This window comes from Quercus suber, unplaced genomic scaffold (assembly GCF_002906115.3).
Source record: "Quercus suber isolate HL8 unplaced genomic scaffold, Cork oak 2.0 scaffold_597, whole genome shotgun sequence".
Lineage (NCBI taxonomy): Eukaryota > Viridiplantae > Streptophyta > Magnoliopsida > Fagales > Fagaceae > Quercus > Quercus suber.
The window spans coordinates 265,888-337,976 of NW_027070041.1; the positions used below are offsets into that span (position 1 = coordinate 265,888).

General features: G+C 35.1%; 5 protein-coding genes across 14 annotated transcripts in view; 1 reads left to right on the forward strand and 4 right to left on the reverse strand.

Moving 5' to 3' along the window:
* Window positions 1-16,391: 16,391 nt before the first annotated feature.
* On the reverse strand, window positions 16,392-18,375 carry LOC111992204 (hypothetical protein At1g04090). Its single transcript, XM_065764968.1, has one exon. It carries the CDS (start codon window positions 18,340-18,342, stop codon window positions 16,720-16,722), a length of 1,623 nt encoding a protein of 540 aa, XP_065621040.1. The 5' UTR covers window positions 18,343-18,375; the 3' UTR covers window positions 16,392-16,719.
* A 1,344-nt stretch (window positions 18,376-19,719) lies between these two features.
* On the forward strand, window positions 19,720-25,431 carry LOC111992203 (uncharacterized). Of its 4 annotated transcripts, none has more exons than XM_065764969.1 (4): window positions 19,720-19,959; window positions 23,431-24,347; window positions 24,735-24,907; window positions 25,028-25,431. In XM_065764969.1, the coding sequence occupies exons 2-4, from the start codon at window positions 23,520-23,522 to the stop codon at window positions 25,152-25,154; spliced, it is 1,128 nt and encodes a 375-aa protein (XP_065621041.1). In that variant the 5' UTR covers window positions 19,720-19,959; window positions 23,431-23,519; the 3' UTR covers window positions 25,155-25,431. The 4 variants fall into 4 exon arrangements, with proteins under 4 accessions (XP_065621041.1, XP_023879827.1, XP_023879826.1 ...); XM_024024059.2 differs by having other exon boundaries at window positions 19,721-19,959; window positions 23,468-24,347; XM_024024058.2 differs by lacking the exon at window positions 19,720-19,959 and adding an exon at window positions 22,555-22,773 and having other exon boundaries at window positions 23,468-24,347.
* A 734-nt stretch (window positions 25,432-26,165) lies between these two features.
* LOC111992200 (nuclear transport factor 2) lies at window positions 26,166-36,944 on the reverse strand. 4 transcript variants are annotated; one of them, XM_024024046.2, is made up of 9 exons: window positions 36,582-36,944; window positions 36,357-36,491; window positions 30,670-30,982; window positions 29,746-30,032; window positions 28,952-29,138; window positions 28,304-28,425; window positions 28,161-28,226; window positions 27,614-27,689; window positions 26,166-26,686 (listed from the first exon to the last, which is right to left on the reverse strand). In XM_024024046.2, exons 1-9 carry the CDS (start codon window positions 36,618-36,620, stop codon window positions 26,541-26,543), a joined length of 1,371 nt encoding a protein of 456 aa, XP_023879814.1. In that variant the 5' UTR covers window positions 36,621-36,944; the 3' UTR covers window positions 26,166-26,540. The 4 variants fall into 4 exon arrangements, with proteins under 4 accessions (XP_023879814.1, XP_023879815.1, XP_023879812.1 ...); XM_024024047.2 differs by having other exon boundaries at window positions 29,746-30,029; window positions 36,582-36,943; XM_024024044.2 differs by having other exon boundaries at window positions 27,608-27,689; window positions 36,582-36,943.
* Window positions 36,945-38,479: 1,535 nt separating this feature from the next.
* Window positions 38,480-56,004, reverse strand: LOC111992196 (pre-mRNA-processing factor 39-1). Of its 4 annotated transcripts, none has more exons than XM_024024039.2 (14): window positions 55,877-56,004; window positions 53,495-54,017; window positions 49,284-49,393; window positions 46,038-46,267; window positions 45,244-45,411; window positions 44,216-44,585; window positions 43,578-43,721; window positions 42,856-43,008; window positions 42,652-42,768; window positions 42,063-42,143; window positions 41,814-41,963; window positions 40,599-40,898; window positions 39,832-39,945; window positions 38,480-38,992 (listed from the first exon to the last, which is right to left on the reverse strand). In XM_024024039.2, exons 2-14 carry the CDS (start codon window positions 53,973-53,975, stop codon window positions 38,864-38,866), a joined length of 2,547 nt encoding a protein of 848 aa, XP_023879807.1. In that variant the 5' UTR covers window positions 53,976-54,017; window positions 55,877-56,004; the 3' UTR covers window positions 38,480-38,863. The 4 variants fall into 4 exon arrangements, with proteins under 4 accessions (XP_023879807.1, XP_023879804.1, XP_023879805.1 ...); XM_024024036.2 differs by having other exon boundaries at window positions 38,480-38,995; XM_024024037.2 differs by having other exon boundaries at window positions 39,832-39,948.
* Window positions 56,005-71,282: 15,278 nt separating this feature from the next.
* LOC111992197 (uncharacterized) overlaps window positions 71,283-72,089 on the reverse strand; it is a 3,098-nt gene continuing 2,291 nt past the window's right edge. The window contains exon 5 of the mRNA XM_065764974.1: window positions 71,283-71,734. Coding sequence (XP_065621046.1) covers window positions 71,475-71,734 — 260 coding nt within the window. The 3' untranslated portion in view covers window positions 71,283-71,474. The remainder of the gene's footprint in view (window positions 71,735-72,089) is intronic.

The window sequence follows — 72,089 nt, forward strand, 5'->3', positions numbered from 1 at the left end:
GCCCTAGAATTTCAAATTTTTCCCAAACCATCAAATTGATCAAATTAAGACATAAAGATCAATTTTATAGTGTTCCACAACAAAAACCCATTAATCAATTTCCAAAGAAAAGGCTTAAATCAACAAAAATTCCAAATTCCCTTAGGTTCGAAATTTAGCCAACTATGCATGAAATAATGCATGAAACATGAAAATAAAAGAAAAAGGAAGGAGAAAAAGGTCTTACCGGCCTTAGATGAGAAAAACCTTGCAAAAGAATCGGAGGAAAAGGACAAAAATTTGCTTTGACTCCTTAACCGATCGAAGAGAGAGAAAATAAAGTTTGAAAAGTTTTGAAAAAGTGATGAACACGTGAAAACTCAAAGTTTTTAAAAAAAATTAAAAAAAAAAAAAAAAACTCTCTATGCGATTTTCAATTGATCGAAATTTAGATTCGATCGTTCAAAAATGTCTTCAATTGATCCAACAATGATTGATCACCGATCGAAACAAACTGAACAAAACCAAATTTTTAATCGCAATTTCAATCGATCGAGAAACAGGTTCGATCGATCGAAATTCAAGAAAACACAATTTTTTGAAAAACATAGCAATTTTATGCAGAAACTCCTCAATACACAGTATTTTATGAATAAAATGCATGAGTATAAGATGAAATGCTCTTCAAAAACACTTGTATTAAACCCAGATTTCCTAGAAATAAGATTTTCAATCAATTTTCCTTTAATTCTCAAATTTCAAACACATTTTGCATTTAAATCAATGAATTTTCAATCTTGGATGGGCAAAACAAAATCACACATAATAACATGTACAAAGTTTAGCAAAGAGTAACTTGTATAGTGTGTGCAACTAGCAAAAACTTGAGATACATGTGAGGTGATATGCGAATAGAAATCAAGCACAATTTCTACAAAATTCATCACATAAACTTGAAAGAGACTATCACCTAAAGAGTTACATCATATAACTCCCACATCTCCTAGAATAAAAGCTTGCAATCATGTAAGTTTCTTGATTTGCCTCATAATGTACACACCAATTTTATTTTATTAGAAACTTATTAAAGATAGCCGGGATAATGTACACACCAATTTTATTTGATTTGAAGTTATTATAGCCTAATAATGTACACACCAATTTTAGCATTTAAACTGAGGTTACACCTTATGTTCTTTTTATACATGTGCTACACTTCCTCGAGCACAAAATATGCACTAAGGTGTTCATGATTGGCTAGTAAACAGCGGTGAGATGGTTATTTATACCTTTCTCAATAAGTTCAAGTCTGTCAATCAAAGGCATGTGACTTCAAGATCAAGATCATGTGATCAAAAACTATAAACATTTTCCCACACAACATGCACTACAAAGTTCAAACTAGTAAAATGCAATAAATAAGCTCATCCAAGCTATGCAAGGTACATAAACATGTTATGTAAAAATAAATTGGCTAACCTTGATTTCAAATCCAAGACAACTTATGTAAAACACATTTTGCTTCCCTTTTCCCTTTTTTTTGTTTTTTTTTTTGTATTTTTTTTTTAAGAAATAACAAAGATAATCTAAAATGAAATGCATGAATGTTATGCAATACAAATCCTAGAAAAACTAAGCAAACAAAACAGTAAGAAAAATGGTCACAAAGAGTAAAGCGATAAAGCACAAGGTCATTTAGAATGATAACCAACTCCAGGTTTGGAATAAAGGTTTAGAGCCTTCACCAATTCACCAATAAGTACTATAGGATCTTGTGCTTGAGGCACAGGTACTTTTGGCTTATTTGCTCACTTAGCAGCTTGCAACTTAAAACAGTTTGGACGAATGTGCCCAGACTTTCCACAAAAATGACAAACTCATGCAAGTCTATCATGCAACTTGCCCTTAGAAAGAGTAGAATTCTTAGATTTAAACTCTTTAAGATCAACTCTAATCTTCCTAGGAGGTGTGACCTCTACAAGTTTAACAACCTCACTCACAGAGGGTTTGACAACCTCACTCACACGGGGTTCAGAAGAAGGAAAAAAGGTTTTGGAATAGGGTTCAGGCACAAAGAAGCTTTCTACAAAACCTAAACCAGTTTTTTCTGAGGGAGACTTTTGAACACTCAACATGTGATCAAGTTTGGAGCTTGCAGACCTATTAGTTTGTTCTCTAGCAATAGATAATTCAAGTTCCAAATTCTTAACTTTATCAAGCAAAATTACGTTCTCAGTCTTTACATTATTCAACAATTCATTAGCATCAAATAGTTTCACAAGAAAATTTTTCTTTTCAAGTTCAAGAGATGCAATTTTCTTTAAACCTAGATCAACACTCATAGCATCCTTTGTAGCAACTTTGCAAAGCTTATTGTAAGCTTCTTGTAAATCTGCATCCTCAGAGAGTTTTCTATCAGAAGGGTTCTCTTCAACAGCAATACTTTCATCAACTACAGCAGTAGCAGTGAAAGTAATGAAGTTTCCATCCTCATCACTACCAGACTCATTGTCAGAAACTTCATCATCACTAAAGGTTATAGTCATAGCCTTACCCTTAGACCTTAAGAATGTAGGACATTTAGATTTCACATGATTATACCCTTGACCCATAGAATTATTAGAAGCTTGACCAACTTTCTCTTTAGGTTTTTCAGTGTTGGTCACCTTAGTGAGATCATTCCTCCTAAAGTTTCTAGGTTCAGCATTGTTCTTACCTTTTGCCCTTCTGTTGTTGTCTCTAAGAAAGTTTCTAATGTTCCTGGCAAGATAGGCAATCTCTGTAGCAAAGAGCTCATCATCAAATCCATTCACATTAACATCATCGATAGACTTAAGAGCCATTGATTTGGATTTGCTAGTCTTAGGTAGGTCCAACTCATAGGACTGAAGAGATCCTACAAGTTCATCAACAGGGATAGAGTCCACATCCTTGCTTTCAGTGATGGCAGTCACTTTGAATCTAAAATCCTTTGTCAAAGATCTAAGAATATTCCTAACAATTTTAGGTTGATCATAGATTTCACCCAAATTATATGCAGAATTAACAGTATCATTAAGCTTAGCATAGAATTCATCAAAAGATTCATCATCAGACATCCTAATGGTTTTTAATCTAGTTGTTAATTGCTGCAACTTATTGATTTTAACTGCCTTTGTGCCTTCATGCACAGTTTGGAGGATATTCCAAGCAATATGAACAATCTCAACATTTGAAATTCTCTTAAATTCCTCCATAGAAACAGCATTAAAGATAGCATTCATAGTTTTGCTATTAAAAAGTGGCTGCTTCTTTCTAAGAAGTTTGCCACTCACTCACAGGAGTAGTGAGCTTCTCCCATCCGTATTCAACGGAGGTCTAGACAACCGGGGTCAAGGATCAGCTCTTAGATCAAAGGATCTATAACAAGAGAGTTACCTGCTCTGATACCACTAGTACGTTTTTAGACCCCTTAAAATACAACCAACTTACCCTAGTTAATTAGCCAAGTAATTACTTAGTCAAATTATTAGATCTAGGTTAACACAAATATATCATATCAATATAAAGTGCGGAAAATAGAGAACACAAAGATATGATGACCCAGGAAAACCAAACTGATAAAAAACCTATGGAGGATTTAACTTAGTTATAGTAAAACAAATCCACTATGAAAGAATTGAAGTTTACACAATAGCGACTTATACCACTAACATTCTATTGCTACCTCGAGTGGGAAGCTTACTACCACGACCACGTGACAACTCCAAGTCCACGAACTACTTCTTTCTTGGATTCACAGCAAACACAAGCACTCCCCGCTTGTATATCTTTAAGCTCTTGAATCTACAACTGAAACGATCACCAAATTCTTAACATAGTCTTGATCCTTGATAACACAAAGTATGTATGAAGGCAAACACCTCTAGATCTCACAAAAGATTCACACACACAACAAAAAGAGCAACCTCAAAACGTGGCAAGGGTTTACCCTTTTATACCTAGGGAAAAACATAAAACCCTACACATCAAATGAACTTAGGCTGAGTTGAAAAATTCTACAGAAAAAAAAAAATTTTTGCATGAATTTTTGATCAATCGATCGAGCTTAATTTTTTATCAATCGAGCCAAGCAGATTTACATAGTAAATCCTGCAGAACACTCGATTCCAACTTTACATATAAATACACCTTAAGCAAGTCTAAACAAGATTAAAACGTTTTGATCATGGTTTGCCAACATTACGAAATGAAATTCTAATACATTAGTTTCTATTTCTTTAGAACCTAACATGTTGGAAATAGCAAACCAAAAGGTGCCTTTTGTTTTTCCATAACTGTTTATGTCTATTGTTATTCCATAAGATTTGTGTCTTCCACATTCTAAAATTTTCTGTTACGAATTGAAATGTCATTAGAATAAAGACAACTCCTATAATTTCACTTGGTTGGAAACTCTCTAAAAAGGAGCTTGAGATACAGTGTGAATGTAATGCAAAAAATTACTGTTAGGTTCTAAATATTTAGGTTAAATGTTTAGATTCTAAATTTATGTATGTTGGTAAACCAAGAACAAAAACATGTCTAGATTAGTGGTTATACATTGCTCAAGTATGTTCTAGTCAAGATTCAAGAACAGCCAAGCTGTAGAAAAAAGAGTTCAAAATCTGTGAAGCTCGACCAATTGAAAGAAAGGCTCGACCGATTTAAAGAAAGGCTCAACCGATCGAAAGTCGTATTCTGCAGAATTTAAATCAGGCCCAAAGCCCTTAAAAATGTTTAGGGTTTGTGTCCAACACTTCATAGAATAAAAGAAAATTCCTAAATATATTTCAAAAGTTCTTGGAAGTCTTATAAGTTACTCTTGTGAGATTTGTGAGGTTTCTATGGCCTTCTAACTCCATAAGCATCTATCAAAAGCTAGATCTACAATCAAGAACTGGTGGAAACAAGTTGCTGCATAAAGATCAACTATTGATGGTGATCTAAAACCTTTAAGTGGCATCTCAAAGTCACAAACGTGGGTATTTGTACTCAGCAAACTTAGATAGAAAAGTTCGTGGATTCGGAGCTGCACATGGTCGTGTGAGTAAGTATTACAAGAGGTAACTTTAGATTTTATGGAGAAAATCTATTGTAAAGCTTCCATTCTATCATAGTGAATTTGTTTTCCTTGAGGATAGTTAGGTTAAATCATTCCTAGGTTTTTTACCTTGAAACTGTTGGTTTCATTAGTTTCTTGGGTCATTATATTGTTGTTTTCTTTACTTTTCCGCACTAAGTATTCTGATTGCATGAATTTAAAAGAGGAAGTGTAGATAGTACTCTTTTTATTCGTAAGGATGAGAAACATTTTGTTGTAGCATAAGTCTATGTGGATGACATTGCTTTTGGCTTAACTAATGATGATCTTGCTAAGTCATTTGCTGAAAATATGAAGAATATGTTCGAGATGAGCATGGTGGGTGAACTGACCTACTTCTTAGGTCTTCAAGTGAAGCAAACTAACAAAGGAATCTACATCAACCAAGAAAAATAAGCCAAAAATCTTGTAAAGAGATTTGGATTGGAAAATGCAGCCCATGCTAGAACACCAATGGCCACCAGCACCAAATTCGGGATTGATCCATCAGGTCAGTCTATTGACATTACTCTTTATAGAAGCATGATTGGTTGTTTGTTATATCTTACTGCTAGTCGTCCTGGTATATCTTTTAGTGTTGGAGTTTGTGATAAATTTCAGGCTAATCCTAAAATGTCACATTTAACTACTGTTAAAAAGTATAATCAAATATGTGAATGGGACTAGTAATTTTGGTTTGTTCTATAGCAAAGAATCAAATGTAACTCATGCTGATACTCAGATGTTGATTGGTTTGGCCATTCTGATGATAGAAAAAGCACCACGGGTGGGTGTTTTTATGTTGGGACAAACTTGGTTGCTTGGATGAGTAAGAAGAAAAATTTTGTCTCTCTGTCTACTGCAAAATCTAAATATATTACTGCTGGAAGTTGTTGCACAGAGCTTCTATGGATGAAAAAGTTGTTAGGTGATTATGGCATATCATAGGATACCATGATTATGTATTGTGATAACTCTAGTGCTATTGATATCTCCAAGAATCATGTTCAAAACTCTAGTACTAAACACATAGAGATTAGATATCACTTCATTAGGGATCTTGTGGAAAGAAAAATTGTTGCTCTTGAATATATCCCTACTGAGCATCAGAATGTTGACAACTTTACCAAACCTCTTGATAGAATTAGATTTGAGACCCTTTGTCAAGTCATTGGTGTTATCACATGCCCCTAGGTTATAGTGAACCTTATGGTCTTCGCACTTAATCTCTCAATCCTTTGGACATAATGTTTTTGCTTAGGATTTTCTTTTTGCATTTCATTCATACATTTCACTCTAGGTTGTTTAGGATGTTTTTAAGTTTTTTTTTTTTTAATTAAAAATTAAAAAAATAGAAAATTATAAAATAAAAAAATAAAAATAAAAATTGTATTGCATACCACCAAGTGTGTAATTAAGGTTGGCCAATAAAATTTACATTTCATGACTATGTACCTTATTTAGCTTTAATGAGCTATTTGTTTTGCACTTTGCTAGTTTGTGCTAGGTAATGCTTAATTGTGTGAGTTGTTTATAGTCTTTAAACAAACGATCTTGATTTTGATGTCACATTATTTTGATCATAAGGACTATAAAATCCTATGAGAAATATATAAATAATCATCTCACCATTGTTACTCGCCAATCATAAACACCTGTGTGCGAATCATAAAAGTCGTGCTTAGTAAGGTGTAACACTTGCACAGCAAGATTAAACGAGGTGTTATTCTTAAAAGAATAAAAAAAAAAAAATTGTAACAAGGGTATTTCTTTTCTATCTTCTATATGCCCATGAATGATATCTTTCATTGTGCTCAAAAGAAAAATAAATTAAAAAATTCAAGAGAAAAAGAAAAATAAAAAAGAATCAAAATGCTTTTACATGATTTCAAGCATGCTTTCTATGAGATGTAAGAGTTATATGATATAACTATTTAGGTGATAGTCACTTTCAAACCAATGTGATTGATAATATAGAAAATTTGTTTCATTAATATCTACATATCACTTTGTTTGTACTCTGTACACATACTAGTTGCACACACTGCACGCAAATCTATGTAAAACTTAGTACATATAACTGTGTGTTGACTAATCTGGCCATCTTTGATTACTTAGAAAATGATGTTTGAAAAACTTTTTTTTTGTGGTTTGAGTTGTATTTGAGGAAAATTGTTTTTAGAAGTTTTTAAATCAAGTGATTTATACTTCTATTTTGTGAAAAGTTTGAGAGCAAATTGATTTTGAAATCTTCTAGAAGCATTCATATGCATTTCATATCATAAAAAATGGTTTTCAGTTGATTTTCAACAAAAATTCCAAGTTTTTCAAAATTTCTTTTTTTTTTTTTTTTTTTACTAGTTCAATCAATCGAAGCTAATCCTCGATCGATCAAAAATGTCCAGTTTTTAGGCCAAAAGTCTGTCTCTCTCAATTCCTATTCAATTGCTCTTCAATAAGTCAAAATTTTTAAAACCCTCCTTTAATCACTGTGAATTCCTCTTGACCGATCAAAATTCGAAAATTTCAAATTCTTAAGGGTTTGACAAATCAGTTTTGTCCTATTCTCTTCTTTTCTTCGATCCCTCTCAATCCCTCTTCATTTTTTTGTCTTTTTCAAGTTAAAAGCTTCAAGGGTTTTCTTCTACACTCTAGGTATGACTCTTTTACCCTTTCTTTTTGATCAAATTACATACATTTCATGCATAAATTTTTGAAATTTTTGAACTTAAGAAATTTGAGGTTTTTAATGATTTTGAGTGTTTTGAGTTAATTTGTTTAATTAGGTGAAATTAGGTGAAATTGACCATTGTTATTGATCGATTGATTGTTTATAACATATTTTATAACTGTTGTGATGATCAATTGCTCAATTAGTCTGTTTTTTGAAAAATTAGGGTTTATATTATTTAGAAATTGGATATTTTTCATAAAACTTGATAATCTAGGTTAATTTTTCAAAATTATGTGAAATTGAACACCTCAATGCATTAGCTCATGCATCATTTGAGTCTATGCATCATGCATCATGTAGTTTTTCAAAGATTGCATATATATTCTGTTTATCTCTTTTTGATGCAATCTGCTCTTGATTTTGTGTTATGTTTTGGTTATTCCTCTCTCTTAAGATCTTAGATATGGCTCCTAAGATATCTAGGAATATCAAAACCAAAGCCAAAAGATTCCTTGAGTCCACTTCTGAACCCGTTAAGGATTTTGATCAAATTAGGTTCAATTCTATTCAAAGTGCTAAGAAATTTGAATCTTTGGTTAAATATAGGTCTATTTGGGGTGAAAGGAATAAATCTAGATGTGTTAGATCGTTCTATCCATCGTAATCTAGAGTCTAGGAATTGGTTATCTTTGTGTTTAGATCTTGTTCCTCCTTATGCTGCCTTGATTAGAGAATTCTACTCGAATCTCTCTATCCATTCTGCTGTATCCGATGGTCACTACTTGAATTAGAGGTGAAGAATTTCAGATAACTAAGAAAATAGTATCTGAAGCTCTTCGTGTGCCTCTTGTTCATAGACCTACATATCCATACACTGAGACTCCTCCCATAGATGATGTCATGTCTCTTCTTTGTGGAAGAACTGTCACTTGGGGTTCTAAGCCTAGATTGAACTCTCGTGAGTTAATTGAGGTTAATTATCTACTTTTTAGGATAGCATGTCATAACATCTTCCCAATCTCTCATGTGCATACCATTCCTATAAATAGGTGTGTCTTTTTGTATGTCCTCATCACTGATGGTTCTATTTGTTTTCCCTCTCTTTTCATTCAAACCCTTGTTAAGGTGCATAGGAGCAAATCTAGGAAGCATAGTTTTTTCTTTCTAGTCTGTATCAGTAGGATCTTAGACTACTTAAAGCTAAAACACTTTCCTTCCCTAGAGTTGGTCCATCTCACTGCACCTATAGGAGCTACCTTTCTCAAACAACGAAGTACATAGAAGAAGACTGTTGAACCAAGTGCTAGTACAATAAAAGGACTGAGAGTAGAGTCTACAGCTACAGATGTTCCTCCTGATCCTACTGCTGAGGATATACCTTTTGATCCCACTGCTACAGTTCCTGAGGATGATGTGGATGTGGATGCTGCTGATGCCGATCCTTCTACTCCTTCTCCTTCCCTCCTTGACATGATGGAGACTTTCATGATGACTCAAGCAGCTTATGGACAGTTATTGGATGAGCTTCTCACTGAGGTTACTGCCCTAAGAGTGGATTTTACTGAGTATAAGAGATCTTTTCTAGCTCCTCCACCCTCAAATCCTTAATGGTTGCCTTTGGCAATATGTCACAAAAAGGGTGAGTAAATGTGTAGAGCTCTTGCACTTAGGGGGAGAACAATTTTTGTAGTTATGTTCATATTTCTTTTCTTTCTTTCTTTTTTTGGTTTCTTGTTTCACAAACTTGATGTTATTGATACATTGATGATTCTCATTGGATATCTTGTTTTTTTTTTTTTTTTTTTTTTTTTTTTTTTCTGTTTTGTGAAATCAAGTTCATACTATGTTTTATACTGTATTTTTCCACACATGCGTTTATGGTTTGTTTCAGTGTTTCAGGAATTTACAGGTTAATTCATTCACACTGCTGCCTATTCTTGCAACTTATAGATGGTAGATTGTGATTGAATTGTATTATGGCAATATCTTGTAATTGGGTTAGTTTTTGAATTGAGCAATTCATGTTTATGATGTTTTGTCACAGATTGCCAAAGGGGGAGATTGTTAAGTTTGTGAGCGCAGCAGCTTTCCTCCTATAAGGGGGAGTATGCCTCAGCCGAGTGGACTGGGGTAGAGAAAAGAATTGGAGTCGCCACCTAGATTAGGTCTAGGAACCATATATATAGTGCCCTTACGTGGGAGGACTAATCTTACTACTAGAGTATGGGTTCAGTGTTTAGGTATGGTGATGGGAATGTGTTAAGCACCCAACCCTACCCAACTTGTGGGTCAGCTTTCACTCATTGTGTCTTACGTCTTAATCTATTTAAAGGCATATTCAGTATTGTTATTCTAAACTCACACACACACACACTAGCATTCATCTAGCAAATCAACATGGCATTTCATCCCAAAACTCTAACATACATCGATCATGGCAACTCACATCAAGCTTAGCATACATCTATCATACACATCATATTATCTCATCTAGACAGCCAACAAACAAAGATATCACAAGGGCAAAAACATGGCATGGTAGCATCAAAGAACTATTGAAGAGTATCAAGAACACAAACATATCCATTCAAACTCACATATCATGTCCATCAACCTTAAACAAGATCATATTCAAATCAAATGCATGTACATCTGAATGTATGTCTTGCCTTACTTACCTTACTACACCACAGCACCTACGTGTCAATGCATGATCAAATTATATGCATGTTCATGGTAGGATAAGGAAAACATTGAAGGCAAACAAACAATCAATCTAACATGTTAAAGGCAAACAAACAATCAAACAGAGAAGCAAAGACTTAAATACAATAAAAAGGGACAAAAACATAAGCATATGATGTAAAAGAAATAAAGAAACAAAAGCAAAAAACTCAGATTAGAGTTTCTAGGCACGAGTATGCGTGCGCATACATAGGCCTGCGTACGCAGCCCAGTTGTATGTGTACGCATACTTTGAGTCTATGTACACATGCAGAAAGCATGCGTACACATATACGCCCTAAAACCTTAACCCAAAAACAGAAATGCAGAAAACAAACCAGAATCCAAAATGATAAATCTAACAACCTAACATGCTTTAAAATATAAAATAAAGAAAAACCAACATTGAACAAAAATGTTATATCACAAATAAACCCAGAAAATAAATAAAAACAAGAATTAAAATAAGAAAAGAAAATGAAAACACTTAGAACATAGACCTCAAACACAAAGCTCCTTGGCTTGATTTTGACCATTCCCTTCAGTCAAATCTATTCACAATCAAATACAAAAGTGATTAACAATCTTAAAACTTGAAGATCAAGGCCAAAAAAGGCCCTAATCAAAAAATATTGACTTAAGAATGTTTTATGAAAAACTCCTTTTTTGATTCACTATTTCTAATGAATCTTGTGTTTTCCCTTAGGATTTTTTGTACGTTTTTGAAATATACTATGTAAGCCTTTATATAGTTGAAAAATGGGGATTTGGAATGGCTCCCAAATGATGTAGAATTCATTCCAATCCTCAACTTTAATGCAGAAAAAATTATCTTTCATAGTTTATGGAACCCTAGCATACGTACGCAGACCTATGTATGCATACGAATACCATAAGGTTTCTGTGGCCTTTATTATCCAAAAATAGCTTTATTTTGTTCATAAAAGAATTATATTTTCCTTAAAACCTTCCTCAAGTCAATTTAAGTTTGATCAGGCCCTAAACTAACCTTGGGCTCTAGAATTTCAGGATCATTAGGGAACGGGGGCCCAAGTCATAAGGGGTACAAAATGTGGTGCTTACAAGGTTCTAAATATTTAGGTTAAATGTTTAGATTCTAAATTTATGTATGTTGGCAAACCAAGAACAAAAACATGTCTACATTAGGTGTTAGACATTGCTCAAGTGTGTTCAAGTCAAGATTCAAGAACAGTTAAGCTGCAGAAAGAAGAGTTCAGAATCTATGAAGCTCGATCGATCGAAAGTCGTATTCTGCAAAATTTAAATCAGGCCCAAAGCCTACGAAAACATTTAGGGTTTGTGTCCAACACGTCACAGTATAAAAGAAAAACCCTAAATACATTTCAAAAGTTCTTGGAAGTCTTGTGAGTTACTCCTGTGAGATTTATGAGGTTTTTGTAGCCTTTTAACTCAGCAAGCATCTACCGGAAGCTAGATCTTCAATCAAGAACTGGTGGAGACAAGTTACTGCGTAAAAATCAACTACTAACGGTGATCTAAAACCTTTGAGTGGGATCTCAAAGTCACAAATATGGGTGTTTGTGTTCAGCAAATTCAAATAGAAAAGTTTGTGGATTCGGGGTTGTACGTGATCGTGTGAGTATGTACTACAAGAGGTAACTTTAGACTTTATGGAGAAAATCTATTGTAAAACTTCCATTCTATCATAATGAATTTTTTTTCCTTGAGGATAGTTAGATTAAATTTTCCCCAAATTTTTTACCTTAAAACTGTTGGTTTCATTGGTTTTTCTAAGTCATTATATTGCTATCTTCTTTACTTTTCCGTACTAAGTAATATGATTGCATGAGTTTAACCTAGATCAAAAAAAATTAACCTAAGTAACTACTTGGTTAATTAATTAGGTTAAACAAATCTGGTTTACAAGGATCTAAACAAACAAACAATTACCCTAGGTGTAACTTAAATCTCACCTCATAAATTTCTTGTTAATTGGATATTTTTTATTATCTAATTCATAAACTCATATTTTGTATATTTTAAAATTAAAAATACTTGAAATTTTTTTTATGTTAAAATAGTTATTGATCTCCGATCATCTTAATATTTGTAAGTACGAAGAGTATAGCAAAACTATGTTATTCAAACATTGATTTGTCGAAATATTTCTTAAAAAAAAATTGAATGAATGATGTAACATGTAGGAATTGTCAGTAAATTAGAGTCCACATACAAAGGCAAAGTCATAAATCAAAATAAGGGTAGATTGCAAAGTAAACTCCTAAAGTTTAGAATTGCTTGAATTTTACACCCTGAAATGTACCTCCATTAGCAAATGCAACCCCTCCATTAGTGGACTCACCTACGTGGCAAAAAAAACTACACGTAAGATGTCAGTGTCACTTGACAGCCACATAAGCAAATCCACTAATGAAAGAGTTGTTTTGGCTAACGGAGATAAACTTCAAGATGTAAAATCTAATTTTTCAAATTTCAAGGTGTAAAATCCAAACAAATCCAAATTATAGAAGTGTACTTCGCAATTTACCCAATATATATATATATATATATTTACAACCCTTCAAAAAGCTTCTTTTGTATAGACAAATTATCATGGATCTGTAGCTCTAGTGGTCGTTTTGTTTAACGGAATGCCTATTGCTTAGTTACTGGATTGATTTGTGCTAATCATATTTTTAGTGGAAAGTGGATTTGGAAGCTTCACACTTTGCCAAAGATTCAGACATTCTAGAGGAAATGTTATTCATCTCAGTCATCCTGTCAAATCAGTCTTGGCTGGGAGAGGGTTGCATTGAGATACTTCCTGTGATTTCTGTCTAGAACTAGAGACCATTATGCATGTGCCTTAGGGATTTTCAGACTGCAAAGGAATTTTGGCTTGGGTCTGGGTTTTCACCTTCTGCTGTTCCTTCTTTTCCTCCACCTTAGAGGACGGTTACAGAGTACTGCTTGTGATGTATTACTTGGGACAACTTTTTTTCTATTTTGGTGTCTGGCTGCTTTGGCTACAAAGAAACAAAATAGTATTTCAGCAAGTATAATCTAATCCTAAACAAAACATGATCAAGGGGTGTGGTAGTTAAACAGGTCAGGCGGGTAAACCCTAGCATGTGATGGTTCAAGTTCAATTCAAATGGCTCGGCTATTGATAACTCAGGAAGAGCAGGTAGTGGGGGCCTCAATAGGATTCAACAAGAGGAGTGCTTAAGAGGTTAATTTCTCAAGGGAAATTGATTTTGCTACTAGTTTTGAAGCTGAATTATGGGCTCTTAAAGAGATGGATTAACTCTGTGTTTAAGGATTCTGTAGTTAATTTCTAGGATTTCGGATTTTGTAATAATTTCATAACGTTAGCCTCTTGTTAAACTTATAATCATGCGATCTTTCTGCATGACCATCATGTGTTTTGCCTACAGTCATAAATCAAGTAATAAAAACTAAGCGGTGAGGAATTTGCTTGAGCAGTGTTGAGCATTGTTTTATTTTTTTTTTTTTTTTTTTATTCTAACTTTTCTTGTTTTATTATTAGCTTCTCTAAATTTGATTGTGATCTTCATATTTAGGCAATCTGAACTCTGAAGAATTGGTTGAGTTTGTGTAACTCGATTCTGATGGACTTAATGGTCAAGGACTTGTACTTGTTAGCATGACTGTATGAGTCTACAACATTCTACATATATACCTTGATGAAAGATCCTCCTCTTTGCACCATGGTCTCCAATCACAATAGGTTTACATCAAAGTTTAACTTTAAAGTTTACGCCATAAGGGAATTGAATCATAGGGTTTCCTAAAAAAAAACCATAGAATTATCAATCCACATAGGTTAATAACAAATATAATTCAATAGAATTTATGGGCTATTCGACGTGGGCTAACCATGGTATGGAAATTGGGCTACAGGAATATCATCTTAGAATCTGACACTGAATTATGTGTGATGTTAGTATGTCTTACTAGCTATGTAAATTATGTGTGATGTTATAATTTTTTTTTAACAGAAATAATGCTTGCTTAATTAGTTCGAATATAATAAATAAATAAATAGAAATTTAAGTCTATCCTACCTATGTGATGCTTGAGAATTTAAATTCAAGAAAACAAGGATTGTTAGTCCATTGTCTTTTATTTATCTATATTATGTTTTGTCTTATGCATTTAGTATTTTTTTTTAGTATTTAAAAATGTCATGTGTTTTTTTTTTTTTTTTTTTTTTTTGATTGAGAGACATGATTTGGTTGCATTGGCATTGGCATGAGACTTTTGATGAAGTGGGATGGTTACAATTTAATTGTTAAATGCATGATGAAGGGAATAATTTCTCTATTTTAGCCAACAAGAAGTCACTTTTCCATGTGTTTGGATTCCACTTCTTTAACCAATGTTTAGCTATTTTGTGTACTGTTTGCAGAGCCCAATCACTATTTTTTTTTTTTTTTTTTTTTTTGGTTCTTTGATTTAAGCCTACCCATGTTTAGAGCATCTCCAACAGCTTAACCATATTTTGGTACTATTTGGAGAGTAAACAATTATTTTTGCTTTTTTTGCTTTTTTTTTTTATATTTATAAATCTACTTTCTAAAAGACTCTCTATCATTTTCCTATCCCATTTAAATATTATTTCTTAATTTTTTTTTAATATTTTTTATTCATTCCCATCAACTATATTGATAAAAGATAGAAAGAAGTGGAGAGAGGAAAGAGAAAATATTAGTTTTTTAGTTCATCTTTACGAATTTTTAAGCCAAAAAAATTTTTTACTCATCTATAGTAACCTCCATATAAAGAGTGATTCTAGATGAACAAAAACAATTTTCCTAATTTGCAGATACTGCTAGACCTGGTTTTTAAGGCTTCACTCTCTACTTTGCTTATGATTTTGGTTTTAGCTCTTTTATTGGAGATGCTCTTGGCTCTCTTTTTTTGTTGCTTTTTTGTTGAGGTCCCAAGCCAATTATGTCATCGGACGATAATATTTTTGTTTCTTGCTTAATATATCTTTATATCTCTTTTAAATTTTTTTTTTTAAATACTTTTAGCCAAAAAAAAAAACAATCAATTTGTTTTATTTAGCTTTTAGCTTTTATCTATAATACTCTCAACAAAAAAGCTAAATAAGCGGTTTCCAAATAACACTTTAACTTCTCACTTTCAAAACACACCCTACATGTTATTCTCTATTTTACAATATTTCCCATTGAAATAACCTATTTTCAACACACATAGCAACAAACCACCAACCCAACTCATATCAAACCTCGACCCCAAGCCGTGGCCACAAACCACTATCTCGCACTGACTCAGCAAATTGCCCTACTATATATAACTAACTTCTTAATTTTTAATAGCATATTTATGGAGGAGACTCAATTCAATAAGATTCAAATGTAATTAAGGATGAGGTTGAGCAAAATTGAGAGATGTCAATCAAGCAAATTTGTAATGGAAGTGTAATTAAAAAGATCTTTGTTCTTCTTCATGCTCATTGTAGTTGTTTAGCCAATAGAACTCCTTTCAGCTGCACCACTCATACACACGGATCTTCTTATGTTAAATTTATATTTGCACTTTGTTGAAGTTGAGTTAGATGCAAAAGTAGTGGTTTCATTGATCTCTAACACAACTGAAACTAGCTGTGAGATCTATACTCTTGTTGAAGATTGCAGGTGATGCTGCTCTAGTTAGGAGGGGAGTGAATTTGCAACAGGATTTTGTGGTTTTTGATCATCCCCCTATGATATTTTGTTGCTTTAAAATCGAGACAGTTTCGGTCTGTATGTTGACAGAATTTGTGATGCCTAGGCCTTCTAGCTCCTAATTTCTAAAAACGAACTCTAGTTTAATATATATATAAGGTTCATAGTGCCAAAATTATAAGCACAAAAGAATCTTTAATGTTCAAAATTCAAATACTTAGAAGAAAATACGCTTTTAATATTCAAAAATGCAATACATTGATTAAACATATTTTCCGTACTATATTTATAAAAAATAAAAATAGAAAACTCAAAATTTAACTTAACATTGATATTCCTATCGCGCTCCTTTGCTTAAATTGGAGGGCTTGGCAAGCCTATCTAAACACATAAATACAAGAACGACAAATATACATAAGAGTTACAACAAGACCAGCCCTTAAACAATATTCACTATGCGTGTATATTTTTTATATCAACATAACCCTGCAGGAGACGTGGGACAACAATCCATCAGGTGGATGTGTGACAAATTTGGCTGACTAGCTTCTTTCATCTCCCACCCAATTGTTCTTTTCCTTGGGCCCAGTAGGACCTTCCTCTCCAGATAACTCAATAGGTAACTTATCAAATATATTCTCTACTGAATGTCTGAGCATCACAGGCAAAATATTAATTAGCTTATCCAGCTCAGTTCTTGAATCGTACACAATAGTTGGACCCCATTCTCTCATAAAATGCAACCAAAAAGGCTCTGTAATAACCTCATATCCAAGATACTCTGCTGCAACAAGTTCATAATGGATGCTTGAATCCACATACAAATTACTCCGAGCACAATCATTCCTCACTCCAATCCCGAGCTTTGCAGACCCCTGGAGATACATCCCGGGATGAGGGTAACTTGCATGTCCACTCTTTGATGAGTAAACAACAGCTTTATTTCCCTCTATGTACTCTAAGTCATAAGCTTCCACCCATTGACCACCACTATGCTGTGAAAAATATATACTCCAAAGCTCACCAGTGAAGTTGCATATACGAAGCGTGTAATGCTCCCAATCACCCACATGCTGCCCAATCTTGCTAAGAGCAATATTCAATAATCCAACTTTCAGTGTGGCAGGGCCATTGAAGGGGCAGAAAACCCACATTGCAATGTCAGTAAAAGCACCGCCTAGAGCTGGCTTCACATGAACAACAAGTTTTGCACTTTCTAAGTTCCCATGTTTGACAATCTCTCTGCGATCATCACTAGGCAAGTCAATCCAAAATTCCCCATCATTCGTTCCCCCACCTGGCAAATTTGAGCCATTTGCATCAATATCCTCACCATATAGACTGCCAGCTTTGAACAATTGTGCTCCATTTTTGAAAAACCATGTAACAGAAGATGGCAAGAAGATCTCTTCAGGATGAAAGAAAACAGTGGGTCCATAGTGGTGGATAAGTGCATGAATCTGATCAAGATTTGGCATTGCAGGTAGAGTAGGATTTAAATTCTTCAAGCATGCAATAGGCATATCTTCTCCAGGAATCCAGTAGCTACTGCAGAAATATGTCCCCACAGGAATTCCTTTCCCCAGCATGCCCCGGTGATTGGGTCTAATACTCCAAACTCGGAACGGCAAGTTTGGAAATTTGTACCCGACATCAAGTATGAGGCGGTAAATTTCACATTTATCTGTTAGGTCACTTCTGACACATCTCACTTCATACAATTCGGGCTTCTCTGGCTTGTTGGTAACCAAATATCCCATGGGCTTGTAACCCTCAGGTGGTTGAGGTAGCCAAATATAACCACAGTCACCATACTTTTCATCACCCCCATCATTAGGACTCCATACTAATGTATAATCAAGAGGCACTTGAAGAGCCGGAGGCTTAATAGGGTCACAGGTATGAGCATTTTCTGGTGAATAAATAGGTACTTCCCTAGCCACAAGAACAAAACCTCGTAAAGGCAGGTTGTTAGGTTGGCAATAGTGACCAAGGCAATAGAATCCATCTGGTATTCCCACTGGTTTGTAAAACGTAACACCTTTCTTCTTGTCTTGTGATAGGTTGTAGCCCCAAATGAACTCGAACTTTGTGATCTTGATAACTTGTATTTCTCCAAGACTTATTCTTCCAGAAGCAAAACTTTCACCTGAGAAGGCAATCATACAATTAAGTAACTTATATGAAGAAGCTGAATTCTCATTCAAAAAAGAGGAAAAAAATGCATAATAACCTTTAGACATGAAATCAATATATATATATATATATATATCTGTGTGTGTGTGTGTGTGTGTGTGTGTGAAACATTGCCTATAAAACACAATAGATACAAAAGAGCCCCCCGTCCTAGCATGACGTTTTTCCCCCTTCTTTGGAGTCGCTAAAACATGAGAAGTACAAAACAGCAGAAAGAATAGTCATTAAACCATTAATTCAAATACTGGAGCTCTGAGGTTAGAAATCTATACACAGAAAAATACAAAACCAAGATTATCTAGATTCTTAAAAAGCCACCTGTCTCTACAAGCTTTGACAAACCAATAACACCCTCCAAGGAACTTTAAACAGAAATTAAAATGGAAAAANTTACACAACAAACATCAAGTAGTAAGCCCTATACACAACAATCATCAAGTAGTAAGCCCTATTTATAACACACAAGACACCTTAAATTCGTTTATTGCTTTTGTGAAAGGAAAATGAAAATATAAAACCTAGAAAATTATTTTACAAACTTTTGATGTGATGAGTAATTGTTAGTAAATAAGAAAGTGATGTTATTAATGAACCAAGATGAAAATTAATAAAAATTTGTTATAAATGTTATAAAATAATTTGTAATTATAGCATTACTTGTAATGTAACATTAGTAGTAATGGATTTTACACACAAGTTACAGGCTAATTAGACCAGTCACGCCTAAACACAAGAATAAGTCAGAGTCCAACAACTGGCTCATAATCTTAAGCCCACTGTCTCAAGATATTATTTAAGATGGCCCATTAGCATAAAATGATCTATCTAAAAACAAAAGGTTTGAAACAAACTTAGCATGCCAACGTGAGCTATCTAGAAGCATTGCAAAAGGTTAAAATAAAGTCTAAAATGTAAAATCATGTGATTCCTTGGCATTGGGAAACAAAAATATCTTTCCACAAAATCTTATAAAATCTTACAATTATTTATACTTGTGGATCACTATCACGCTAAGGTTGTTTTTTTTTTTTTTTTTTTTTTTTTTTTAACTCAAAGTATGGTGCTTCGAGAAAAGGTGTGAGCTACAATGATTATAGGATAGTCATTATCGAATCTGTGTTTATTCACTCAGAAGCAACATGTGCTCAGAAATTTAAACGTGTCTAGAAGAGAAGGACTCAGGGTCAAACTGTCAAAGTATAATGGAGCGTGGTCCCACGCGCCTCAGCTTTATATGCAGATACAGGCTGCTAAGGTCCTTATAGTGTGGTCTCCCTCGTGGACCTTCTATTAAAGAAAGAAAACAAATTGATATTTTTCTCTCTGGCTAGCTACTTTGCACTTTCTCCACCATTCAATTATCTTATCTCCTGAATTTTCCTGAGAACCAAACAAAAGCTAACGTTTGGTGTTGGAAACATCACATGGCCCTCCTTTCTCTTTATATATATAAATACATAAAGGAACCTGTAAAGGACTCATGGTTCAGTTTCTAAAATCTATATTCTTTTCTTGTCCACTTTTTTGGTCATTTTTGGAAGAACTCTGAGATCATTGCTTTACTCTCTTACTACATCTCAAAAGAGGTAAATTTTCATTCTGTCTCTGCCACCTTTCCATTTTTTTCTGCAATTTTTTGGAGCTTCTTCTGATATGAGATATGCACTGCTTCTCCAACTATGTTGCAAGAATAATGTCACAACGATGAACTACTTTTTAATTCATGAATTGTGTTCCTTTCCTCTCCTTCAAGATGCCATACCTCATGAAGGATGACTCTTTATTGCTCTTTTCTTTTCCTTCATGAATTGTTTTCCTATGTTCTCTTTGGACTGATGTGTTGTTATTGTAATTTAAGAACTATTTGCACCCAAACATAATCGCAAAAAGCTCTCTCACATACAATAAAATGGCTTTCAAAGCTTTGATCTTTAAGGCGTCTGAAACTGAGAGTATATTTGTTTTGAACCCCCTCAGCATATTCCAAAAACTCCTATGAGATTGGAGGGGGGGTTCACGTAGTATGACCCTCTTACACAATTATTTGGTTTTTGATAGTGATAGAGAGAGCGAGATCTCTGTTGTCTGTGTTGAAACTCTTTGACTATTTTGAGGGTGGAGGACTAGTATTTGTCGAAAGGGGTAGACATGGAAATGGAATGGACCATTTGGAAAGAAAAGGATGGTTTTGTTAGGTAATTGAGTTCAAAAATATATTTATTTAAAAAAAAAAAAAAAGTTGTCCTATTTGTGGGTGGTGGGTCACCATGCAATTTTTAATGTATTTATATATATGGCCATATGGGTGCGCAATCAAATGGGTTGGGTTGCATTTTTTTTCATGCTTTAGTCAGTGAGTGGCCAAGTCTTGGAGGGACATTATGAGCAGGGCCCCCCAAGTTTGAAAATTGGTTCATGTTGTCTACCCAAATAATAGAAATAAAAATAAAAGTTGCGCTTATCAAAAAAAAAAAATAAATAAAAGTTGCGGAGATATTTTCCTCCAAGCCATTACATAAGGTTTTAAAAGATTATTTATATATAGTTTTTGAGTAATATTATATTTATAATTTTTTTACAATAATTTCATAATAAATTCTAAATAATATGTTGTTATTGATTGTTATTAATTGATAATAAAAGTAATTTTTGTAGTAGCCTTAGATTAGAACCAATAATAACTTGCCACTTAAAATTTGTTAAAATTGTTATGAAAATATTGTAGATGTAGAATTTCTCATTGTTTTAATCATGTCATTTTTTTAATGAGTCATGTGACTTATTTAAACGATAGTGATATGCTACCTCTACAACATTTTCACTACACAACAATCATCAAGTGATAAGCCCTATTTATAACACACATGACACCTTAAATTTGTTTTTTGCTTTTGTGAAGGAAAATGAAAATGTTAAACCTACAAACTTATTTTACAAACTCCTAATGTGATGAGTAGTTGTTAGTAAATAAGAAAATGATGTTATTAGTAAATCAAGATAAAAATTAATAAAAATTTATTATAAATATTATAAAATAATTTGTAATTATAACATTACTTGTGATGTAACATTAGCAGTAATAGATTTTACACATAAGTTACGGGACTAATTAGGTCAGTCATGCCAAAACACAAGAATAAGCCAGAGTCCAACAACTAGCTCATAATCTTAAGCCCACTATCTCTAGATATCATTTAAGATGGCCCATTAGCATAAAATGATCTATCTAGAAACAAAAGTGTTTGAAACAAACTTATCACACCAACATGAGCTATCAGAAGCATTGCAAAAGGTTAAAATAAGGTCTAAAATTTTAAATCATGTGATTCCTTGGCAACGGAAAACAAAATTATCCTTGCCGCACAACCTTACCACTGTGTTTGATTGGAGTAAATTTAGGGAGGATGGAAAACATAGGGAGGAAAATAGGGTAAAAAATAGTGTTTTTCACTGTTTGGCAAAAGAAGAAAAATAGGAAGGAAGGAAAACCCGGGAGAAAATTTTCTCTCCCGAGCCCACAAATTTCATCCTCCCAAATTAAGAGAAAAAGCATGGAGAGAAAAGTTCTCTCACAGCACCGCCTACTCTCATTCATAACCTTCTCACATATCTCACCTGATAACTTTTGCTCACAAATCCTTATCACTTTTTTGTCTCTTCTCATCTTACAAGTATTTATACTCATGATGGTGTGACGCTAAGGTTGTACTTCTTTCTTTTTTTTTTTTTTTTTTTAACTCAAGTATGGTGCTCCGAGAAAACGTGTGAGCTACAATGATTATAGGATAGTCATCATCGAATCTGTCCTTATTCACTCACACCGTCACACACACACGCGTATGCAATTGCAAAAATAAAAACTCTAAATAATTGTGAAGATTAGTCCAATCTTACCTCAACATTTGCCGCCTGTACGATTCTCAAAGAACATGCACCAAAACCAAACAAGCAACATATGCCCAGAAATTTAAACGTGTCTAGAAGAGAAGGAATCAAGGTTAAACTGTCAAAGTCTTATGGAGCGTGGTCCCACGCGCCTCAGCTTTGTATGCAGATACAGCCTGTTAAGGTCCTTATAGTATGGTCTCCCTCGTGGACCTAATTTTATTAAAGAAAACAAAACAAAATTGATATTTTTCTCTCTGGCTAGCTTCATTGCACTTTCTCCACCATTCAATTATCTATCTCCTATATTTTCCTGAGAACCAAACAAAAGCTAACGTGTGGTGTTGGAAACAGCACATTGCCCTCCTTTCTCTTTATATATAAATACATAAAGGAACCTGTAAAGGTCTCATTGGTTCAGTTTCTAAAATCTATGTTCTTTTCTTGTCCACTTTTTTGGTCATTGGAAGAACTCTCAGATCATTGCTTTACTCTCTTACTACATCTCCAAAGAGGTACATTTTCATTCTGTTTCTGCGACCTTTTCCGTTTTTTTCTGTAATTTTTTGGAGCTTATTCTGATATGAGATATGCACTGCTTCTCCAACTATGTTGCAAGAATAATGTCACGTCCATAAACTACTTTTTAATTCATGAATTGTGTTCCTTTCCTCTCCTTCACGATACCATGCTTCATGAAGGATGGCTCTCTGTATGCTATTGCTCTTTTCTTTTCCTTCATGAACTGTTTTCCTATGTTGATGTGTTCTTATTGTAATTTAAGAACTATTTCAGTTTTGTGTGTGGCTTGCGTTAGCTTAATTGATAATCATCGAATTAGGAATCTAAAATTGAATCCTGTCTTTTTAATAGTGAAGAGTAATCATTATTGTCGAATTAAGAATCTAACTTTGAATCACATCTTTTTAAAAATAAAGAGTAATAATCGTTATAGAACGAATACCATAAATTCAAATCTTATTATAATTAATGTGTATACACATACATTTTACTATTTTAAGATAAACAGTTGGTGTTACCATGTAATTTTAATGTGATATTAGTTTAAAAAGGGCAAATTTATTAACTGCTCTTGGTAAATTAATAAGATAACTATACTAATCATTCTATTCCTTTTGCCTTGTCTCCATTTACATTTTCCTTTATGACAGGCTCAACTCTCAACCTCTTCCTTTCTTTTCTCCACAGGACTTATCCAAAACAAAAGCCTACCACTAGAGCTTTATATTGTCAAAGAAAAATGCTGCTAAGAAGCTCTTCAACACCAGTTCTTGGTTCCCTCCTTCCATCCTTCTCAGACAGTCCCCACCACAACAACTGCAATCACTATGAAACCAATAACATCATCATCAAGCACCCACCCCCTACCATTCCCCAAAAGCACAACAACAACAGGTTCTCACTTCACCAAACTGGCTCTCTCAACCTCTCCCCATTCTCATGCAACTCCTCTCCAATCTCTCCCTCCATTGCTGACCTCGATTGGAACAAAGGCTTTCGAAGAGCTCAGTCTGATGGAAACTTGGAAGGACTAGCCTATGCTTCTTGCAGCACCAATGAAGACCAATACATTGAAACAAACCTACCCAAGAAGTTTTCAGCGAGACCCAAGTGCACCATGTTGCAAACTATACCATCTTTCTCATTTTATAATTCGAAAGGTGAATATGAAGATGAAGAAGATAAAGAAGAGAGTGATATAGAGGATGATGATGAAGAAGAGAGAGAAGAGAGGGACATGGCTATGAGAGCACAAACTCTAACATTGGAGAACAAAATGAACAGCATGATTTTGACTGAAGAGGTGAATGTTAAGGATCAAATTTGGAATACGGGTGTTGGAGATGAAAAGGAGCTTCTTGGTCAAGGGATGTTTCTTGCAAGAGGGATTGGCATTGGTGGTGCCAGTGGTGGTGGTGGTAATGGTGGTCAAGGACGTGGTGGCGGCAGTGGAGATTTCAACTCAGGAGAGGACAACCAAGGAGTTGAGGAGTATTATAAGAGGATGGTGGAGGAAAATCCTGGCAACCCATTGTTTCTGAGAAATTATGCTCAATTTTTGTACCAGGTTAGTTTTGTTCTCTCTTTGTTTACCCATTAGTTTCTTTTCTTGTGATTAAAACTGATGCAGATTTGTGCTTTTCTTAAATCATACCAATATAGTTACTCTGATGATAATATTTTTGCAATTTTGGTCAATATGATGAACATTTTGCTTCCATTGGACATGTTGCTTTTCTTACATTTGTAATGATAACGCATATCAATATATAAGACATATTGCAATGATGGATAACTGGATACTAAAGAAGCTATTATCATATCACAAGCTAGAAGAACCTTTTTAGAAGCTAAAGCTAAATTTTGACGAGCGAATGATAAAATTTATGAATGATACTCTGCTTCACTGGGGCATTGTTACTAGTTAGTAATGCTTTACACATTATTTTGACAGACAAAGAGGGACCTTCAGTGTGCCGAAGAGTACTACTCTCGTGCTATCCTAGCAGATCCAAAGGATGGTGAAATTCTATCACAGTATGCTAAGCTAACATGGGAACTACATCATGACCAAGACAGGGCTTTAAGCTACTTTGATCGAGCAGTTCAAGCTTCTCCTGAAGATAGGTATGTGTACCCCATTGAATAAAAATTTTTACATACTTTAGGATGCTATTTTAATTTTCTTGTTCAAGTACTTGGTATGCACTTTGCCACGCTATATAACCTGTGATTCTTGGTTTTCAGCCACGTTCAAGCAGCATACGCTAGCTTCCTCTGGGATACAGAGGAATATGAAGAATGTGATGTACCAAGAGATGTTGAAGCCATGCCATCACATTTCCATGGAGCCGTGGCTTCTGCGAGTGCTTAAATTGTGGAGCAAAGCATGTGGACTGATAAAGCATCAAGCCGTTGAAGCCATATCATTGGTTGACGGGAAGAAATGGGTTTTCCAGGATGATCTTGCCAGTGGCTTGTATATCAAATGAAGGTGTTGGGTAGCTATAGTTTGAACACGATGTAAACTATACGGTGCTAATGACCATTTAGCCATACCAGTGATTTGCCCCGAAAGGCACTTATCAGGAAGGGAATCTACCAAATGAACGAAAAATACAAAGAAAATAAAAATTATCCAGAATTCTTCATTGTCATGATTCAAAGTTTATGCATGAACAAAAAAATCTAAATAATACCTGAGTTACTTTCTCCATTATATCCTCTTCTGGAAAACAAAGATCTCTCTCACCACAAACAAGATTTCTCTCCAAACTAATTTGAAAAAAAACCCTCCAAACTCTTCATATATATTTTTATTAAGTTTGAATTTTAAAAATCTAACAATTAAATTGCATATTAATTATGTTCTTTATATGCATGTCAAATTTCATTCAAATCGAATATTATTTACAATGCAATCGATAAACTTATTTTTTATACACAACTTTAGACCACAAATACTTGAAATTTAAATATTTAATTGATAACATAGTAATTGATCTTTGATATTATTAAAATTTTGCAAGTATAAAAAATATAATAAGAACATGCAATCAAGTTAGATTTTTCAAATTCACACTCACTATAAAGATATATAAAGAATTCAAAATTCCCTCCAAACTAGTTTAAAGAAAAACCTTTTTCCCTTACCAATGTCCCATACAAGCAGAAGCAGCAGCATCTTTTTGGTAACTCCTGGACAAACGACTTGGAAGCACAAAATTGTTGAATTTAAAGTCAATCATGGAACCAACCAAAATTGTTGTACCAGCTGTTTAGAAGATCATGACAATCAACAAGAGGAAACAAGATTGATATCAGATTGTTCACTCTCTAATCAACAATGATATTTTGATATAAGAGAATCTAGAAGAGTGAAGTATGATTTCTAAGATCAGAAAGTCATTCATTAAGCACTTGTTCTCCTGAAAGCATGGGACATATAACGCCAAAAAATTTCCCACTTGAATTGCATACTAAAACCCAATCAAGGGGAAAAAGAACATAGCTATACCCACACAAGAAACAACACAAGCAAGTCTCTCACCACTGCCATTCATGTAAAATTGCACACCTCAAAAAAGTACAACATATTTTCCTGAAACCATCAGAAGGAAAATGTTTCATCGGCAAAACTTATGAGCCTAAATAGCTCAAATCACCCATCAGATCAGACTAGTAGCTTTGACCCACGGATAGTTCTGCCCTCAAAAAACTTCTCCCCATCTTTAGATGCTTATCGCCTAAGGCTTTCATCTCATCGTGAACCACGCTGATAAAAATCATTGCCTCTTAGTCTGTTGTCACCACCATCCTGATAGCTTCCCCTGCCCAGACTCCGTGAACCAAAACGCCCCCTTGGAGCCTCTGTTTGGTAACTGCCTCGTCCTCTTCCCCCCCGTCCTGGTTATGGCAATTCAAAGTAGATGTTAATATACACAAATTCAGCATCATTTCAACACTACAACAAAACAGACGAATAACAATTGGCTACTCCAAGAACACCATGCCACAAGGAAAATAACTACTATAAAAGTACGAAAGTTGAATTAGCTGCAAACATATGTAAGATCTAGTTTGGCCCATAAATTTTCTAAGTATCAATGAATCCAATAGTCACTATTTTGTTGGACATCAACCATAAGGAAAATAATTTATTGCAGTAAGAATTTGATCCTAGTAGACTAGTAGACAGCAGATATTACCTATTCTGAAACGAGGTGTTTGCTTGTTACTAAGATAACCATGACTTGTTATCATGACAACTACCACACACAACAGAAGCTAATAAACACTACTTCATCAACATTGTGTCAAAAATGCCAATGTACCGCCATAAAAATTTCCATGTCCACCTTTCTAGTCTCTTGGTTTTTGGAACAAATTTTTTTTGTTCAAAAATAGTTTTGCACATCACGTAACAACTATATATAAAAATCTAATCTGTCTTTTCTAAGAAAAATAATTCTGACAGTTGCTCTTTATATTTTGAAGAGATTTTTTTAGGTAAGAATCCATGCAGCCCATATAGACTAATCTGTTAAGAATCCAAAGCTGACCCCAAAAAATTTGGGAATAAAGCACATTTATCCTTAATATTCAAAAGATTTTTTTATATAAGTTGATTTATTTTAAAGATATAATTTCAGCCAAACTGACATAAAAGCAGTTAGCAATTCAACATTTGAAACTATATAAAGCATGTGATCAAAGAACAAATAATCCATAAGAAATACATTTGTTGGAGTACAATTTTTAAGACATCTCCAACAATGCCTGATTTTTTTATAATACAAATTAGAGGAATAGATAAAAGGCACATACTTCCACCTCGAGTAATGCCACTGCTGTTTGGTCTCCTTTCCTCAATGTAGACTTGCCTTCCAGCCAACTGTATCGGAGATGCCTACAAAGATAAACAAATTTAGGCCCAGAAAACAGTAATTATTGAATTGACATTTAAAATATAATTCATTGCACAATTTCAGTAGATTATTGAAGATTAAAAAAAAAATAAAAAAATTACAACACATAAGACAGGCTGGTTCTTTCAGGCACCATAAAATATAAAGAAAAAATGGAATAAAATATTACAACTTTCAGGGAATAATAATCAAAATCCCAATTTACTGTTCTATTCACATTGCATGGAAGTAATAGTAATAACAAATTCCGTAAGTATTAAAAACATTGTTTATTTAGTTTTTCGTAAGCTTCAATAGATAAGATACCTGATACACATCCATGTTATATTCAAGTTGTAACACAAAATATCAATAAAATATTACCAAATACTTAGGATATTCACTACAATACCTTGAAGACTTTTTCAAATATATTTAAAGCCTAAAAAAAAAACACAGAGAGAAATACAAACCTTGAGTGCATTTTGAACACCAACAAGGTCTTCGAACTCAACAAAGGCATAGCAAACTCCAACTTCCTGTATAAATCAATTGCTATTTTAGCTGCTCACAAGGTCACATACAACAAAGTCACTATCGAGAAAGAAAATCCCACCTTGCGTAACCTAATAAAGACACCATCAGGTATAATTTTCCCAAAGTCCTTGAATTCCTGCTCAATTTCTTCTTCAGTAATCGTAGGAGGCAAGTTCCTCACATAAACAGATTTTGGTTCATCTGGAAGGAAGATGAAGAATCAACTTAATGCTTCAAAAATGAAAATGCTCAAACATATCAACTTAGTTACATGAGATAACCTTCCAAGTCTGAAATTCAAATACAAGTGTACTCTCATAAATAGAATCCTCAAAATTTCAAGTGAAATATTGGCACATCACACAACAACTATTGGAATTTGAACCAATCACATGGTCTCCAAATAACATATATATAACTTTTTTATAAGTAAATTATTATTTGGACAGGAGGACCCAGCCCATATGTCGAACTAAATATTACTTAAACAAATATTATTTTTTATAAATCAATAGTTGGGGGTGATGGGAGTTGAACACTAGATGTCTCTATTGGAAACACTAGGAGATGCCAATTGAGCTAATTAAATGATACATTGTAGACTGCAATAACAGGGGAAGGACAAACATTACAGAGTACAAACAGCCCAAGGCCAGCAATAAAGCTAATGCTATAATGTCATCAAAACAGAAATGATAAAGTTTAAAACATGTATCAATAACTAGACCTTCTTCCATTGTCAGACCCTCCTCCACTGCTTCTGCCACATATTCAGGCACATATGACAATGCAGAGTTTGACTGCTGAGCAGCAGGCTGTGGTGTATGATTCCAATCTGAGGCAGTCGGGAAACTTCTATTTAAAGATGGCTGGCCGGCTGCTGATGATGCAGGCTGTCCTCTAGAAACTCGCAGCTAGCAAGTTCCAACCATTAAAAACACAACACGTAATATATAAGTTAATTAAACCAACAGAAACTAATAAATTCCAAATTTCAATTAATGATGGTTCTGGTTTTAGTAAAGGTATACACACACACACACACACAAACAAACAAAATACATATCAATAAAGGTTCCACTCCTCCCATGCACAAATCTGAATCAATGGAAAACCCCCAATTCTTCTTGTGTTGACTCCCATGCATGGTCCCATCGCTTCTTTTTATTTATTTTAAATTTGCATATATCTTCTCCAACCTCAGTTTATCTCTGACATAGATGTTTTTTACTAATGAATCCAATATTTTTCCCCCAATTGATTAATGAACAAAATGTCTTTTGATCATGTCAGGTATATGAAGAACATACAAACATGTGCAAACCAAACTCGCATAAACCTTCAATAAAGGAAAAGTAGCAAATCCAAAGGCACTTGCAGGAAACAAACACATCCTGAGACATAATGGCAAAACAACAATGCAGCAGTACATTTGAAAATGAAAACAGAGTGGCACAGGTGTAAACCACCCCCCACCATCCACCACACACAAACTCCAGAGTAACAGAACAGGTAACATACGATAGAAGCGTAAGTTTTCTTCAGTGGCTCTCCCACAGGCTCCTCCACAGCTACAGCCGGGGCTTCATGCACAGTGTTTACCACACTTTGAAGTGAAGCAGATATCTCCTCTGCAGGAGCTTCATCCACCACAATTTCAGTTTCATGATCCTCTTGCAGCTGTTGCTCTGGGAGACTATATTGATGTTGTTGCTCTGGGAGACTATACTTATCAACTGGATCTTCTTCTATATGGATTGAATCAACATAATCCCGGGCCTCTTCCTCCAAAACATAGTCAGAAACTGCTAATACCACTGGGTTAAAATAATCCCCCAAAAAAAAAGACATGGAAAAAAATAAAAACAAAAATGCAACACCACTCCTACTAAACAATGTAGAACAGCCACAAGTTGATGATTTCAGGGAAAAAGGAACAATAAAATTACTCCAAGTTTATAAACAACTTTATTTTTTCAACCAAGAATTTATGAAAATATCTACATTACATGACAACAAGGAAATTCATGCACACACAGTTCACCAAATAAACTATGCTTCCTCAACTAGCAATATTACTGATGACTTGATAATGCGCCTTAAATAAGTAAAGGCAAAAAGAATCATGATGGTATAACTAACCCCAACACTTGCATGACACCAAACACAAATTGATCCTTTTTCGTTCACATTAACTATGACATGCCAAGTCAATTTCCATAGTCTAAGACTGGGAAAAGCTTGGATGAGTTCAAACACCCAAGAATAGGAAACTAGAAACTTGTTGGCTAATTTAAATAGACATCTATACTGTACAATGAGTCCCATATGCATATAATTGTTTAAACTCATGGTGGAGCCATGCAAATTGCATATGAAACCTACTGGGCTCAAATTTCAAATATCTAGTAATTAACAATTCTCATAGCAAAGCAGCTGCACTACCTGGAGGCTCTGGAAGAGGGCTAGAAGCATTCAGCTGTGTATCAAACTGGTGTTCTGATGGAATAGGTGCTTGATGTTGATAGATAATTTCATCATCATCATTGAACTGGAAAATATCATTAAGAACAAAGTAACCTGTCTCTTGAGGAGCAAGAAAAAAGGTCTGAACAAATTTCCTCCGTCCACCGAATTCCCTTGCTTTAACCAATCCTGAAACCATTACCAGAACACCTCGATTCCAAGAATCAACGGAATTTAATGTCTTAACCTCAATTGAAGTGAAATTCAACGACATGATGAGCGTATGAATTTCCTGCAGAGGGGGGAAAAATTATAAATTAACATGAAGAAGAAACAAATAAAATAAAATAAAATAAGAAATGTATCAAGTCACAAAGCAAAATACACACAGAGTTGGCAACAGAAAAATTTAAGGAAAGTCTGATTGCATCTGAAAAGATAAACCACCAAAATATATTATAGATCATATTTCCACTAGATATAGAATAATCTAAGATAATTGCAATTTGGTGACATGTAAATTAGAAACAACTGATGAGCATTTCATATCTTTTGCTGATGACACCATTTTATTTTGTGATGCTTCTAGGGAACACTTGCTATACGTCAAAAGATGGATCTAATTTGTTTTGAAGCTGTCGGTAGCTTGGATGCATTAGCAAGTATTATTTGTTGCAGAGTGCATAGTTTAACAATGAAATAGTTGGGAATGCCTTTGGGTGCTCCGTTTAAGGAAACTTCAATTGGAATCCCATTTTGGAAAGGATGGAATGGAAACTCTCTGGTTGGAAGATACTTTACTTATCATCGGAAGGTAGACTCACTTGGTCGAAGAGTACTCTGTCAAGTCTTCCAACATAATACTTAACTCTTTTTACCATCTTGAAATCTGTGGCAGATAAGCTTGAAAGAATTAAGAGGAACTTGTTGTGGGGGACTTCAGAGAGTAGTTTAAATGCTCCTTGGTGGCAGGAGATAAGGTTTGTTCGCCTATTGAGGTTGGTGGCTTGGGGGACAGGAGGATTGTGTGTTTCAATCAAGCATCACTAGGGAAATGGTTATTAGGGAAATGGTTATGGAGGTTTGGGCATGAAGCATGTCATTTATGGCAAAAAATATTAGGAAGACAATATGGGGGCCTAAGTACCAAAGGTAGTAGGGGGCTCATGGGTGTGGATTATTGTGTAGTATAAGAGCAGTGCCAGGATATAATGACCTTGCCTCGATTGTGTAGATATTTTCTGCTTTGAATCCTAGACCCTCAAGGTTTTGTTCTCCTCCCAAAGCACACAGCAATCAAAGAAAAAGCCTCTACACATTGAAAAGAGATCACCCCTTATAAGCACATCTGGGATAGATTCTCTTTCCATGTGGCTTTTGAAGTTGGAGTGGGTAATCGTATTCAATTTTGGCATGATCGGTAAGCTGGGGATATTCCTCTTAAACTCCTTTACCCTGTTCTCTTTGCATGCTCAGCTGATAAGGAAGCTTTTATCTCTAATGGTTTGGGTCCCCAAGTGGTGTGGGGATTGCACCCTTCAAGAGGCCTTCCCAGAACTTTATAGCTTTAGACATCATAAGGAGTCCTCTATAGCAGAGGTCATGCATTTTCCTAACCAATGCTGCATTGGGACATACAATTTTCTAGAGCTATACAAGATTGGGAGTTGCAACCTTTGACTGCTTTTATCGACCTTATATATTCTATGCCACTTAAGGGTGAGGGACATCACGTGACAAACTTTGTTGGAAGTCAGCACAAAGTAAGGGTTTTAAGGTGCGTGAGTACTATTTCTCCCTTTCCTCAACTCCTGGCATTCTTTTTCTATGGAAGCCTGTGTGGCACTCAAAGATCCCTCCTAGGGTAGCTTTCTTTTCTTGGACTGCATCCTTAGGAAAGATTTTGACTATTGACAATTTATGGAATAGAGTTGATAATGTTGTGGATTGGCCCTTTATGCGCAAAAGGAGTGGAGAGTCAGTAGAACATCTTTTACTTCATTGTCTCATAGCTTTTGAGCTATGGAAAATGGCGTGGAATTTGTTTGGTCTTCTATGGGTTATGCCACAGAATGTCACTGATTTATTCTCAACTTGGCAAGGTCCTTTTGGTAAACATCAAAATATAGTTTTCAGGAGAGTTGTACCACACTGTGTTCTGTGGTGTCTTTGGGAGGAACAGAATGTGAGATGCTCTGTGGAAATGAACAGTCTATCAAGATTAAACTTCTTATTCTTCACTCTTTTCTGGATTGGAGTACTGCTTTTAATCTTTTCCCTATTCAAATTTATTAGATTTGTTAGACCTTTGTAATTTGAGAGTGATGTACTGTTACTCAGGTTTTCTCTTTTTTGATTAATAAAATTTTGTTACTTATAAAAAAAAGGTGGATGGGGATAATAGGAGTTGGAACTTGAGGTTTCATAGAGATTTTCAAGATTGGGAACTTGTGGCAGCTTTCTCTTTTCTTCATCATATTTATTCTCTCGGGGGATGTGATTCCGATTGGGGTCCATTGGGTCATGCCCGGGTCTTTGCAAGCTTATTGTTTGGTTGGAGGAAGTGGTTCGGGAAGCATGGCTCTAATGTTTGGAATTTGGTAGTTGATGCTGGGTTGTTTGATGTGCGCTGTTTGAAAGGAGCGGAATTGTAGTTTGTTTGAGGACACTAAAGCCTCTTAGGATCAATTAAAAAGAGTGTTTCACCGCACTGTTTTTGATTCGTCCAGATTTTGGGGTTCAATTCATTGCTTATCCATTCTTGAGTTCTAGCTTCGCTTACACTGTCCATATGATACTTTTGTATTCTGTATTTTTGCTCCTTTGTGTTCATCATCACGAACTCAAAAGTTCTTCTCTCTAATTAATAAAAGTGCATTACTTACCTATTAAAAAAATATAAATAAGAAAGGAGACAAGGGGCATCAGGCCAATCAAGAAGTTCCACTTTGCACCTCTTGTCACACCAAATAACTGTACCAAAGAACAGATACACAACAAAGATTGGGAAATGTAGCATAATGAAAGGGTTGACTAATTAGGGGAATCCTCAGAAAATAGGTTGTAGCAATTTTTATCAAGTATAAAGTAGCAATTTGTATCAAGAATAATGTAGCAATTTGGGAAAATACATGCAAAGACAACCTTCCTCTTAAATCTGATAAGTTTAGAGAAAGTGGAATACAATGATGAACTGCAATGTATAGATAAATTTCCTAAGAATGAGACAAGATTTTAAGGTTATATCACCCACGAGTTTCCTAGTCAAATTTTGGACTATATTCTGGGACATGAGGGTAAGATACAAGAAAATGAGCTTACAAGGTCAGCTTTTTTCTTATTTCTGATTTTCCTGGTTTGATTTATTTATCCATAATCCCCTAAAATGATTATTTCACAATCACAATTTTTTTAAGTGACTTAATTGTTCAAGGAAAGTGGTCCTGGCAAATACCTCAAAGCTGGGTTCTATAAAATAATCTCATTTTTGGAACTAAAATCCCCAAAATATGGGCATTCCAAAATAAGCACTTTCTTACCAATTATAATCATAATTGTCAAAACATGAATGTGAATTGATTTTTTTTTCTATATCGTGTATCGCAAGATACATAAACACCTAATGAAATTTATAAAAATAAAGATAAAAATTATAGATATACATAAAAATATATATATTCACTATAAATTTAAAATATATTCAACTAATGACTAAGTTAATCATTACTCATGTAACAAAGCTAACTAAATAAATCAAATTAACATGCATTTATAACATATACATTCATTTTTTATTAAACTCAAAAGTGGACATGAGCCAAAATAATAATTTCTTCTCATCATATTTATCATCTTACCTAATCAACTCCATCTAAGTTGATGTTATCATAATTTCATCATTTGTGAAATTATTGTGCATTTACCTATCAAAAAGAAAAGGTATATCGCGCATTTGTTAACAGCTGAGACATTTCATAAACCAAACCTTTGATTTTTGTAATGTTTAAATCAGGAATGAATTGATTAGGATTGAATATATTTATTTAGAATGATTCCAATGTTAATTATGCAAACTTATTCAAGCATGAACATCAAAGAACTTCGGTAATGTTTCCCAAACTGTATACTTAATCATAAAAGTATTTCTCTCTTCTCCCCCATCTAGATTGCACTGTTTGACACATTTGTTTTCAAAATTAAACTACTTAAATGTATTAGCCACATAATTCAAACCTACAGTACCACCCAACTTTTTTTAAATAAGTTTTCGCTTAAGATAAGGGGGAAAAGGAGATTCGAATTAATGACCTCAGTTTAATGAGGAGTGATCCCCAACCAACTAGGCTACCCCTTGGGGTATAGAATTCCACTCAACTTATACAAGAACTGAAGAGAATCAATTGATCTATAGTATCATGGCTTATGTAAATTAATGAATGCTAAGAACTTCTTCATGAAAATCTTGCTTGCAATAATTGGGGGCCTGTCATTTAGTTCCAATGTTGATTTGTTGGACCTAATGAGTCCATGAGTGATTCTTTAAGGGATCTTGCATTTGAGCAATCCTTCATTCTAATAAATTATTCTCTTAATTATCAAAAAGAAGAAAAAACAGTGAAGATTCTCAGGTGCCTTTTGTGCCCATTAATACTATATGTCATCTCAAAACCATCCCACCCCAAAAAAATAATATCAACATAGCCTTTCTGGTTAAAAGAATTGTCAAAAAGTCAAGATGTAAGTATGTCATTTTGTGCTCCTCTCCAGAACCACGTGCCAATTTTTCCAATAATTATACACATGAACAAGAAAAAAAATATGGAATTAAAACAGCCTATGCAAAGCCAAATAGAAGAGAAATCTAAGATTTGCACAGATCTACCACCACCAAAATTTTGGCACTTCTGAACATGACACTCATATTAACCCATTTCAGCAGCTTGTTTGGATGCGGATAAAAAGAATTCACCCTAAATACCAAAACAAGTGTAGAAATTACAGGAGTGTAAATTGTGCTTATCAATATTCCAAAAACTTATAACATTTGTTATATGTATTAACTTTTTTTCCAACCATGGATCTCAGGCATGTAAACCAATACGTATGATTTTGTAAATTCTAAAAGATAATCCTAGTGTCCTTGTCCACAACCACAGGAGAAAATCCATCAAGTTATCTTGACTAGTAGTAGAAATTGTTATTGGTGACCCTGAATCCCTCCCCCACATTCACATCACATGATTATGCAATACAAAAAAAAAAAAAAAAAATCAATCTAAATTAACCACCACAAAACAAAAATAGAAAAAGAAATATGCACCAACTTTTTACCATAAAAAGAAAAATAGAATATCAACCTACCAGCCCATGACATGATTAATCACAGCTATAAGCATTTATTTACCTTCCTTTTTTTTCATTCATTTTGATTCAATCCTAATTAAAACCAAGAATCCAAGCTTCATAGTAATAATTCCATTAAAAACACATACAAACACAAACCCAAGTGAGAATACTTTTACCAAATCCGATTTACACATTTCCTCAAACAAAATGAAAAAATAAAAATAAAAATAAAAACCCACAAGAATCAATCAAAATAAAATCGAACATGCAAAGAAGGAACATATATATTATAGTAAATAGCTAAAGAAAGACTCGTTTACTAGGATTTCAGAGGCTTTCTGGGTAGAATCTCCATCGATTCGAACCATGACGCTGTCAGCGGAGTAGAACTGGTGAACAAGTTCAGGCTGTTGCTTAAGAATCTTATAGTACTGTGTCACAAAGTACGACCCCACCTGTATATACATGTAATACACAAAAACCATTAAAATGCACACCACCTTAAACAAAAAGAAACACACACAAACACATATAAATATACACACCTGAGCAGCAGTGACAGGGCCTTGATATGAAGAGGCCATTTTCCAGTCACTTTGTAGATTACAAACCCTAATCTACAAACAACTAGGGTTTTGGATGAAACTGTAGCTTTTTTTTTCCCAGCCCAAGAAAACACAGTTCAAAGAAAAAAACCAGTGCTTGGAGATATTTTTCAGATAAAATAAAATAAAGAAGATTAAATTATGTTAGAGAGAGAGAGAGGTTTTAGAGAGAGAAAGAAGAACAGAAAAAGAGAAATGAGAAGACTTGTTTGGATTGAAGATAGATCTGCCAAGAGAGAGAGAGAGAGAGAGAAAGAGAGCTTTGTCTGTCTGCTAAACTGGTTTGCTTTGTCTGCCTTTTTGTTTCGCTGGTTTTATACTATGTTGCAGGGGAATACTATAGGAAACCACAACCGTCGGATTAGGATAGTGGGCACTCTTTAGAAAGACCTACCCACATCACGACCGTCCAAATACATATTCAAAGAAAGTTGGCATCAACGGCTGTGGCTTTTCTTTAAAAGAAGAAAAAAAATGGGTATTATTTTTTTTTTTCTTGGGGATATGAGATAATAGAATCAACGGCTGAGATTTGATGTTGAAGGTGGACATAATCTGACGGTGGTCAAGTAAGGCACAGCATGGACGGTACTTAAACTAGGATGTTTTTGGTGAAGTGGCTAACAGAAATTGGTGGGCAAGATTTTGTTCTGACTCAGAAGTTGAAATCAGGAAACTGTGATTTGTGTACTTCACCAAATACAAGTAGATATTTTATTTTTGCATTGGCATGGTAACTGAGAGCCTGAGACTGAGGCACATACATGGTTTTTGCTAAGCAGAGAAGGGAATGGGAGAAGTCGATTTTGGTGTCCTGATTTGGACAAGAGAGTACAAGAGAGTGACAATTAGTATATAATAATAAAAATAAAAAAGAGGTAAAATTTTGGTTCAAAAAAGTATATTAATATATATGTATATAATTATATATGTGAATCAAAAAGGGAAATGTCAAATGTAGTTTACATGTGTGGTGCTATTCATCACACATCCTTGGATTTGAATGGAGACAACAAATTATTCACAAGAGTAGCAATTGTCCAGAGAGTATATGATCAGGTGCTATTCACAGCAACTGGTTGATTTTGCTATTAAAAGAATTTAAGATAAGAATAACGAATGACACTGCCTGCCAATCTGGGGCGTCATATTTGCAGATTCCGGAAATGGATATTGTCAACATCTTCAGCACCTTTTTTTGTTTCTGAATTTAACTAATTTTATGCCACAAGTTCAGTATTTTTTTTTTTTTTTTTTTTTTACCTCCTCCTTTTTTAGCAGATAAGTTTACTATTTTTTTTTTTCCTTTATTGGGGAATCAAATTTACTACTAATTTAAATGTATATAAAATAGTGGCCTTGGTGAAAACCCCCAAAAAAAAAAATGGCCTTGTTAATGTTGAATTTGTCTGATAATTACGTCACATTTTAGGTTAAAAAAATTTAGGTCACATTGGAAGTACAAAGATTTAAAACATCTAAGTGACCCATTGTAGGGTTTCCCTCCCCCACCCCCCTTTTATTTTTATTTTTTTTATAGATCTCGTTTTGTTATCTTTTCTTTCTTTTTAGTTTGCCATCATTTTTTAGAGCATTGAAATTCTCTAAACACACACTTAGTGTCTTAGGCTAAGGCAGTGTGTAGACGAACCACAGCAGTGGATCAGCTTGGCTCCTGTGACAGCCTAACAGCGAATGTCCAGGTTAAGAGAGCTTAAAAGCAATGCATGGTCCAGCCATCAGAGCAATGAGAGCTACTACAGGCTCATAGGAGTTCCATCTATAGCAGTCATTAACTCGTCCTACTTTCTGATAATAACATGGTTTTAGGCTTGACCTAGAGCTAATTGGCTTGTACATATTATTAGATGTGTCATGTTCAAATAGCAAACGTGATAACTTTCAAATACAACTAATTTTGGCAATCTCTACAATAGGGCAATTTATTGACCCAACGTGGAAAATTGCACAACACAAGCACAAAATTCTACTAAAATACATGAAAATATCGAAAAAAATAAACTTAGTAAAACCTAAAATTACAATTGCCGGTATCACAACTACTAAAACAGAGTCGTCCTCGTCTCTCCCCTCTTCTAGTTAGCTACACCATACCCATGCCTAAAAAACCCAAGGTACGGGTCAGGTCTGTATAAATAGACCAAGAAGTTAAAAAGAATAGATTACACAGGGCAAAACAGTGCATAAATTGTCTCGCCAAATCAGTAGTAACTCCCATAATAGCCCTGAGGAACTGAAGCAGGTTGCTGGGGTTGCGCTTGGGCTTGGGCTTGGGCTGGGGCCATTGCCACAGCTGCTGTAGGTTGCGCATAACTTTGTTGTGGGAAGGCCTGCTAAAATTATAAACAAGGTTTATCAGCTCCAGATATAACAGGGAACTCAAAGAAAAACACTTTTCATAGTCCCAAAAATGCATAACCATACTAGGAGTTCTAAAGTACACAAAGGCTTTGCAGTCTATGTATTAACATGCTGCAAACTACATACAGAGGACATGGAATACACGTGTACGAAAATATCAATAATTCTAAAAACTCAAGTCCCTTTGTCAAATGTATGAAAAAACAAATAAATCAGGCCATGTGTTTATGTGGTACCACATTAATCTAACTGAATTATGCTGAAGTTTTTGGTCTTCTTTTTTTCCTTTCTTGATTTTCAAAGTGTAAGAGAGGTAAAAACGTTCAATACTGGAAAACAAGAAGCATACAAGACAAGTTTAAATAGTTATGCTGCCCTCAACAACGGTAAAATAGACCAACCAACAAAATAGTGGTTGCCACCATTAGGTGGCTACAGATTGTAGGCAACAACCAGTCCGAAGGATAAACCCCCAATTGTACTTTTATGGGCAACAATATACTCCATATTTTTCTTGAATAGAGAGTTCTTAAAAAAAATACAAAAAACAGTTCCAGCATGCCTAGTATAGAAACTGTTAAATTACCGATTATCCCAAAAACTTAAGCTATTAGGATATGATAAATTTAATCATTTAACCATACAATTCTAACAAAAACCCTTCCTGGAAAAAAATTTAAAAAATAAATAAAAATAAAACAAAACAAAACAAACAAACAAACAAAGGGGGGACAAATGTTTTTTAGAAAAAAAGTCAAAATTCAAAACAAAACTAATTCCAATATAATATCAAATGTTTTTTAGGTACCTGGGCTGGATATGTTGTAGGATAAGCCCCATAAGCAGCAGTTTGTGGCACTGACGTTGGCATTTGAGGATTTGTGTAATTGCTTCCATAACCACTATATGCACTGTATGCAGCCTGCTGCAATATTTAAAGGTTCATTTTTAGCAGTAATAAATGTAGGTCTTTCAAGAAGATTTGGACTAGCAGAAACAACCTTGCATATGCACATGCAAACCCCCACAGAATTTTGGAGAACTACTAAACAATATTACCACATTTAATCTAGAATCAGGAAGCAATTCTCACAATTATAAATTATCTCGGGTTATCCTGAAAGAACCAATTTCACAATTCATATAGCAGTCTCTGGTACATTAAGACATTCTGAACTACCAAAAATCTTGATGCACTGAGGACATTGAAACAACAGTTTAACACAATGGCTATTTTTTATCAAAGACGAGATCAATTCTTTAAGATATTTGAGTACAATGGCAATGAGTTTACAGGAGTTTTAGTACAGTATTGCACTGCCTAGAAAAGCAGAAAAGAAATAACATCTTTTCCCTGATCTAAATACACTACCCACTTCATATATGAGTTAGCAAACCTCGTAACCAACAAAACCCATCAATGAGAAAACCAGAACTAACCATGAAATAGAAATCCTTGTAATGTTAGGACACTAAAAAACTATTAAAAGAGTTTACTCAGCTGGACCCATGATAAACAAGTATAAAGAATAAAAATACATGCAAATAAGATATTATTAAGAAATAACAATCTACCTGTTGTGTATAGCCAGGGGCCCACTGTTGTCCCTGTGCTTGTGTAACTGGAGGCCAAGTTTGAGGCTGTACACCATAACCAGCTGTCCACTGGTTTTGTGCACTTGGATATGCCCCCATCAAGGACTGTGCAGGTGAAGGAACAGAATAGGACTTAGCTATCTTGGCTTTATCTGATGCTAGATAATCCTCTGCATGGCGCTTTTTCAGTTCTGAGGTGCTCCTATGGGGTAAGAAAAGCTTGGCATGCCGATCCTCAGCCTTCTTGATAGATTGTACATCTCCAAAGACATTCAGAAACTGAAAATTCCATTTGAGCACATGAGATTTTGGAACCAAATATCATTCTTAGAACTGAGCATATGCTATGTTTAAAGATATTCAACTTAGATGCATACTAATTCCTAAACTGCACATTTATATTCAAATATGACAATAATAAGCAACATATGAATAAATTCCATTACAAGAAGAAGAAGAAGGCAATTACTCAACAGAACAAGATAATTGTGATGGACTCAAAATTGTAGAGGATTATGCCAAAAGAAGACACATTACCATTCAACCCAAACCCAACCTACTTATACCCAATCAATAACTCAGTATGCAAGGGAAAAATTAAGATATCCCCCATCAAAAGTTAAATAGAAATAAGAGATTTAACAAAAACGTAGAACTGCTTGTTGAAATTCCAGACATCTGGAAAAGAATTTTGGTAGGTTCAAACAAGGAAAAAAAACTGCTTCAAAAATAAAAATTCAAAAAAAATTCGACCAAAGAAAAAGCATTTCCAGCTTTTGTTTTGCTCATATCTTAATCTTACAAATTCTCAAACAGGATTTGCACCATTATTAGCAAAGAGTTTTCAGTGGTTAATGTCCCACAGTTAATTCAAAGATACTTCTTGAATCTTCATTTCTTTTTTACCAAGATTGGTTAGTTACAATGCAACCAATGGGCCTGCAATCAACAACTTCACCCTCAATTCTAGTCCTTTTAGGGAGAAGAGGTGCCATTAGAGCTAGAGCTTAATTCAACCTCCACTTTGCTGTTCAAATTTTAGTTTCTCATAAGAAAAAGGATGCTGAAAATTTTCCAATCAAGATCTTCAATAGCAAAACAAAACAAAACAAAATCCCCTTTTCCTGTTTTCAACTCAACAAGTCATGTCTTTGAATCAATAAACTACATTTGTCTTACTGCTAAACAATATACCTCCAAAAAAATGCAAGAGAGCTCTTCCCTATCAGCCGCACTAGCAACATTGGGGCTCTCCAAGTCAGGAACTATGAACTTAACAACCAATGAATCTAAATAATCAATTTGCTTTGGTAGGGACTGAATTGCCTCAAAATGTATTAAAGCCTGCAAGCATCATGGAAGAACATATTAGAAAAGAGAACATTATTGAGATATTATTTAAAAAACAAAATGTGGCTGCAAGGATATATACAAGAGAGAGACCTCAAGAAGTGGTTTTGACAACTGCACATGCTCAAGGGCTTGAACAAGAATTTCCCTAGCTTTCTCTGCATTACCAGAAACCTACCAATATAATTGAAAGAAACAAGAGACATCAGCTATAACATATAGATTTCAGAATAAAATCTATGACCAATAATATACTTCAACAAATAACTAAGGGGAGAAATGAAAGGATGAATATAAAAATTGATTTCTGGGGACTAAGAAATTTAGTTCATTAGAACTCCATGTTATAAGAAAACATGTGTCTTTTTTTCATTTATAATATGACAAAGTGAAGGAATAATCAACATCTAAATAGGCAAAAATAATACAAATAAGATTATTTGAATTGAAAGACCAAAATATCAAGTCCATGTAATTTCTTTCGCTAAAGTTGAAACCCCAAAAAATATCTTTTGATTAAACTTTTAATATTGTAAGCAGTAAGATAGGAACAAAAATAAAACATAACAACAAAAGATGAGAAAAAAAGGGATGTATATCATACCTAATCATTAATCAAAGCATTATATCTGTAAGCTAACACACAACACAAACATGTGCAAAATCATGTTGCCCAACCTACCATGTATACAAACCGAGAATATTGCGCATACAGCATCGGTAATGTTTGTGAATGTTCTTTTCCTTTTTCAATGGCAATTGCCTGCTCATACAAGGAGTAGGCATCTTCAAGATTTCCCTGCAATAAAATAAAAAAAATTTATGGAAAGAGAGTACATAATTACCAGAAATTTGAACTTTAAACAGCTTTTGCAGACCAACATACCAGCCGACGTTCCATATTTGCATGCCTAATAATTGCTTCAAGGAGTCCAGGTGAGATTTCAGTGTGTACAAGTTGATAGGCACCTCGAGCACCAGGTATATCCCCATTTTGCTCTTTAAACCGAGCAGCAAAAAGGTGAATCTCAGCTTGTCTCTGTTATATATTTGGTGACAAACAAATAAATCATGGATAAGGAAATTAAATATAAAAAAGGAATACGACAATAATGGTAAATGTTATATCATGTGGCTCAACACTTAAATTAGAAGATGAGAATACATGCCAATGTAAGATTCATTTGAAAATAACATTAACAACTCAAAATATCATGTTTTAAATACTGAAATGATAGGATCATTTCTTGAAGGGCTAAAAACAGTATCTGATTAAAAGGGAATTCATAAGGGAAAAAGAACACAAAAGGATAAAAAGTAGCAGAAGGGAAAAAGTGATGGGAGGGGGAATTCCCTTTTTGGAAGGAGGTAGAAAGGGAGAGGGGTAGGTGTAACCCCTCTAGGAACACCAAATCCGGTTTACCCAAAAGTGGTTGATCGGAGGAGGAAGTTGGTTTCTTAACAAAAAATTTGAAACATATTTTCCCCCATTTTTTAAACTATTTAAATAACGGCATTACAATAGAATTTAATATCAATGCTGCCCTTTACTTCTTTATTTCTAAGCTAACTTCCCAATGAAAAATATTCGTATCAGAAATTTCCTACCTTGACAAAGACTTGGGTTGCACGAGCAAGCGCGTTATTTGAGAGATCCAAACTTCCACTAGCTTCCATGCATAAAATATAGCGTATCCAGTACTCAGGATAATTGGCACATGCAATCAGGCATCTTTCATATAACTTGACCACCTGATTCACATTTTTAAAAGAAATGGCATCACCTCATACAATCATATTCACCTTAAATTAATTAAAAAGGTAATACAAATCACAAAGGAGAAGGAGATATGCATAAGAAATACTCCGTTAGCGGAACAGAGAGGCCCCTCAAATACGAAAGGAGGGACCCTCCTTGCCTGACAGACAGATGGTTAGGAAGATAAGAAGACACCTGCATGCATAACATTGGAACTTTAAAACAGATATAATTTACTAACACATCATCAACCTGGAACGTCCACTGACAAATGAGGGTTTGAAGTACTTAGCCTTAAAGAAACCAAATCGAAGGTCCATGCTTAGTCTCAGTTCAATTTCCCGTTTAAAAAGTTGCTTCATCCAACGGTTTAGCCAATAAAGAATATGGGGCAGCAAATATTACTTAACTGTGAGTCAAAGTGTAACAAGGAGGGCAACTAAAAACTACAAACCAGAGAAACTGAAAACAAGCAAACTCAAAATACCTTGTTAAAGTCACCTTCCCTTTCCACAAAATCCAAATAGGCATGCCAATTTTCAAGCTCTGCAACATTGAGGGGCCGCACATGAAAGTAGGGCCTCCTAATAGCTGTTTCAAAACCAATGATCTTAGAATCGAACTCTTTAGCTTTCCTATACATCTCTTCTCTAATGGCGATATACTTCTGCAACTCCTCTGCTTCTGTTAAGCCAGCACTTACAGGTTTAGGAGATTGTTCCACTGCATCAGGATGAACCTCTCCCTCATTTAACTGGACACTAGCCTCCGAAGGTGCACTTGCTGCTGCTGCTGCTGCAGCCTCCTCAGCAGTCCTTAATTCAGACAAAGGCCGACTTCCAGCTAAGTCCTTGAAGCTGTAGCACCATTGGCACAAGGGACGTAAATAAAACTTCAAAGGATAAATTACTTATTCAAAGGAAAAATTACTTAATTAAAAAAAAAAAAAAAAAAACCTTCAAAAAGGAATCTATTATGCAAATAACAGAGAAGAGGTGCACTAAACCCTATGTCAATAAATAAGGCATGCGGAAGCACAAAGAGGTATTGGAATCTATGACCAGGGACACAAAATTCACAGCAACTAGAAACAAATTTGAAATATTGAGGAAAACAGGGACTCTTTGAAGCAGTTCAAAATTAAAGCATATAAACTGAAGATCAAAACCAGTAAAGTGCAAATTATAGTCATAAATCCAAGCATATCAAGTTTGGCACCAAAATGTTCTTTCAAAAGTCAATAAAAATAAGCTAAATCCTCATTGACCGCAATTAGGGAGTGAGAAAAACACTGGTCTCTCCAACCACAAAAAGATTTCCAAACCCCACTACAAACACATTCAGCCACCCAAATATGCTCCTCAATGCAATACTGGACAAAAGCAAGACATTTGTGGGAAACATAGAGCAGGAAAAATAGAGCAAGAAACATAGAGCAAACTTGAGAAACTCAAGCCCAAAACAAAAGACCGAAAGGTAAACAAATAAACATATGGGCAATGTACAAGGAATCACCTGTTAAAATACCGATCCAATTGTTGATTTGGATACTCCAAAATCCTGGTGTAAATCAAAGCAAGGCGGCCCCACTCCTGCTGCAAGTATTCGTATTCAATATATTTATCCCAAAGGGTGAAAGACAGATAATCCGTTCCAACATAAGCTAATCCTCGCTCAAAAAGCCTGAAATACCATAAAAATAGAAGGTTTCGTTATCCTATATGTATAAACATCAACTCAGGTAATGCAAGAATATCCATTAATGGCTGACTGGCACTAATGTCATGGAGAAGAAACAATTCACTGTTAACAGCATATCACTTCCAAACGCTGCATTTACCTTCCTCAAAAAAACCATACTATGTCCGTGAAATGGAGCAGTGATAGAGGCCATCTTAGCCCTTAAACTGACGAGATCTTCCCAGCAGCAATTTGCATATTGATGCACCTCAGAGTGTCAAAGTTAAAGATAGCTAAAATTCAAAGATAACTACATGACTATGACACAGGCTTTGGGAAAAAAAGGGGTATAATGAGGCAAAGAAATTGAATAAGATCCTAACAAATTTCAAACAACTACCCTGTATAGTAGCATCAAATCAAGGGTTTGCACATCAGAAAAAAAAAATAACTTTTCTGAAGTGCATCCTATCAAACCTTTCCGCCATAAATGTGAAGAACCACTGTAGCAGGCATGTGGAAATAATGTTAGCAACAAGAAATCACTATAGCCTTGTGACTGAGGGAACCATGCAATCATGATCTCCCAACACTGTCTAACAAAAAGGAGCTAAATCAACGTCTATTACCTTCGGATGGTGTCTGGATCTTGATATGCGCCAATAGCAAATATGCAATAATGCAACCAAATGTCCACCGAATAGGTCACACCTTGAACCGCCCGTTCATAAACTTCCACAACTTTATCAATAGAGCCTAGATGAGCCTCATGATCAGCATACTTTTTCCAATAACCATAACACAAAGGAAATTCTGCCAAAAAAGCATCATAAACTTTTCGGATTTTCAATATGTTCTCCTGCATGAGGGGCATAGATGAATCATTAGTTTCACCAGGGCCAGCTTTTCAAAGTGTAGAGACAAAAAAACTAGAAAATAGATATTAACACCAGTTACGTAATCAAAGGGTAGGAATGTAGAAAGCAAACATATGAGAAGCCATGTCTCTAACCCATCCACAAGGCACCAATACAGTTCCAGAATTATTGCCACCACTATATTACTTATTTTTATTTATTTTCTGTTCTTTTCTATTTTATAATTCACTTGTTACAACAAGTGAGGCGAGGGGGGATTCAAACCTTGGTTCTCCTCATCAAGGAGACTAGGCAATGCCATTGAGCTACAAGGCTCTTGGCATTATTTTTTATTTTCTTAGTTGTAATTTGCCTATTTGGTTTGGGTCAACGGTCTATAATATTCTAGGAGTAATTTTAGTTCCTTGTGGATTAAGGTTTTTGAGTACTATATAAAGGCATAGATGACATATGGTTATTTTTTATTGGCAAGTTACACATGCACATATGGTTATTTTTTATTGGTAAGTTACACATGCACGTAATGGGTGTTGAACCCATAACATCACCCTCCACCTAGAACTTATAAGCGGGGGAGGAGGTGTCAGTTGAGCTAGCACTCATTGGTAGATGCATGGCTTTTATTAACTTTGAATAAAATTCCTAAGTTCTTCAGAGGCTAATCACCCTCAAAGTGATTATTTGGAAGCCCAACCCCCTCAAAGCAGTCATTCACAAAAGCAAATCCAAGTTTTGCAATATTGAAACAATTTCGAATAAGACTGGCAGGGCAGCAACATATCCAGTCTCCCCAATAAAAATCACCCAACCTCCCCTTTGCAAGCATAATAAAGTTACTACAGCATAACCTGATTCTTATTATCTTGTACATAAAAGCGATTTTCATTTTTCTTTTTCGATCAAATGTATTTTTCCTTTATTTTATTTTTATAAGTAAAAAAAAAAAAATTGATAAGCATGTATTTTTCCTTTATCCCATTAATAGTTTTGCTTGTATGATCATAGGCAAGAGGGGGGATGCCCCCGAACTCCCTAAAATGTATCTAATTGATCTTTAAGGTTGTCTACTTTCCTATACATGCCCCCCAGAAAACAAAGGGGAAAATCAAAAGACAAGTGTCTTGCATTCAACCTAATTTGTGGGGCTTGCACTTTATATTCTAAGTTATGTATTAAAATCATAATACAGAGCATATATGAAAAAAAAAATATCACATCCATAAACTCTACCTAACTGGAAAAAGATACATGTTACTGTTTAAAAGTTAATAGAGATTAAGACTTACTTTAGTTTCTCTAAATATATTGGAATTAATATATTCTTTGAATATGTTTAATAATCAAAAACTGTGTACTTAATGAGTGGATTTTTTTATTGTGAATTTTGTTACAAATAAAAGCTTTCTTTCAGTTACTTACAACAAGTGAGGGAGGGGCAATTTAAACCTATGTGATTGTTTATTGTAAATTATGATGTCATATTACTATATTTACACATTTTCCTACAGCTTAGAAAATGGAAATGAAATATTCTTTAAAATATAAATGTTTAGTCAACCTTAGTTTTACAAATTTACTACACATACCCCAAATCCTGGCTCCGCCACTAGTGCTAGATCCTATGGATTTGTATTTTTTAAAGCTATCATTCATAATTAAAAAAAAAAATTGGTAAGTTGTAAAAAATTATTAGTAAAAGAAGAAACCCCAGTAAATAGGGTTCTTAACAGTTTCTATTCTTGAGAATTTAAAATACAATTAATCAAGAAACACTAAAAAAATTAGTTTGGGGCCTTTGGACTGTGATGGAACTTGTCACAAACTTATAGCTTCTATCTGCAAAAGTGCCACCCCCTTTCAAATGCCATGTATATAGAGAGATCAATGAAACAATTATTATATGACATATATATTAAAAAGATTTGTCATTGGGGGAGGTAAACAAATTAATATGGGTCCCTTGTAAAACTCAAGGTTTCCAAGTGAAAAGTCATTACAAGTTTTGGAGAGGCCGAGGAAGTAATTTTCCTTCGAGAGCATTTGGAATGCTAGTGTGCCGCCAAGGGTGGCTTTCTTTGGAAACAAGGGATAATTATTATGGACTGGTGCCTTATGAGTAAATGACAAGGAAAGAGTGTGGTTCACCTCTTCCTTCAGTGGTGTAGTGGCACAAGAACTAAGGTCATTGGTTTTTTGCTTGTTCAGTGTTTCTAGGATAATGCCTTACTCTGTGATGGAGCTTCTCTCATGTTTGAAAGGACACTTTGCTAAGAGAAGTAATGGGAGGATTTGGAAAAAAGCTCCTTCATGCTTGATGTGGTATCTTTAGAGGGAAAGAAGTGATCATTGCTTTGAAGGGAAAGAACAAAACTTGATTAATTTGAAGTTCTTATTTTTGAAGACCCTTTAGGACTAGACTTCAACCTCCACCACATTTTTAACTATGGACTTTCTAGGGTTCTTGAATTCATTGAACTTTCATTAGTCATCTTTGTATCTGTTTGTACAATGTCTTCTATTTTATTTTTTTGGGCATTTTCTTTGTATGCTAATTTTCTATTATTTATCAAAACAGAATAAAAATAATAAAAAAACCGAGGGGGGACAAAACGTACTAACATATAAGTACATTAATATACTAGGGTGTTTCAGAAAGCAATAATTTACATAACTACTTGCATATGTGTGTGTGTATATATATATATATATAGACGCACACAAAAATGCATATACGTGACATAATGTGTATCTCAGGTGATATTGTTATTAGATACGTAGATTAATCAACAAGAAGAAATCCATGTATCATGTCAGACAGATTCAACGCATGCCTTTCAAATTGCACAACATCTTGCAAAACTAACATGTAAATTTGACAAGAACATGCTGATTTGTTGATAAGCTTCCTCACGGTAAAATAACAAATATAAAAACACACAGAGGATGGCAAAATTAACTGAATAATTCGTCATACATTTGAAATTAATGCTGACATACCTGAGCCACCTTCTCAGTCTCTTCAATCAGGGAAGTCCAAGCATTAAAATCTAATGAATTAGCCCTCACAATGTTCCACAGTCTATCTTCTTCAGCAGACATAGCCGGTACTACAAATAAAAAGGAAAAGGATTTGAAACAACCAAGATGTTATTCACTTAGATCTGCTAATAGAAGAGTGCAAGAATAAGAAGAATAAAACTAGCAAAGGGAAGGGACAGATCAAAAAGGGCGTCAGATGTAGAAACATTGACAGATGGGAGTGGCGTACAAAATTTTCAACATGTTTATATATTAGTCCAATTTATGTGTATTTGAGGTAAATTAGAGCAGAGGGAAGGGACACATCAAAATTTATATATGGGAGTGGTGTACAAAATTACATAGTAAGAAGAATTACATCAGTAAATAGTAAATTTCAACTAGCAAAGGGAAGGGGGACATCAAAAAGGGTGTTGGATGTAGAAACATTCTGTGGTGTACAAAATTTTCAACATGTTTATATATTAGTCAAATTTATGTGTATTTGAGGTAAATAGTAGTATTTAATATCTAGGAAATGTACAAAGTAAATTAGAGCAGTAAGGTAGATTTAATAAAATATCAGATGCAGGACCTTTTAATTTCAGACCAAACTGGCGGGAATAAGAATTTTGAAGCTTAGGAAAAAAGAATAGGATAGTTTGCAAGAAAAGGTTAGGCTCTGGTGATATTTACTATTTAGGGTGAATAATGTATAGCAGATGGAAAGAGAGAGAAAAAGACAAAAAGGTAAATTATAATATAGGCCCTTGTGGTTTATCCCTTTCACGATAGTCCATTAAGTTTCAATTGCTACATTTTAACCCTCTAAATTTTGGTCTAAAATGAAATTGTTAGAGATCCATCCAAATTCAACCTTTTTTTTTGCACATGGGACGTGAGCAATTTTATGGGATTAGCTTTAACAAAATACCCCAAACAGAACCAACAACATTCCAAACTCCAATTTTCCTCAGGAAAGAGTGGTAAAAACAACATAAGCAAATAATAATAAAATTAAAAAATTAAAAAAAAAAAAAAAAAAAAAGGAGATGAACCAAGTGTGGAAGAAGATGAAGATGCTGTCGTGGCTAGGAAGATCAAAGGCCATGGCCATCCTCTCCTTTTCCCCTCTCTTCTTTTCTGCTCAATCTGAGCTCTGAATTTCAATTTCCTGATTGCTATTAGGCTAGTACCAGTCTATGGCATTTCAATTACAAGAAATTTGAGGGAATTGAATATTCCCAAAGCTTCTCCTACTGATGCTTAAAGATTTTAGTAAAAGGTTATCGCTTCTTCTGGCATTTGACTCTGCCAAAATTTGTTGCCTCTAACCTTCTCATTAGTTGTGTTTGGTCTTATATTTATGCAAAATTTCCCAATTTGTGAAACTGTTTCTCAGATTTTTCTATAAAATTCAGTGTTTGAGGTTATGTGTGTGTGTGTGTGTGTGTGTTAACTTTCAATTCATTTATTGGGGAACAAAATTCTTAATCTGTCCCTTCAAATTTTTTATGTTGGAATTTAGCTTTTGGGCCATGTTCTTTTGACATGAATTATGATTTTTGATGTGAGGATCTCATGGGGAGGGGGGGAGCTGATTATGGCCTTGGCCCTCGGATGTAAACCAGCTCAACCAGCTAGGTGTGATGCAATTTCTGAGGTTAAATTGTTTTGATTCTTAACAATTTTGTTCAAATTGTTCAGTTTACTCTCAATTCTCAAGGATTTTGATTAGGTTATGGCTAAGAAAATTCATATTTTTATACTTTGTATTTGTTGCGATTTTTTCTTCAGATTGTGCTTTTCATGCAACTCATAAAAAGAAAGTAGGGGTTGATAGTTCACCAGGAGTACTGGGTTAATTGAATTTTTCTGATGATTAAATTTTGATTCTCCTTTTGGATTAGATATTGAAGGAAGAAGAATAACAAGTGAGAGTAAATCAAGGGGTAAATTTGTCCATAAAATACAAAATCTGTTAATTTTGACAAAACTCCTACAGTTTCATTTGGATCCAAACTTAGGGAGTTAAATGTAACGATAAAATTTTGAAATGGCCAAACCGTTAAATTGTAATTTACCCAATAAATAATTCTAGTCATAAGTGGGAGCCTAGGCAGCATACCAATGAGAAATGCACCACACATCAAAATATATATATAGAAATTAACTTAGTATACTTCTTCAACTCCCATGAAATACACACTTACAAAAATTATATGGAAAAACATATATATTCTTAGAGACTAGTGCACTTGAAAACTATGCTAGCAAACTTGCTAGGAATGCCTTAACTCGACCAATCAAGATGCTCTTGAAAATCAATTAAAAAAATGTAATACTCTTGTTTTAGAAACTCAAATGTTTTTCTATTTCAAACAAAAACTAAACCAAATAGAAGATTCTCTAGAGAAGTTCCAAGTTGACCCAGCATTGAAATCAAATTATTTCGAAGAATAATCGAATGAAGGCACAACCCATTTCATCTACAATCATGGCTCATATACACAAATCCTAAAAGTAAGCAACTTTGTTCTAAAAGCCAAGGAATTCATGTTAGTATATGACTAACTAGAAATAAGGGCCAACATGAAACCGAAAAGGGAGTTGAAACCCCAATTATTACGCTTCAGGCCTATCAAGGCCCATAACTATAATTGGATAAGCAAACTACAATGCACTTCCATGGCATTCTACAGCAAGATAACTCACAAGTAACTTTTTGATTTCCAACTAAGCCTCCGTTTGGATACCAATGAAAAATGAAAATTATTTCACTATTTAGCTTATTTTTGCTACTATTCATTAATCCCACTACACTTTTTGGTACTATTCCACTGCATTATTTCAGCTAACTTTTACATTTATCTACAGCACTTTCAGCAATAAATTTTTAGTTTCAGCAAAATGAGCAATATCCAAACAGACCCTAAATGTACAAGATAATACTTCTATATTATGATTCAAAACGAGAAAGCCCTAACATGGGAATGCAAATATGCTTGAAAGTTGACAAATTTTCCAACGGAACATAAGACACCTAATATTTACAATCCAATTAGCTCTAGGTCAAATGACAACTCCAAGGGGAAGGGGAAGGGGGTGGAGGATAAAGTTGTGGGTTCAAGAAACATTGGGTGCATGTGTAACTTACCAATCTAAAAAAAAATTAATATGGACATTTCTCTCACTACCAAAAATTTTGAAAAAAAAAAAAAAAAACTATTTTTTTCCTGTAGTATGCTTCCTGTATACTGCATACTTCATTTTGCTTCTTAAATATCTATGAACAGTGAATTAACAATTAAGAATGTCATGTACCAGCTTTACAAGTATGAAATATCTATAGATACCAAATTAAGAATGCCATATACAAATGCAAATCAACACCTATGATGCTATACAACCAACACTTGGATTATACTGAATTTAAAACTATGGTCCTCTACAACCAAAACTTGAATTTATATATATATATATATATTACCAACTAATAGTATTAATAGTATTAAATATGAATAAAAGCTAGGACAAAAGAGTCAAACAATCAAAATGCTTCACATAGGCACATGCACAAAAACAGGCTGAAAAAAAACCCTATCAAAGTAAGAGGATACTTTCCACTTTCACGTAATCCAGATTGATGTGCAATTAAAGATGAAAAAGATCATTGAGAAGATACTGATAGTAAGCCTTACCCAAATTTTTTTTTAAATAAAATTAGAGTTTATTGTTTTTAATTTTTTTTTTTTTTTAAAACAAAAAACTAAACTAACTTGAGCTGTTCCCAATTATGATTGTACGTGTATGTACAAATGTATAAATATCTTAGGCAGTTACTGAATAAAGGTTTCAATTCTATGTAGACCTGCCTGCATTAGCTAATTTAGAACTAACAAGGAAAAAATTAAATTAAATAAAGTGCCTGTGTCCATTGAAAAAGAAAATTCTATTTCAATTAAATAAGATTTTATAAATAGTTTCTATGAATTTGCAGGAATCAGTTTCCTCTAGCAAATCAACAACCATTTACTGATTCTCAAATTATGTACATTATGTGCTCATGAGTTAACATGAAGATAACACTATGCAATATACAATCTTAAAACACCCAAATAAAAAAATCACAACCTCCTTGCCCGTATCATATTAATATAACAAAAATTGCAGAGAAAAAAAAAACATACCAAAACCATCAAACTGTTGCTCATCAGCAACTCTCCCCACATTCTCTGAAGCAATTCCATTCTCCACTGCCAGATATCCAGCTTCAACAACACTTCCATTCACAGAAGAATTATTACCAGCTGATTGTGAAAGCTCTGCCGCTGCATTTTCCAGACCAGTAGCTTTCTCAATAGTATTAGCAACTCCAACATCTGGTTTAGTCTCAAATGTTGTATCAACTTGAGCTTCTTGCATGACCAGATTAGGTTCTGTACTATTTATATTCCCATCTCCTGAATCAGATCCACCAGGAACAGTAGAATTTGCATCAGCTGGAGCAGCAGCAGCAGCAGCAAAACCTCCAGTAGCCTCAGAGGGGGGAGCACCAGTGTCAGGAGCAACATTTGAGCTGGCCTCAACATAGCCCGTGGAAGTGTGGCTCCCAGATGAATAACCCATCTCTGCAGATGTTTCAGATAGTACTGTTTCACTGTCTCCCATACTCGATGAACAGATTATTAGTCGGTGTTACAAGCTTCAAGACTTCAAAAAAGAGAAACAATACAACTATAAAATTTTGAAAAAATCAGGAAAATTATGCATGACATCAGAGCAATATGTATTCAAATGCACCCCTAATGCATTTTTTGCTTCAATTCTTTAAAAACAAAACAATTTCAGTGACAATCCAAAAAATATTTACCAATCACTAAACAAATTCAAAAAGATTGATTTAGCAAAATATGAGAAGGATGTTGGGGGAGGCAGGCAGGTGATGGGCAAATATGTTTGGTTTATGTAATATGTAAAGTGGCAAACCAAACAAAGTAGCTCAAGGTAGAGTTCTTAAGTCACTTTTTCAACCCGTTTGCTAAGCCAAGAGAACCAACCTTGAGCTAGAATTTTAGGCTTGTTCAAAAAACAAGCAGAGCCCAAGAAATGTTTTGCGCATTTTGAAGAGCATGCAGGTACAATAGCCTCCCCCAATGTTATTCTTAATTACAAATGAAGGCGTCCAAGTATTAAACAGTGAACGAGAGCAATGGATGTTGCTAGAAAATGTATCATGGGCATGTTTATTATCGTCATTTTTCACTGTCTGATTAAAAGCTCAAATATTATTGTAAAGTGGGAAGCCAAGCAACTTAGCTTGACAGTATTGACCGTTCTATAATTTTCTTTACACTAGGACAACTCTATCGACATATAATGCATATATGAGGACAATGACCCATTAAATCTAAGTAACAATGGCATGCTAGCATCAAAGGGACCAAAGGAGGTGGCAGTGGTAACACATTTAAAACATAAAACTAGTAATCCACTGGTTGCCATGGGTGTGGTGAGAGTCACTCATAGTGAAATTGACTAATTGTAGTGGCATTTGTTCACATTAAGAGAGTCAAAGCGGTGCTTGTGGCAGCAGAAACAACCAGGCAGAGGTATAGGAGCAGTGGTAGGGATAGTGTTATCGCTTCAGACAGTACATAAAGTCTTTTTTCTTTTTAATTAATAAAATACACACACATGTGGGTGACCCTAACTAATTTGTTGAGAATCCATAATAGCCGACCCCAAAAATTTTCGAACTAAGGCTTTGTTGTTATTGTTGTAAAATACACACATACCCAATGGGTTTTGAACCCATGACCTCACCCTCCACCTCGCACTTATAAGGAGAGGAGGTGCCAGTTGAGCAAGAGCTCATTGGCTTCACACAGTCTACTTTTAAGTTCTCGGAAATTTTAAATTATAGTTACAATTTATTCTGATTCAATCTAGGAAGCACAGACACTTCGTTTGGGGTACCATACCCATGTTGTAATCATGTTAATCGTGTTGTAACCCCGTGCCATGTTATAATTTTTCAAAGATTTCTCATGTCGTATGACCCAACACCCGTGTCCGTATCCATGTCCTTGCTTCCTAGAATTCAATTTTTTAGCAAATATGGTGTACTAAACAAGACCCATTTAACAGTGAAATCTATTTTCTAAGCTACTTTAAACCTAACCTAACGAAAGTCTTGCCCAAATAAATAACCCAACCATAGAAAAAATCATGTGCTTGCTTGTTCTTCAGCATTTCACGCACAGAAACTACTAAAACTCTTCAAGTTTAGAATCAGTCTAATAACAAAGCCAAAGCAGTGATTATAATCTCAAATTACAACTGAAAAGTTACTCAAAGCGTGAATACTGTGAACTAAAACCCAACAACAAATTGTACCAAACAAAAACCAAAGCAGCACAAAACTAGCACCAACAGGAAAACCAATAAGAACAAGTGGTTCAGATCCATACACAGAATCAGAGAACTAGGTTTTCAGCCTTCACGGAGATGACGAAAAACCATGAACCTAGGGTTTCGAAAATGCGAGAAACTGAAACGAAAGTACGTACCTGAGGAAACAGAAAACGGCGTCGTATTTCGGAGAGTTCGTGGGTGGGATTTGGGTTTGGGAGGTTTTTGTAAAAAGTGTGTGTATTTTCAGTAGTAGTGGATGTGGATGGAAGATTCTTTTTTATATGTGTGGGGGTGTTGGGTTTGGTTGTTGGATCTGGGCCGTCGGATATGGGTGATTGGTTGATCTGGGCCGCTAATTTTACCGTTCACTTGACTCGTGGCATTGTGTGCGACGCCATTCGTGGCTAATGGCTGTTGCTACAGCATTTGACATGACTCAATACTATAAAGTGATAAATTTTTGTTACAAACTTGTTGTAGCTAATAATTACAGCTCTTAAGAAAAATAGCGTTGCTATATTTTTTGAAAATTTATCTTTTGGATTATATGTTTTTTAAGTTTTCAACATGTATTTCAAATTTCGTATCAATCAGATATTATTTATTATTTAATTTATAAATTTATTTTTTTATGCATAATTATAAATCACAAAAACATTAAATTTAAACATTTGATTTGTTACATAGTTATTAATTTTTAGTCTTCTAAAAATTTTGCAAGCATAGACGATATAAGAAAAAAATGCATTCCAATAATAAATTTGTCAAAATTCACATCTAATAAAAAAATATTAATAAATTGAGTTGTAGTCAAACTTTATCAGTATAAAATACAAAATTTTCTTTTTAAAATTCGATAGGATTTGAAATTTATGATGTTCCCTACCTAATGAACCAAAAGTTTCTTTTTAAAGCATACAAGATTCAAACTCGAGCATTTTATTTCACGACAAATAATTTTATCAGTTGAGTTAAACATAAGCTATAATGCATGATTTATTAATGCATGATTTATTGTTGTATTGTTGTGAAATTGTTATTTCTATAATATTACTCTTTTTACTTATGTCGCTTCCGAGTTCAGTGAATTTTGGTGAAGTCTAGCATTAACACTATGATTGTATATTTTATTCTAGTGGATTTGACAAACCTAGACTTGCTTCCAAGGAAAAGTATCGAGGGTGATGGACTTTTGGACTTTTTAATCTTTCCTACTGTTACCATTTTAAAAACAAGCAACGAACATTCATTTCATGAGTACCAAACACTAGACTTTTATATATATATATATATATAAAAACTAGCACCAACAGGAAAACCAATAAGAACAAGTGGTTCAGATCCATACACAGAATCAGAGAACTAGGTTTTCAGCTTTCACGGAGATGACGAAAAACCATGAACCTAGGGTTTCGAAAATGCGAGAAACTGAAACGAAAGTACGTACCTGAGGAAACAGAAAACGGCGTCGTATTTCGGAGAGTTCGTGGGTGGGATTTGGGTTTGGGAGGTTTTTGTAAAAAGTGTGTGTATTTTCAGTAGTAGTGGATGTGGATGGAAGATTCTTTTTTATATGTGTGGGGGTGTTGGGTTTGGTTGTTGGATCTGGGCCGTCGGATATGGGTGATTGGTTGATCTGGGCCGCTAATTTTACTGTTCACTTGACTCGTGGCATTGTGTGCGACGCCATTCGCGGCTAATGGCTGTTGCTACAGCATTTGACATGACTCAATACCATAAAGTGATAAATTTTTGTTACAAACTTGTTGTAGCTAATAATTACAGCTCTTAAAAAAAAATAGCTGAAAATTTATCTTTTGAATTATATGTTTTTTAAGTTTCCAACATGTATTTCAAATTTCATATCAATCAATATTATTTATTATTTAATTTATAAATTTATTTTCTTATGCATAATTGTAGATCACAAAAACATTAAATTTAAACATTTGATTTATTACATAGTTATTAATTTTTAGTCTTCTAAAAATTTTGCAAGTATAAACGATATAAGAAGAAAATGCAATCCAATAATAAATTTGTCAAAATTCACATCTAATAAAAAAAAATTAATAAATTGAGTTGTAGTCAAACTTTATCAATATAAAATACAAAATTTTCTTTTTAAAATTCGGTAGGATTTGAAATTTATGATGTTCCCTACCTAATGAACCAAAAGTTTCTTTTTAAAGCATACAAGATTCAAACTCGTGCATTTTATTTCACGACAAATAATTTTATCAGTTGAGTTAAACATAAGCAATAATGCATGATTTATTGTTGTATTGTTGTGAAATTGTTATTTCTATAATATTACTCTTTTTATTTATGTCGCTTCCGAGTTCAGTGAATATTGGTGAAGTCTAGCATTAACACTATGATTGTATATTTTATTCTAGTGGATTTGACAAACCTAGACTTGCTTCCAAGGAAAAGTATCGAGGGTGATGGACTTTTGGACTTTTTAATCTTTCCTACTCTTACCATTTTAAAAACAAGCAACGAACATTCATTTCATGAGTACCAAACACTAGACTTTTATATATATATATATATATATATATATATATATTTTATGAGACTAGACTTTTATATATATTCATTATTAAAAAAAATGATAGAAATTACAACACTTGAGAATACAAAATTTTGACTATAGTGAGTACCAAACACTAAAAAAAGACATAACTTTCATTGTATTTTCGTCATTTTTTTTTTCATTAGAAGTATACAAACCATCATGTCATACAATGTTTTCGAACATTGGTAAACTCAATTATTGACGTATAGAGAGTGTGGCCCCCAAACTTGTGCGAGTTGTTGTATTGGACAAAGGATTGGACTCCCAATTTATTTATTTGTGGGTTTTTTCACAATCCTACAGGTAGTTGCTTCAAACACAGCCTTGACAGTTCAATTTCCATGATCTCTTTGATTTTAAGTCCAACACCCCCTTACCCTCTAATTTCTCCTCTTTCTTTCTCTCAACTTCCCTTTCACTCCATCAGTTTTCTTCAGGAATGGCAACGGGTCGGGTTCGGACCGGGTTTCTTTATGCCCAAACCCGACTCCCAGGTTTATACTTGTTACCCAAACTCGACCCGTTTAATAAACGGGTTTTTTTATTTGCACCCAAACCTGCCTAGCCGGGTCCCGTGGGCCCCACGGACCCCATCATGTAATGCTTAACCCAGAATCACAATTCACAAACACTCAAGGGCCCGTTTGATACGTGTGTTTAAACAACAATTATCAGTTTTTTTGGAAATACGTATAAATGAAAAAATATATGGAAATACGTGTAATGTTGTTTAAAAGGTCAAAATGGGAAATTAGTCATAATTTTTAAACATTATAATTAGTAGGCTAAGTTTCCAAACTATATTTTTTACCAACATCTCGAGTCTAAGAGACTTAATTTAGGGCCTATAAATCGAGTCTTTGAGGGTCGATTTTCATGTCCTGATTGGGTCTGAGTTGGCACTTTTTCCACGTGGTGTCCACCTGTAAATCGAGTCTCTAAGACTCGATTTACATCCATATTACATTTACAATAAAATGAAAAGATTTTGGCCTTTACACCTTCTGACCTTAACAACAACAAAAATATTATTTTCGTCAACAACAACCACAACGACAACAACAATGATTCCATCAACTTCTTTGAGTTCTTCAGCGACCTCAGTTACTCTGAAAATATGTGTTCATCAGAGAAAAAAAAAACCCCAAAAACAAAAACATGGGTTGCAATGAGTAAGGCCCGGGTCTCGTGCGACCTGGGTCGCGCTACGACCTGGGTCGCGCTACGACTTAGGTCGCACAATGGCCTGGGTCGCGCTGCAACCTAGGTCACGCGATGGCCTAGGTCATGCTAGGCTTGGGTCGTGCTACGACCTAGGTCTAGCACGACTTGGGTCAGCTTGAGCTTGCATCTCCATTTCTTCTTCTTCTTCTTCTCTCTCTCTTTCTTTCTTTTTTTCTTTCTTTCCTCGTTTTTGCTATTTCTGCATTTTGGGTCTTCTGAATATATTTTGTAATTATTTTTGGGTTATAAATCGAGTCTTTAGAGGCTTGATTTCCAGGTAGATGCCACGTGGAAAAAAATATCACATCAGACGTGATCAACCCATGAAAATCGAGTCTCAAAGACTTGATTTATAGGCTCTAAATCGAGTCTCTTATACTCGAGATGCTAGTATAAAATATAATCTAAAAACTTAGCCTACTAATTATAATGTTTAAAAATTATGGCTAATTTTCCATTTTTTCAGGTTTAAAAACTGAAAACGTGTGTTTAAAATAATGTACCAAACAGGGCCAAAATCACAAACACAGCCTCATCACGATTCACAAACCCAAACTCACAAACACAAAAATCACAAAATCACAAACACAAATCATAGAAAGCATTGAATATACATGTAATGAACCCAAAAATTAAATACAAATAATTACAACATTTTCTTGGTTATTTTCTTGCCATCCAACAAATCAATCCATACGCAAAATCCAACAAATCCTAGAAATTTTGTAAACCCAGAAGGAAAAGTAGCAAATCTAAAAAAACCCATTAACAAAACACAATAAATAAATAAATAAATAAATAACCTAACAAATTGTCAGATCAGCGATTGTTGTTGGCGGAGCGGTGTAGGATTAACGACAGTGAGAGTTTTGACTTGTTGGTGGTGAGGACTTGAGATGATTCATTGGAGAAGAATGATTTTTCTTGGTTCTTGTTTTCTGGGCTTGGTTGGGGTTGTGGTGGTGAGAAGAGAGGAGAGTGAGTAAGGCTTGCTTGTGGCTGTAGTGGTCAGAAGAGAGGAGAGTGAGTAAGAGTGAGAGTGGGAGAGGAGAGTGAAAGAGAGGGAAAGGAAAATAGGCAGCTGTGCTGGATGAGATGAAATGAAATGTTAGGGTTTATAAGTGTGTGTGTGTGTATATATATATATATAGAGTAGGGTTTTTGGTAATTTTAGTATTAAGCAGGTTAGGTCCAAATCTGAGTTCAGGTTTTATTTTAAAAACTCAGACCCGACCCTATTGTTTATCAAATCGAGTAAAACTCAACCCATTAAAGTCGAGCCGGGCTAGGTACCCGCGGGTCGGGTAACAATTGTCATCCCTATCTTTCTCTCAAATTTTTCCCAAGATTTTCCAACCCCCCATTTGTCTACCCTCACTCCACTTATATGTTCTCTCTTTAGTGGGGTTCAAATCATTACCTTTTCACTATTTCCCATGCAATCCCACTTTTACTCGAAATCCCTATAAACAATCATGTCTTCTAAAGATTCTCTCGAAACTTGCTCCAGACACCAAATGGTGTTCAGCAGTGAACTCCCTAAAGGCACTAACAGTACTTGGGAATCGACTTAAATTTAACCATTTCCTTGTGCATCTCCCACTGTCTTATCAGTTGGTAGTGGGCCTAGCTCAACCCAAACGATGTGGTATTCCCTGAACGATACTTTCTAGGTCTTGCCATACTTATCGTTGGGCTGGGCCTATTCCTACAGGGTTTAGGCCCAACTCAATCTTCTGAGCTAGCGTTGGCTACTCAGGCCAATCTTGGGCCTAAATCAAGTGGGCCACTATTGATTACCCGAGCCTGAGCCCCCTACAAAGAGTATGAGAATTTGTTTAGGAGTACCTAATAGAAAAATATGGTAATGGTTAATTAGAAGCATTAAAGAGATGTGCATTATATTTTATTTTGCATTTTGGGGTCAACTTATATTATGGATAATATATATTATGAAGTTTTTTCTAATAAAAAAACATATTATATTTCCCAACCTTTTTTTTTTTTCAAAAACAATGGCATTTAAGATTATGATATCAAAGTCAGACTAGATTGACCAATTATACTAGGTCAACCATGAATCAACCACCAATTTGGATTTAAAACCCATAAAACCGACCAATATAAACAAAAAAAATGGCTTAAAAAATGTTTAAACTATGGTGAGACCAATTTGGTATTATTGTTTAAACACCATAACACGTATTTTCACAACACTTTTTTACCCACACATATTTCCATAACATTGTTATTAGAAATTTCTTACCAAACGGGTCCTAATCAGTCCAACACATTTGGTTTTCTGTCCTCCCTAAAATCAAAGCTAATAACGTACATTCCAAAATTTATTGGATTATTTCTATAAATAAAATAAAAAATTATTTTTACTTGAGAATAAGATAGGCATATGAAATCATTTAATTATTATTTGTGATTTTTTTTTTCATTTTATAAACCTTTTATATTGGGAAATGAGGTGAGATGAATTACCTAGTTCTTGTATTTATTTTATGAAGAGTATTTGTCATGACCTAAGAAAGTGCTTGTCACATTTGCACCTATACCTCAAAAGGACTAGTCATGTTATGATTAGGGCTCCCATAATTAATTATATAATCTAGTTCAACCCAATAAACAATATGATGTGAGCTTAAACACACACCCACACAACAAAGTTATTCAATCCAATCCACACAATTTAGGGCATCACAATCCCCTTCATTTAAGTTTCAGACTACTTTATCAGGGCTTGCATTATGCAATAGTGCCCTTGAGCCACATACCATGTTGGCTATGAGCCCATTATACCATTTGTCACAACCTCAGTAAACACTAATCACATTTACGTTATTCCACAAAAGAACTTAACATAGTATAGTTTGACCTAATAAACACCTAATATGAGATTTGGCACATGCACATACAACATACCTATCCAATCTAATCAATATAACTCAAGGTATAATATTATATGTATTTATAAATATACAAACATATTGGAATTGAAATATTCTATTCCAATGACCGATATCAAAAAACTCTTGAAATAGTATTCAAAAGATCGAACTTGTCACCAGTAAAAGAGGTTGGCGGCGGATTGTTCTTGTTTGATTATGAGCATAGGCTTGTTTGAGATTTGCTTCCCACCCCCCCGGTAAAGTCCTTGCTTTTTACTAATGTTTTTAATTTAAAAAAAAATTTAATTTATTATATATTACTATTTTCTATTTGCCTTGATTCAGTTATTTTTATTTTAATTAATCATTATATCATTATGGTTTGATCTCCAATAAATTTACAGTCTAACCTCAAAACCTTTGTTCTAGTTTTTTATTTTATTTTATTTTATATTGGTAAGGTCTTTAAAGTACTGATTAAGATTTTAGCATCATGTTAGGAACGATTTCTAAATATAAAAGAATTTGGGGCTATTTCAAAATTAGGAAAACTCTAGATGCCACTTTTATATTTTGCTAGAACTCGTTTATAAATGTATGAATTTGGAGATTCCCAATATTGTGGTACCATCCTTGCTTAGAGGAATTAACAATTATTAAAGTTAAAGACAAACAATTCATTATATATATATATATATATATATAAAATGATAATAATTATACTCGCTTCGTATTTTGTCATGTTCTTACGAATGACCTGTCGTGCGTAGGTTCTCTCTCCAAGTAGGAGCCTCTCTCTCTTTCCTAAAGTAGAAGTTTCTCTCTCGTCTTCGTGAGTCTTTCCTCCCTGTCAACTGTAACAAGGACTTTCTCTAGAGAGTTTTTCTTCTTTTTTCTTCCCAACACTGCCATGGAACACACGGTGGTGAGGGTCTGTCAAACCTTCGCCTCACAAAGGAAGAGGAAGAAGAAATCTCATAAAAACAAGATGCAAATCTGATCTATTGGAAGAATGTTCACTCTCTCTGTTTGGTCGGTTACTGGCGGACAGAAACCAGAATCTAAGAGCACTAAAGAACACATTGAGGATGGCATGGAAGATGGGCTCAAATTTATAGATCGTTGATGTGGGTAATAGCATCATGCAGTTCAAATTTAGATCGGAGTATCAACTGAAATGGGTTGAGCAAAATGGATCGTGGAACTTTGAAAATAATCTACTATTGTTGTGCAGATGGCGTAGGGGACTCTCAGCCACAAACATTAATTTTACTCACTCCCCTTTTTGGGTTCAAATATGGGGACTCCCCTTTGAACTTATGTCTGATGAAGTTGGTAGAGAGCTTGGAAATAACATAGGAAAGTTTATTGAAGTTGATCGCGAGCAAGACAGTCAGATCAAGCGAAATTTATGAGAATTAGAGTGGAACTTCAACTTGATAAGCCTCTTAGAAGGGGGGGAAAGGTTGCTAGCGTGGAAGGAGAAATATTTTGGGTAAATTTCAGGTATGAAAGGCTCCAACTTTTGTTTTCAATGTGGGAAGCTGGGTCATGATGAGAAGCATTGCAAAGACCCCTCTGACCAGCAAAACACCAAACAATATGGTGAATGGCTCCGTGCTCAAGGAAACCCAAAGGTGGGGTTGGAGAAGTCACGGTCTACTGGTAGTGGAGTCCGAGAAGAAGGCAGTGCGGATCATTTGAGGTAATAATTTAACCACTACGAAGCTATCCTCTGCCTCTGTGTCCGATGAAGGTCACGGTTCAGATGCAAAGAAAACGGAACAGTTCAACTTCAAATTCAAAAAATTTTGAACCACACGAAGTCTCTAGGAGACAGAGCGCATGGAGTCACATGCATTCACTCCACTCAGATGGAACAGCCCACTGTGGGTGTGTCAGAAGCACGTGTGTGCAAAATTACTCTCTCAATACTCTCATGTGTGGCTTAAGGGAAAATAAAAGCATGGCTAAGGCTTTCTCACTGGTGGGCCAACAAGCCCATTTAGAAAAAGAGGAGATAGAGGTTAATAGCCAAGTAAACCCGTAGTTAGCAAAATGGGAAAAAAGGAAGGCATGGCTGAGGTTACGGGCTAAGGAGTAGAAGAAAAAGCAAAGACCACAGCCCAATGGAAAAGAATGGCAAGGGAGAAAGGTAAAAATAAAAGCCCATGCAAAGAAGTCCAATTGTTAAGCAGTGGATCAAAGAGAGTTGGAAAGTTAATTTTTGAAGGAGAATCAGAGTTCCCACAGAAGAAGCAATGGTCAGCAGCACTAACTGACCAAAACTAACCTGATGAGAGATCGGCGGTGGCTGCAAGGCAGCACCGCCGGGAGCCATGAATCTAATAAGTTGGAACTGCCGGGGACTTGGGAACCCCCGGTCAGTTCGGGCGTTGCACAATATGGTGCGACGATGGAATCCTAAGGTAGTATTTTTTATGGAAACAAAAGAAAAGAATCGAAGAATGAAAAAATAAAAAACAAAATCGGGCTGGCAAACGGGCTTATAGTCCCCTGTGCAGGACGAAAAGGGGGTCTTGCTATGTTGTGGGCTAGAGAGATTGACCTGGAGATCATAAGTTATTCTCTAAACCACATATATGCTATGATTAATGATGCTGAGAGAAGTTTCAAATGGAGGTTGACGAGATTTTACGGTCAGCCAGAGACCCACCGAAGGTACAAATCCTGGCACCTATTAGCCTTTCTTAATAATCAATTGCATCTTTCTTGGTTATGCTTAGGAGATTTCAATGAAATTTTATCTAACTCTGAGAAGCAGGGGGGGCCATCCGGTCTCAACAACAAATGGATGGTTTTAGGAAGGTGGTTGATTACAGTACTTTTTAGGACTTAGGTTACTGTGGGTCTGATTTTACCTGGTGTAATATGCAGGGGGGGGGGGGGGAAATAGAATATACTTAAGGCGGATAGAGCCTTTGCAAACCCAGAATGGCTGGAAAAATTTGAGGGAATGAAGGCGCATCATTTGGTCGATTCTACATCTGACCACTATGCTCTACTTATCTCTGATTCAACAACCCAACACCAAAGTCGGGCTAAGCGCTTCATTTTGAAGCAATTTGGACAAAGAATGCAGAATGCAAAACCATTATTAAAGGCCCATGGGAGTGAATATTGATCTTAGCACACCGGAGGGAATTATGTCCAATCTTAGTAGTTGTGCTGTTGAGTTAACGAGGCAGAGTTCCAATGTGTTTGGCCAGATTCCAAAGAAGATAAAGGAAAAAAGAAATACTCTGAGCTCTCTAACCTTACAAGACAAGGATGGTTCTCTAAGCACTGAGATAAATTGCCTAAGGCGAGAAATTAATACCTCCTTGATGATGAGGAAATCTATTGAGGTCAAAAAGAAAAGCCCATTGGCTAAAGAAGGGGACAAAAATACCAGCTTCTTCCACGCCCAAGCCTCAGAGCGACGCAAGCATAACACAATTTTGGGGATTTGGGATAGCTAAGGCCGATGGTGCGATGAAAAAGACAGTATTGCCCAAGCTGCCATTGACTACTTTGAAAATATTTACACTTCGGTCTCCCCATCCGGGATTAATGAGGTTATTGATGCTATTCCTACAAGGGTGACTGCAGAAATGAATGAAAGTCTCAATAGAAACTTCACAAGGGAGGAGGTTGCTATTGCTCTCAAACAGATCCACCCCACCAAAGCACCTGACCCCGATGGTATGTTTGCTATCTTTTATCAGAAATATTGGAACATTGTAGGTTGTAGCATCACAAATATGGTATTGACTTTTCTTAATAATGATATGTCTATGGCATGCCTTAATAAAACCAACATTGCCCTCATTCCTAAAGTAAATAACCCCAAAAGAATGACTGATTTCCGGCCCATAAGCCTGTGTAATGTAGTTTACAAACTCATATCTAAAACCATAGCCAATAGATTCAAGGTTATTCTTCCTCACATCATTTTCAGAGAATCAAAGTGCTTTTATTCCTGACAGGCTAATTACTGACAATGTTCTTGTAGCGTTTGAGTTAATGCACTTTGTAAACCACAAAAATGCAGAGGTGGATGGCTATATGGCTACCAAACTTGATATGAGTAAGGCTTTTGACAGGGTTGAGTGGTGCTTCATAAAAGGGGTCATGGAAAAGTTGGGTTTCAGCACAAAATGGATAAACCTTGTAATGAGGTGCATCTCTTCGATTTCCTACTCAATCATTGTAAACCGAGCGGCTTGTGGAAACATTATTCCTACCCGGGACTTAGGCAAGGGGACCCCCTCTTCCCCACTCTCTTCCTCATTTATACTAAGGGCTCTCTGCTCTCATTAATAGGGCAGCCAAAAACCAAGGTTTGACAGGCATATCTATCTGTAGGGGCTGTCCGAGGGTCACCCACCTTCTCTATGCGGATGATAGTATTCTTTTCTGCAAAGCTAGTGTGGAGGAAAAGCGAGAATTGAAGCACATCCTTCAAAAGTATAAGGAGCCTCGGGTTAGAAAATTAATACTGACAAATCCTCAATTTTCTTCAGCCCCAATACAACACAAGAAACCAAAGATGAGATCTTAGCTACTTTAGGCCCAATGCAAGATACTAGACACACAAGGTATCTGGGCCTCCCATCCTTCATTGGGAGATCAAAAAAGCAGGTGTTTGCTATTCTAAAAGAAAAAAATGGGTAGAAGCTTGTTGGCTGGAAGGGCAAACTATTATCTATGGGTGGGAAAGAAATCCTCATCAAAGCGGTAGCACAAGCAATCCCTACGTATACAATGGGCTGCTTCCTCTTTCCCAAAGCTTATGTGAAGAGATTGAGAGCATGATGAGGAGCTTTTGGTGGGGCCAAAGGCAGCATGAAACTAAAATGTGCTGGGTTAGTTGGAAAACAATGTGTAAATAGAAAGCTTGTGGTGGTATGGGTTTCAGAAATTTGCAAACCTTCAACAAAGCAATGCTAGCAAAGCAACTTTGGTGAATCCTCCAAAATCCTCAATCTCTTGTGGCAAGAGTTCTCAAATCCAGATACTTTCCTATTGGGGATATTTTAAATGCAAAGCTTGGTAACTCTCCTTCATACTATTGAAGAAGCATCCACAGTAGCCTTGAAGTAATAAGAAGGGGAACTCGATGGAGAGTTGGTAACGGGAAGTTAATCCATATTTGGGACGACAAATGGCTGCCAACCCCATCTACCTATAAGACTATCTCTCCTCCAAATAACACCCCCATTTCCCAATGGTCTCTTCTCTCATTGATCCAACGACATAGTGGTAAAGAATGAACTTAGTAAGGGCTACCTTCCTCCCCTTTAAAGCAGACACAATCCTGAAGATACCCTTAAGCCACGACCTCCCTGAAGATAAAATTATTTGGTTGGGAAATTGCCGTGGAGTCTTCACTGTCAAAAGTGCCTACCACGTAGCCCTTAACCTGTTGAACTCTATGGTGGGTGAGGAGTGCTCTAATGGTGATCCTTGGAAGCCAATTTGGAAGAAGCTTTGGCATCTTAATCTCCCAGCCAAAATCAAAATCTTCGCTTGGAGAGCATGTGTTAATGGCCTCCCTACTATGGAGGCAATCTACAGCAGGGGATATCACAAACTAAAAGCTGCCTAGTGTGTGGAAATGAAGCTGAAAATTTGGACCATGCTCTTCTTGACTGTGCTTTCTCATCTTCAGTTTGGAGTCTTTGGTCTGAGAACCCTTTGAGCACCCATGGTATCAAGAAGTCCTTCCTTGACTCTATACTTTATATTCTCTCCCATGCAACACTCTAAGATTTAGAACTTTTCTTTGCTATTGCTTGGGCTGTCTAGTTCAACAGAAACAAGTTGGTTCATGAAGGTAGTGGGCTGCCTCCTATGCTGGTGTGGCAGCTAGCTAAAAACAATATTGATGACTTTGTTTATTCAGCCACATGGGATTTTAACCAAGCTAGAGCTCCCCCATCCAGCTGGACTCTTCCTCCCCTTAGAGTTCATAAAATCAATGTTGATGGGGCATCATTAGAATCAGATTACTCCTTAAGTATTGGTGTTATCATTAGAGATAGTTTGGGTCAAGTGGTGGCTGCCCTTTGCAAGCCTCTTCAAGCTTGCTTCCCTGTTGAGCTTACGGAGATCATGGCTGTAGAGCAAGGTGTGCTTTTGGCTCAAGAGCTTCAGCTTCCTTGGGTTATTGTTGAATCAAATTCTTCAAATCTCATTCAAGCAATTCAAGAAAAAGCCACTGGTAGCAGCTTCGGACACATCATTTAGAGAATCCTTCAAACTTGTGAGTCCTTTGAATCTTGCTTCTTTAAGCATTTAAGCAGAAACTTTAATTCAGTGGCTCATGAGTTAGCTCAACACGCTAGAAGATCCGGTTCTCATTGCCTTTGGAAAGGAGTTACACCTCCAGTTGTAGCTACTTTCCTTCAATCTGATCTGTTGTAATGTTTAGTTTTTGCACTGCTGTGCAGAATGATCTGTAATGACTCTTATTTGGTTTAATTCCAAATCTTTCACCTTTCCAAAAAAAAAAAAATGATAGATAATTTATGATTACAACAATATGCATGGTGAGTACTGAGTACGTCGAGTTTGAGAGAGAGAGAGAAGGGGGGGGGGGGGGGGNCCCCCTCCTCCCCCCTTTAGCCTTAAAAAGGGATGGTAAAGTCCTTGCTTTTTACTAATGTTTTTAATTTAAAAAAAAATTTAATTTATTATATATTACTATTTTCTATTTGCCTTGATTCAGTTATTTTTATTTTAATTAATCATTATATCATTATGGTTTGATCTCCAATAAATTTACAGTCTAACCTCAAAACCTTGTGTTCTAGTTTTTTATTTTATTTTATTTTATATTGGTAAGGTCTTTAAAGTACTGATTAAGATTTTAGCATCATGTTAGGAACGATTTCTAAATATATAAGAATTTGGGGCTATTTCAAAATTAGGAAAACTCTAGATGCCACTTTTATATTTTGCTAGAACTCGTTTATAAATGTATGAATTTGGAGATTCCCAATATTGTGGTACCATCCTTGCTTAGAGGAATTAACAATTATTAAAGTTAAAGACAAACAATTCATTATATATATATATATATATATATAAAATGATAAATAATTATACTCGCTTCGTATTTTGTCATGTTCTTACGAATGACCTGTCGTGCGTAGGTTCTCTCTCCTAAGTAGAGCCTCTCTCTCTTTCCTAAAGTAGAAGCTTTCTCTCTCGTGAGTCTTTCCTCCCTGTCAACTGTAACAAGGACTTTCTCTAGAGAGTTTTTCTTCTTTTTTCTTCCCAACACTGCCATGGAACACACGGTGGTGAAGGGTCTGTCAAACCTTCGCCTCACAAAGGAAGAGGAAGAAGAAATCTCTATAAAAACAAGATGCAAATCTGATCTATTGGAAGAATGTTCACTCTCTCTGTTTGGTCGGTTACTAGCGGACAGAAACCAGAATCTAAGAGCACTAAAGAACACATTGAGGATGGCATGGAAGATGGGCTCAGATTTATAGATCGTTGATGTGGGTAATAGCATCATGCAGTTCAAATTTAGATCGGAGTATCAACTGAAATAGGTTGAGCAAAATGGATCGTGGAACTTTGAAAATAATCTACTATTGTTGTGCAGATGGCGTAGGGGACTCTCAAGCCACAAACATTAATTTTACTCACTCCCCTTTTGGGTTCAAATATGGGGACTCCCCTTTGAACTTATGTCTGATGAAGTTGGTAGAGAGCTTGGAAATAACATAGGAAAGTTTATTGAAGTTGATCGGCGAGCAAGACAGTCAGATCAAGCGAAATTTATGAGAATTAGAGTGGAACTTCAACTTGATAAGCCTCTTAGAAGGGGGGGCAAGGTTGCTAGCGTGGAAGGAGAAATATTTTGGGTAAATTTCAGGTATGAAAGGCTCCAACCTTTTGTTTTCAATGTGGGAAGCTGGGTCATGATGAGAAGCATTGCAAAGACCCCTCTGACCAGCAAAACACCAAACAATATGGTGAATGGCTCCGTGCTCAAGGAAACCCAAAGGTGGGGTTGGAGAAGTCACGGTCTACTGGTAGTGGAGTCCGAGAAGAAGGCAGTGCGGATCAATTTGAGGTAATAATTTAACCACTACGAAGCTATCCTCTGCCTCTGTGTCCGATGAAGGTCACGGTTCAGATGGCAAAGAAAACGGAACAGTTCAACTTCAAATTCAAAAAATTTTGAACCACACGAAGTCTCTAACGGAGACAGAGCGCATGGAGTCACATGCACTCACTCCACTCAGATGGAACAGCCCACTGTGGGTGTGTCAGAAGCACGTGTTGTGCAAAATTACTCTCTCAATACTCTCATGTGTGGCTTAAGGAAAATAAAAGCATGGCTAAGGCTTTCTCACTAGTGGGCCAACAAGCCCATTTAGAAAAAGAGGAGATAGAGGTTAATAGCCTAAGTAAACCCGTAGTTAGCAAAATGGGAAAAAAGGAAGGCATGGCTGAGGTTACGGGCTAAGGAGTAGAAGAAAAAGCAAAGACCACAGCCCAATGGAAAAGAATGGCAAGGGAGAAAGGTAAAAATAAAAGCCCATGCAAAGAAGTCCAATTGTTAAGCAGTGGATCAAAGAGAGTTGAAAGTTAATTTTTGAAGGAGAATCAGAGTTCCCACAGAAGAAGCAATGGTCAACAACACTAACTGACCAAAACCAACTTGATGAGAGATCGGCGGTGGCCTGCCAAGGAGAGAGAGAAGGGTGGGGGGGGGAGAGAGAGAGAGAGAGATTTGGCCCCTTTTTTATGGTATATTGCTCTGTTGTGTATGATTACATGTATCTTGGAAATTAAATTATAAGCAATCGAGAAAAATAGGATTCAAGGTGCGAGTACAATTCAAAATGAAGTTTCTCAATACTTATGTTCTCAAAGGCCTTATAGGGTACTTATACATTACACATGAAAAGTTGAAGACCCAACATCATGAAGGGAACAAGCCATTTGGCCTATTCAAAACATGAACTTTAAAATGCATAATAGTAAAAGCAAAAGTACAAGCATAACGCAGCATTTGGTAGAAATTTACTTTGCATTGAGGCTTGATTTTCCTTCTCTAAAACGGGGCTTCTGTTTTTGGATTACAGGTTCATGAAGTTTTCTTTGCTTAGGGCCACTCTTGTCATCTGATACCCCATGGGAGACTTTTTTGGTGTTTAGAGGCCTTGCTGCCTTTACCTGATTATGCACAACCTTAGTTTGGGCTTGCATCTTCTTTTTTGTACTATAATCCGAAGATTTTTCTTCCATTAATTTGTTCCGACTTCCAATCATCCCATCATTATCTTAAAAAAGGGGGAAAAAAAGAATACTATCAAATTTGGCATGAAAAAAGCTATAAATGAAAGTGATATGGTCTATTGTGATTAGTACATGATAAAGTCCTGGACCAAGGTGAAACTGATGTTGCTATATCAACTGGTCAGGAAACTTTGTGAAAATGTTATATATGTAGCATTACCCTTTTTATATTAGAATTTAGACATTTATATGCACGTTCAAAAGCTCCCAAAAAAAAAAAAAAAACTCAATTTTGTATTTATTTTTTTTTGGGTAGAAAACTCAATTTTGCATTATACATTATTAACTTTGTTAAAAACACGATGATGAAGTTAACATTAAAAGCAATCAGATAAAAGG

Bases quoted from the DNA above. Each gene is read 5' to 3' on its own strand.
- LOC111992204 (XM_065764968.1), bottom strand. From the start codon at position 18,342: ATGATTGCCTTCTCAGGTGAAAGTTTTGCTTCTGGAAGAATAAGTCTT.
- LOC111992203 (XM_065764970.1), top strand. From the start codon at position 22,692: ATGTTCTTTTCTTGTCCACTTTTTTGGTCATTGGAAGAACTCTCAGAT. The intron at 22,774-23,430 runs GTACATTTTCAT...CCTTTATGACAG, and splicing joins CTTACTACATCTCCAAAGAG to GCTCAACTCTCAACCTCTTC. The intron at 24,348-24,734 runs GTTAGTTTTGTT...TTATTTTGACAG, and splicing joins ATGCTCAATTTTTGTACCAG to ACAAAGAGGGACCTTCAGTG.
- LOC111992200 (XM_024024044.2), bottom strand. From the start codon at position 36,620: ATGGCCTCTTCATATCAAGGCCCTGTCACTGCTGCTCAG. The intron at 30,033-30,669 runs GTAGTGCAGCTG...CAGTGGTATTAG, and splicing joins CCCTCTTCCAGAGCCTCCAG to CAGTTTCTGACTATGTTTTG. The intron at 28,227-28,303 runs GTGGGATTTTCT...TGATTTATACAG, and splicing joins TCTTTATTAGGTTACGCAAG to GAAGTTGGAGTTTGCTATGC.
- LOC111992196 (XM_024024035.2), bottom strand. From the start codon at position 53,975: ATGGGAGACAGTGAAACAGTACTATCTGAAACATCTGCAGAGATGGGT. The intron at 41,964-42,062 runs GTCTCTCTCTTG...TGATGCTTGCAG, and splicing joins TGTCAAAACCACTTCTTGAG to GCTTTAATACATTTTGAGGC. The intron at 38,996-39,831 runs GTACCTAAAAAA...TTATAATTTTAG, and splicing joins CTACAACATATCCAGCCCAG to CAGGCCTTCCCACAACAAAG.